This window comes from Schistocerca piceifrons, chromosome 3 (genome assembly GCF_021461385.2).
Source record: "Schistocerca piceifrons isolate TAMUIC-IGC-003096 chromosome 3, iqSchPice1.1, whole genome shotgun sequence".
Classification (NCBI taxonomy): Eukaryota; Metazoa; Arthropoda; class Insecta; order Orthoptera; family Acrididae; genus Schistocerca; species Schistocerca piceifrons.
The window spans coordinates 793,267,507-793,339,595 of NC_060140.1; the positions used below are offsets into that span (position 1 = coordinate 793,267,507).

Consider the following 72,089-nt stretch of genomic DNA (forward strand, 5'->3'; position numbering starts at 1 on the left):
GAGACAATAACAAACACACACACACACACACACACAAATTTCAAGCTTTCGCAACCCACGGTTATATATATATATATATATATATATATATCAGTACAGTGTTAAAGATTAATATTTCTATTATTTACACCATTCCCTTAAATGGCACAAAATGCATATACTATATTTATAGATGTATTTATTCCTATTCAAGAATTCATCTATGGTATAGAAGGAGTTGTCAAGGAGATATGATTTCAATTTATTTTTGAAGCTATTACTGCTGTCTGTGAGACATTTTATTTCATCTGGTAATTTGTCAAAAATTTTTGTAGCAGCATATTTTACCCCTTTCTGTGCCAAAGATAGGTTGGGTAAAGGGTGATGTAAGTCTTTCTTTTTTCTGGAATTATAATCATGAATGTCACTGTTGTTTTTAAACTGATCCATGTTGTTGAGAACAAATTTCATTTGTGAGTAAAGGTACTGTGAGGCTGTTGTAAGAATTCCCAATCCTTTAAAAAGATGCCTACAAGATGTGCGACTATGAACCCTAGACATTATTCTAACCACTTTCTTCTGAGCAGTGAATACTTTTCGTCTAAGTGTTGAGTTACCCCAAAATATTATTCTGTATGACATCAGAGAGTGAAAGTATGCAAAGTATGTTAGCTTACTAATTTCTATATCCTCAAAATTGGCAATTATTCTAATTGCAAAAGTTGCTGAACCGAGTCGCTTTAGAAGATACAAAATATGAATTTTCCAATTAATATTCTCATTTATATGTACACTCAAAAACTTAGTATGCTCTACCCAGTCTACTGACTTCTGTTGATGTGTTATATTTATTGAAGGAACTGTACTTTTTGCAGCAGAAAATTGGATGTACTGAGTTTTCTCAAAATTTAAAGCAAGCCCATTTGTGAAATCCAATTAATGACTTTTCCAAAGACCTTATTTGTATAATTTTCAATTGGAGTTTCTTTTACTGGATTAATAATGATGCTTGTATCATCAACAAACAGCAGATGTACCAGGGTTCTTCATTGAAAAAACAGTTTCACATTGGTGTAAAAGCGAGTGTGCCAAAAATCAAAAACCAACACAAAAAACATTGTTCAAATTTCACCAGATCAAAAGAGAAAGGTGATGGGTATAACTGATGAAGTTAGCGCTTTTTTGACTTCATTAATGAAACCGTAAACTATACAAACACCTATATAAATAAACAGCGAGACACACATCAATTCTCGTGCAAAAGAGGTAATAAAGTGCCGAAATAATGGCTGTGTTTGGGATTTTTTTAAGAAGAAGAAAATTCCATCTTTCTAACGTTCCAGCAGACGGAATGGGAATGTTGCTACTTAGGACTGCAGTGGGTTACAATAGGTTTATGTTTTTTCTAAGCTGTATGCGGTTTTTTGATATGGAAACGAGGAATGGCAGCAGGAAATCTGATAAGTTGGTTGCAATTCGTACTGTACTGGATCCTATTGCTACTAACTGTCAATGTTCTTACAGCCTGATGAATTCACCTTGATAGATGAAACGCTTAACCCATATGGAGACCACTGTATATGCATTCAGTACATACCCAGCAAATCAGACAAAAATGTTTGCTCTGTGTGATGCAAAAGTATTTTATTGTATTTATCTGGAGGTTTATTGTGGCATACAACCAAAGGACAATATCGGGTATCTAATGCTCCTGAGGACTTAGTGAAAAGATAAGTGGTGCCTACAAAAAATTCTAACAGGAACCTTACAACTGACAATGGTACTCATGCTAACTCCTTTCTGAATATTTACTGCAGAAGACTACCACTTGCATTAGTACAGCGATGAACAACTGATGTGAAGTCCTTCCAGAATTTCTCCCAAACAAAACAAAACAAATTGGAAGTGAAGTGTTTGGATTTCAGTAGGATAAGACCTTAGTTTCATATGTTCCTTGTAAAAACTGTGCTATAATACGTTTGTCTGCTGTACATGACATAGCGACACTGGATGAAGAAACACACAAACCTGAAATCATAATTGAGTACAACATGACAAAAGGTGGAGTTGACATTGTAGATAAAATGTGTGCCTGATATTCCATTTCGAGAATTACAAGGTGATGGCCATTGGCTACTTTTTCATTTTTATGGACATTGTCGGAATTAATATGCAAACTAATTGTCTGTGAAAAGTGTTATGAAAGTGAACGTATGTCAGAAAACCGGCTAGCTTGTTATTTAATGAACTAAAAGAGCATAAACGTTTGTTATACATGTTGAAGATAATGAATATGAACTACTTTCTTCAATAAATATAATAGCATGTTTAAGACAAGTTTGTTTCTACTGAAAATGACCATGTTGTAAATTTTACAAAGTGCGCCTAATCGTGTGACAACAGTAGGCGCTCCAGCCAGAGGGTTAAGCATGCTCTAAACAACACTATTGTTGCAATGGATAGCGACGACAACGTATTACCTGAAATCGCGCGATGTTTCTAGTAGACACAACCTGATACACGTGTCGACGTCTGCCTCGTTTGCGACCTCAACAGCGTCGAAATAGGGTTGAAACTTCCGTGCCATAATAACAAAGGTATGATGCAAGAGTCCTGGGCTGGCAAGCACTTACCTTTATTCATTGCTGTAATACTGAACAAAATTTAGTCCATGTATCTCACAGATACGTACGCGACTAACAAGGGGTTAAAAACGTCTTATTGCCGCCATCAGACCTGCAGACTACATTATACAGAAGAATAAGACATGAATGGCGAGACGAATATCAACTATCATACACATGGAAGGTAAATATCATGGTCAAATACAGCCAGACATTCCCTCGAAGCCCAGGTTCCACATACTTCACACGAATAAAAAGTTTATAAGCACCGTATTCGGATGTGATTTAATCATGGATCGTTCCCTAGCCATCTTCTCCTAAGCCCGGTCCACACGCAACGATCTGTCTGCGCAGACATCGGCGCAGATGTCTGTACATGCAAAAGATCGCTGCAAATGTGGTGTGTTCACACGACACAAACCCCAATCTACTACTCGCCTGCCATCTGTCGGTGTAGAAAAGAAATATCAGTGGCAAGCGACTACGCTCCCCGAAAACGTCAAAATTTAATTCAGTTATTTTGAAAAATAGAAATGGAGGAAGTTCTGTTGTGGTCTGTGTTCGCAACTTGTGTTGCAAAAAACATTCAGACCAACCGCAGGAAACAGAGAAAGCGGTCAAAATGGTGCAGACAGTGGCTGCTAAAGCGAAAGCAGTTTTGTCACGTAAATTTACTGCGAGAGTTGCAGGGCGAACCTGTTTTGTTTTACATAACCTCGTGTTCCATTTCCTCGCACATTGGCACTCCAATTTCATCTTCAATTGTACTCCTGCTTGGTCTTGGCGTTTCTTGATCACGAAGAAAGCCAAGTAGATCAAAATACCATAACGTTGGCTGGTATACTTGATCTACTCCTACACCAGATCTTCTAGATTTCTGAACTTTGGATAACTCTTTTCGGTAAACAGTTCGCTGACAGACTAATTTACTTGACTTGCCTTCATGTACTCATCCTTCAGGAAAGCGTAAATAGCTTCAGATGTGTTGGGTATTATTTCACTCAATGCTTGTTTCGATATTGCAGATGAAAATTCCAAATCATTGTAGCTCCTTCCTGTTGCTAGAAATCTTAATGTTACTGCCAGGCGTTCATGAGGAGAAATTTCCCTTCTCATACAAGTATTTTTCTCATAATATGAGGGGTTACATGCTTTAAGAGATAATTATAAGTTTCGACATCCATTCGCAAATAATTTCGCCAGTTCGCAACGAAATTATTTTTTTATTACCGTTTCTCTCTTTGCCGAGGCGCCAACTGCCCGCAATTTTTCAATTAGAGCATTGTATGCTGCTGTCTTTTTGTCTCGGTCACTATATCCTTTACTTTTAATCTTCCACAAACATGGGTGGTTTCTGTATATTTCAATGAATTCACTTACAAACTCTCGAGAACACTGACGAGTATCAGCCATTTTAATGCCCTGTGCACACAAATACAAACACTAGACTGAGCAAACAGCTGTTTCGCGCCAGATTTGCGACGATCTCCTGTCCACACGCTCCAACTTGTCTGCGCAGATGTGGTTTGAACCGACAGATTTGAGAGGTTTCGCTCAAACCTCCAACTCCAACTTCCAGGTTTGCACACACCTCAGGTTGGTGCAAATCTTCTGTTCACACGCAACGATCTGTCTGCGCAGATGTGATGTGCGCAGACATTTGCGCAGACAGATCGTTGCGTGTGGACGGGCCTCAACTTCCAGGTTTGCACACACCTCAGGTTGGTGCAAATCTTCTGTTCACACGCAACGATCTGTCTGCGCAGATGTGATGTGCGCAGACATTTGCGCAGACAGATCGTTGCGTGTGGACGGGCCTTAATACGATGTGATCAACCATTTCCAACTACTCCACTCCATCAAAATAATATCGCAGTTTTAAAACTAATTATGATATTCATTGATAAATGCGACATTACTCCGTAAATCTCCAAAACTCTGAGAGAAGGATATATAGCCTTCGCACCAAAAGTCACAAATAATAAGATCCGTTATGTTGTGATGTAATATCTTTGACTTTGGGTGTTATGTTTTCGTTCGAGTGAAAGAGGTGAATCTGAACGGGTTATTATGAAAACAAATGTTATTGTCGTTTCGTGTTACGGGGTGTAGCTGTTAAATTGTAAACGCGTGGGTGTCCTGAAGGTGGTGCTCATGCGGTCTAGCTAGTCATAAACTGAAAATGGCTGAGGGTGGCACGTCTGCTGAGCCAAATAAAATAAAGATGTCAGCGAAAGAAGAGGACAAAGAAGAGCGCGCAGCAGCAACTGGAAATAAAGAACAAGTATTTGAAGGTAACGAGTTTGTGTTCTACTTTCGACGAAATTGGTAAGTAAGTAGATACTAATTTTTATTTGCTGTCGATTTCAGGCCCGCAGATTCCAGAATGTGCAGTTTGTCTCCAAACGTGTATACACCCCGCCCAGCTTCCTTGTGGACATATCTTCTGCTTTCTTTGTGTAAAGGGTGTTGCCAATCAGAGCAGAAAATGTGCAATGTGCCGTCAGGAAATTCCACCGGATTATTTGGAAAAACCTCAGCTTGTCGAAGTCAGTGGACTAGAAAAGGAGGCTGTTAGCTTCGATGATGGGTACCAGTGGTTTTATGAAGGAAGGAATGGTGAGTAATTGTTTAGGTGTTTGACATCAATTTTCACTGTCACAGAATACTGATAGGTAGTAATTAACATTCCATACAAACACACGATAGAGAAGGATTGTACAGCGTTTTAAATTGCAGTCTCGTCGTTTTAAATGCTTTGGTAACACGGAGATTGTCTTAGATTCATACAACAACAAGGAAATTAAGAAAACGTATAAGAATGAAAGTAAAATATTCACATCAGATACAAGAAAAACATTCCAAGTCTACTGAAACGCTCCAACCCCATCTGTCCATTAGTTGAAGTACGTCGTAAAATTTGCGATGATGTCTGAAATGCTTTTGTATGTATTTATCCGTTTACTAAAAATTAATTGTTGTATGTTTCGTTGAATGTATTTCAGTTATTTCTCGTGTGTGGCGGCTTAGAACGCTTTGTTTAGTAGATCTATATAGACGATGTGGAGATGCTATCCTTCGAGGAGGAATATGTTTCATGTTGTGCTCTTTACTTTAAATCTTTTATAAATTTCCACTTACACACTGTTGTGTGTGAAATAAAGCATAGCCTGAGGTCCATTTTACATTATAAGGTGATGGGTTGGTTGGGAGTTTGTGAAACTGACAAATGTGTCAGAACAGTCTTCTCATATGTTATTCCATAGTTACATATTCTCCCAGTCGTCTGATATTTTCAAGTCGTGACGTGTTTGACCTTCAAAAATACTTAGTCTGACAATACCATCTGTCTGCCTTGTCCATGGTGCCATAAAAACAGTCTTGAATCAGTCATCAGAATCCATTATGCAGAAAATATGTGCCATAGCATGTATTAGAGTTGAGTGTGGCATCACGTGTTGTCTTCACCAATTCATAATTAAAACTGTCGTGTTCCAGCTTAAGCTAGACATCTTAACTATGCTGCAGATGAGCCTTTCACCACAACCTGCATTCCGAAACAAAATAGATATTTTCAGTGTTTTATGTTACTGTTAGCACACAATTGTCATCACACATCATAGCATCGTTACATCATTGTCCAAAACTGATGTCTGGAAACAGCCGACCCAACATTTAAACATAGGTTTGGACTTTAGTAAGGGTTGCAGGTTCTGAGGAATCACTGTCACATTCCATATGGAATTTGCAGCTGAGTTAGCTCTCATTTTCATCATAATGTACAGTGAAACCTCAAATAAAAAACCGTCAACGGGAAGGTAAGCAGCACTGATCCACAAAACTACTGTCCAATCTCGTTGACATCTATCTGTTATAGAATCCTAGAACATGATCTGAGCTCAGACATAATTAGGTATCTCAAATGCAATGAACTCCATGCCAACCAGTATGAATTCCGAAAGGGTTGGTAATAGAAACTCAATTGTAATTTTTCTTGTGTAAAATCCTGAAAGCCATGGATCAACACAGTCATGTGGGTGCAGTTGATCTTGACGTCCAAAAAGCATTTGACCCATTACCAAACCAATAATGTGCAGTTATGTTGTTGTGGTTCCAAAGATTGGTTTGACGTAACTCTCCATGCTGTATTCAAGCTTTGATCGCTCTTTACAATTTTTAACCCCGCACTTCCCTCCATTACCAAGTTTACAATTCCTTCATATTTCAGAGTGTGTCCATCAACCAATCCCTTCTTTCATTCAAGTTCTGCGATAAATTTATTTCTTTTATCTTCAGTCCAGTACTTTCTCATTAGTTATGTGAAAAACCACAATTCTTCTATAGAAACCTATTTCAGAAGCTTCTATTCTCTTCTTGTCTGAACTGCATATTGTTGCCCTTTCACTTCCTTTCAAGGCTACACTTCAGACAAATACATTCAGATAAGACTTAGTAACATTTTACATTCAGTGTTAACAAATTCCTCATTTTAAAAATGCTTTCTGTGCTGTAGCCAGTCAGGGTTTTATATAGTGTCTGCTTTGGGCATCATCAGTATTTTGCCATCCAAATAGCAAAACTATCTAGGATCATGCAGGTATTTGTTAACTAGGACTAATTGAGAACAGTGAGTATAAAATTTTTTTGGAGACATTAGGTGTAATTGTAGGCAGAATTGTTTTCAGCTGCCATTTTTTATTGTGACATCACTTCCCTCTCTTTTTGTTGTTGAATTTTGTTAATTGTTGAGCTTTTTATGTTGCTTTAACTACCAGTTAGTCAGCTCCAGATTTCTGAAGAAAGAAAATTGTACTTTTTCCCTGTTATCTATTGGTAAGGTAAACACATTTATGGTCCACCCAATTATTTTATGAGTCCCAAGTGAGATTATAAAAATGGAATTACTTAATTTCGAGATAAATGAGAACCATTGCACGTTTACGTTTATCACAAAATTTACAAAGTGGGTAATTGGGTACAGATAGTGAGTTGAGACTTAGAATGATATGATTATGATATTCCGTATCAGATTTTGTAAACTGCCAAGGACTTACAGGGTGCCCCACTCGAAAGAGACCCCCACAAACGAACATTTGCTTAAATTAGCCTTAAAGGCTTTGCATAAAAATAAGGAAATGAAATGAACATGTCATACCTTGTTCACGGGGAAATAAAGATGACTCACAAAAGGTGCTGGAAGTGACCACCCTCAACTTCTAAACACAGTTGAACACGACGCTGCAGATTCTCAAACATTGCTGCTGGAACCTCTGGTGTCAATACTTGGATTTCACAGATGATGTTCTCTCGTAAATCTTTCAAGTTGCAAGGTTTGTTCATGTAGATCTTGCCTTTTAGGCCACACCAGAGGAAAACAGTCAGGTGGTGTTAAATCAAGTGACTTGGGGGCCACATTTCTTTCGAAATCATTCTTCTGGGGGGAAAATGGTTCAACCTCAGCCATGGACACTCAAGACATGTGGCACTGTCATGTTGGTACCAGCCAAAGGTAAGTTCCTCATCGTCCAGCTTGTTCACAAATGCCTGGAACATTTTGATGTCAGCTGGACTTGCCACAGTAGACTCGAGAAAACCGATGATGCGACACTGTGATATTGCACAGAACACGCCAGTCTTTGAATCCAGCAGTTACTAGACCAGTGCATGTGGATTTTCATTAAACCATGAAAGTCTATTCTGTGAGTTAACATAGCCAGAGAGGTGGAACTATGCCTCATCACTAAACCATGTGTACCGCAATATTCCTGTCCTCTGAGCAATAAATTGCTGAAACGAACGGCAAAATTTAATGCGTTTGCGTTTGTCATTGACATTCAGTTCCTGAACAACTGTAAACCTGTGTGGCTACGTGCTGGCTTTCTTCGCAGTACTGACATGTACTCTGTGATATTCAATATTCCTGAGATAAAAGTCGGACATACTTTGCAAGAGAAGCAAACAACAGTTGTTTCATGTCAGTCAATATTTCTGCCAATAATGGCGGCTATACCCCACCATGAAGATCCTATTCCAATGCTCTCCATCTTGTTCACTGTCTTTTGTATGCTGCATTTAGACAATATATATTAGTCACTAAACCATTTGAAAAACATTTGCTGACATGTCTTAATGGAACCAGTAATCCAATATTGTTTCACAAGAAACATGCGCTCTTCAACATTGTCACTAAACATGAACACTGAGGTCCTGCCCCAGCAATGTGCAGAAACACTTTTGCGTCAAATGATGTTGCAAAGTCTAGTGGTGCCACGTTAAACGCACAAATTACACAGTGCAGGTGCTACACGTTTGTGGGACCCCTTTCGATTGGAACACCCTGTGCATTAAGAAGCGTCCACATTGCTGTCAAAGGCTGTGCATGATGATCTAAATACTGTAAGTCAAAACATTTAGGGAAGCAGAAGCAGCAAATGATGACCCAAAATCAGCCCTATACCACTAAGTTAAAGGGTGGAAATTATAATTTTCTGAGAATCCAGAAGTAAAGAATAAAAAGAAGAAATTAAATCTGACACTTTCTAGAGGATTTGCATGTTTTTATTCTAATTTTTTCTTAAGGCCAGAGGCTACCACTGAATCTGTTAGGCCTTGAGCATCCTCGAGGTACTCCTCAACATATTGAAGCTACACTGTTTAACAGCTCATTCAGAAATGTGACATCCATGTGAAACAAAGGTATTAAAGTCATTTGTACACAGTATGTTAAACAGTTACAATATTATGAAAAGGATGGGTTGCTACCTAACATATAGTGGAGATGTTGAGTTGCAGACAGCTGCTACTAAAAGACTGCTTAATAAGTAGCTTTTGGGCAATTCTTCTGAATTAGACAACATAAACACATACGTTTATGCAAATGCAAGTCACACACATGTGACCACCGTCTCTGATTGCCGAGGCCAGATTACAAGCTACTGTACATGATGTGAGAAGCATAGGAGTGGGGACAGTAAAGTGCTGCTTGTGGGAGCATAAAGGGACAAGGTGGAGAGAGAGGAGGACAGCTAGGTGCGGTCAGTAGGTTAGGTGTAGGTGGGGGTTGGGGGGAGTGGGAAAGGAGAGAAGTAGAAAGACTGTCTGCGTATTTGTGGAATAGAGGCCTCTTTAGTACTGGAGTGGGAACAAGGAAGGGGACAATGAGTGAAAGACAATGACTAATGAAGATTGAGGTTAGGAGGGTTACGGACATGTAGGGTATATTGCAGGAAGAGCCTTTACAATTCAGAAAGCTAGTGTTGGTGGGAAGGATCCAGATGGCACAGGCTGTGAAGCAGTCATCAAAATGAGGAACATTGTAGTGGATAGTGGGCTCAGTAACTGGGTAGTCCAGCTGCTTCTTGGCCACAGTTTGTCGGTGGCCATTCGTGCAGAGAGACAGCTTGTTGTTTGTCACACACATGTAAAACACAGCACAATGGTTGCAGCTTAGATTCTAGATCACATGACTAGTGTCACTGGAAGCATTGCCTTTGATGGGGTTGGTGATGCTTGTGACTGTACTGGACTAGGTGGTGGTTGTGGTGGTGGTGGTGGTGGTGGTGGGAATGGGAGGGTGTATGGTACAGGTATTGCATTTAGGTCTGTTACTTGAGACATGAGGCAAGAGGTTGGGGGCATAGGTTATATAGAGGTGGATGAGGATATCATGTAGGTTTGGTGGGTGGAGGAGTACTGCTGTGGGAGGGTTGGGAACAATAGTAGGTAGGACATTCCTCATTTCAGGGCTTGATAAGAGATAGTCGAAACCCTGATGGAGAATGATTCAATTGCTGCAGTCCTGGGTGGTACTGAGTCATGAGAGGAGTGCTTTTCATGCCCAATCAGTAGGATATTGGGAGGTAGCGGGTGGCTAGAGCAATAAGGCACAGAAGATCTGCTTCTGTACGAGGTTGGGAATGTAATTGCAAGAGTGACTGTTGTGATGGCCACGGGTGGCTTGCTGTATCGAAGGGAGTGGGTGGCTGCTATCAAAGTGGAGATATTGCTGGTCATCAGTAGGTTTGATATGGACAGAGGTACTGATGTAGCCATCTTCATGCTGGAGGTCAACATTGAGAAAGGTGGCTTGTTTTGTTCAGGAGGACCAGGTGAAGCGAATGAGCGAGAAGGTGTTGAGGTTCTGGAGGGATGTTGATAGATCATAAAGATGTCATCAGTTGGCCTGAACCAGGTGAGGGGTTTAGGATTCTGGATAGTTAGGAAGGATTCCGCTAGATTGCCCAAAATAGGTTGGCATAGGATAGTTCCATGTGTGCCCATCACCATACCCCGGATTTGTTGGTAGGTGGTGCCTTCAAAGGAGAAGTAATTGTGGGTGTGCAGAGGCCAGACTAACTCATGGTTTCTGGAGAGGGGCAGCAACTTTTTCAGCAGTTGGAGCTATAACAATCTGGCCTTGTTACATAGCCTTGCTGTGTTGGTACCGCAGACAGCTGAAAGCAAGGGGAAACTACAGCTGCTATTTTAGCAAGGCCAGTGCAGCTCTTCTGTTCAAATTGTTACAGCTGCAGCTGCGGGAAAGGTTGCTGCCCCTCTTCAGGAACCGTGAGTTAGTCTGGCCTCTGCACAGACACCCCTTCATTGTAGTCGTATGGCTTTCCACATCATTGAGGCACTCGAGCCATCCCACCCCTCCTTGGCAAGGTTGGTGGTTCATGGGGGAGAAACTTACTATGTACCTAAATTGAATACTAACAGCCTCTCTGGAAAGAGGTGTTTATATGTAGCTGCTTACATTTTAATTTTTTCTTATATGAAGGGGGTCGAAAAGTTTCTAGCCTAACAAATAAAGAATGACAGAAATTTCATAATACCAATTTATTTTTCAATATAATACACGTGTACACTAATACACTTGCGACCACACTCAGATGACTTCTGCAAAACATTCAAATAAAAGGTCTTCGATTTCGAGTCCAGGTGTTCACAGCATCAATCACTGCGTCATCATTGTAAAATCATCGTCTTTTGAGGTCTTTTTTTAGGTTTGGGAAAAGAAAAAAGTCTGATGGAGTCAAATTGGAAAATATTGATGAGTCAAATTGGAGAATATTGATGACATAACAATTTGAACCCACAGTCATGCAGAGTTTCTAGTGTTGCAAGGTCTTTGTGCACCGGTGTGTTGTGCTGATGCAAAAGAACTCTGTGTGCCAATTTTCTCTTCTCTCAAATGGCACAGGGGGGGTGCAGTAGTACGATGCATTGATAGTTATGCTCTTTTGCAAGTAATCCACTATAATTACCCCTTTCTGCATCCTAGAACACCAATGCCATCACCTTACCAGCTGCTTTTTGCTCCCAGAATTTTTTTTTATGGGGATGAAGGATGTTTCCATTGTTTTGTTTTGTCTCAGGATGAAAGTGGTGAACCCACGTTCCATCCATTGTCACATACCTTGCAAGAAACCTGTCTTCATCTGCATGAACAACACTGCACAAGCTCCTGTCTCTGATCTGCATTTAAGTCTTTCGGGACCCACTAAGATAAAACTTTCCGCATTCCCGAAATACCCGCAGCAATGTCATAAACACGCCCACGGGAGATTCCAAGTGTGGTTTCAATGTGCTGCAACATTGTTCGATGATCCTGCAAAATTGTGTTAGGAATTGCAGTCACTGTTTCATCAGGCTTTCTGCTCCTTGTCGCATCTTCCACACTCGTTCTTCCACGTTTGAAGTCGGATACCCAGTTTTTCACTATTGTGTAAGACAGAGCACTGTCCTTGAGTGTGTTCCGCATGTCTTCCGCAATTTCCTTGGGCATCACTCCCTTCAAATGAAGATATTCAATCACAGCACAGTTCTTGATTCTTTCTACATTCTCCAATTTGCTTACACTACAGTACACAATGCATCCTAGCGGCAAAACTAACAAAGCTAGAGCCGCGAAATTTGACATGCGTCCCCCACACAGGGTCACCATAAAAGTAGGTGGTGGTGTTTGTATGAGACATTACAATAACTATCTTAGGCTTGAAACTTTTTGACTGCCACTCGTATTGTGAGTAATACGTTTTAGATGCTATGCATACACCATTTACATGATATACGTGTTGTCGGAGAGACCCATCCTAAAAGAAATTTGCATATATTTTATAACATTTCCAAAATGAGCTTATGTCCATGGATCTGTAGAGGCTGTCTCACAAAGTATGTACACACAAATGCTTGTGATTCATTCTGTTGCAGCCCAGATGAAACTTTGAAACCGCATCAGCAAAGTGATTGTATGGCTCATTTGCCTCCAAATGAGAAATTTAAAAAAAAATACTGTTGTAAATTAACACACATAAGTAACAGGACCTCGAAATCTCAGGTGTTTATGAAGTAATAAACAATGAAAAAATGGATTTATGTTGAACAGCTGTATATTACCTTACATGCATTGAAACTTCATAGTAAACACTGCATAAACTATATTGCTGAACTAGACATAATTTTAAGTTAATGATCTTTTTTATTACATGTCTTGATAATTTTAGGCTACTAAAAAATTAAATTTATGGTGCAACTTGTCTTTGTTGTTCTGAGAAATAAAATTTAAAAAAGCAGAGGAATTTCTGTCATGCTGTAGAATTCAACCCAAGATGTGAATAAATGAGCCATAGCAAACAAGGGGTCAACTGAAAAGTGGGATCCAACTCGTCGACTTGGATCAATGACATCATTTTTAATCATAGATATTAGTTTGTTTATTTTCGAACTGTAGGTAATAAATTGGTTGTCTTCTGTGGCAAAGTGTCATAATCGAAATAAAATAAATGAATGTATTATTAAGAGATACAAGTTGTGTATGCTCTTTGTTGCTTGTGGTAACTTTAAATCATTTGTGTACACATTTTGAATTATACCTTTGTCTGATGGTCAGTCATTCCAACTGCTGTTTCCTCTGCAGCTGATTCATATCCTGCACTATGTAGGTCAATTCAAGAGTTGTATACTAGTAGTAACAAAAGCAAAAAATGTGACACATAATACTGGCATCTTGTAACTCAGTTGAACTATGAAGGTTGTATCCTATTCTTCAGTTGACCTATATAGGTCAGCTGAAGTACAGGATAAAAAGTTTATGTTTGTCACTTTTTTCACCTTCCCTAGCACTAGTATACTATCCTTCAGTAGAGCTATATTGGTCAACTGAAGTACAGGATACAAATTTTACATTTTTTGCCTTTTGTCATCTTCACTAGTGCTAGCACCCTATTCTTCGGGAGGACGACGGTTCAATCCCGTCTCCGGCCATCCTGATTTAGGTTTTCCGTGATTTCCCTAAATCGTTTCAGGCAAATGCCGGAATGGTTCCTTTGAAAGGGCACGGCCGATTTCCTTCGCAATCCTTCCCTAACCCGAGCTTGCGCTCCGTCTCTAATGACCTCGTTGTCGACGGGACGTTAAACACTAACCACCACCACCACCCTATTCTTCAGTTTAACCTATAGTGGTCAACTGGAGTATAAGGATGCAAATTTTACATTTAACAGTGTGTGGCAGAGGGTACTTTTGGCATCACTGTCTGATCCCTCCAACCTTGTTCCACTCGTGAATAGTGCGTGAGAAGAATCATTGTCGGTAAGCCTCTGCATTGGCTCTAATTTCTCGAATTTTCTCCTTGTAGTCAATAAGCAAGGTGTATGTGGGGGGAAGTATATTTTGTCCAACTCCTGAAAAGTGCTGTCCCGAAATTTCAGTAGTAAATGTCTCCGTGATGCACGCCGCCTCTCTTCTAACGCATGCCATTGGAGTGTGTTTACCATCTCCCTAAAGCTCTCTCGCCAGCTAAATGAGCTCTTGACGAAATAATGCTGCTCATCATTGGATCTTCTCTATGTCCTCTATCAGTCCTACCTGATAGGGATACGGGATAGATAAACAATACTCAAGAATTGGGCGAACAAGAGCCTTATAAGCCACTTCTTTCGTGGGTGAGTCACATTTCCTTAAGATTTTTCCAATGAATCTGAGTGTGGTATCTGCTTTTCCTCCTATCTGTTTTATGTAGTCATTCGACTTACGGTCGCCCTGGATAGTTGCACCTAGATATTTTATGGCAGACACTGTCTCCAGCTTTTTGTTATCAATAGTGTAGCTGTACAGTAGTGGAATTCTTTTCCTTGTATGTGCAGTGTGTTACATTTATTTATGTTCAGGGTCAACTGCCAGAGCCTGCACCATTCATCAATTCTCTGTGGTTCATTCTGCAAATTCTTACTATCTTCTGGCATTCCTAGTTTGCTATAGACAACTGCATCATCCGCAAATAGCCTTAAAGAGCAACCAACGCTTTTTACTAGATCATTTATATATATTGTAAATGGCAACAGTCTTATCACACTTCTCTGTGGTACTTCAGATATTAACTTTATGGCTGTCAATTTTGTTCCATTAAGAGCGACGTGTTGAGTTCTATTTGCAAGAAATCTTGAATCCAATCACAAGTCTGCTTCGATACTCCATAAGCTCGTATTTTTTTCATTAAATGGCATTGCGGCACGGTGTCAAATGCCTTACTGAAATCAAGGAACATGGCATCAACCTGAGTGCCATTGTCCACTGCGCTGTGTATCTCATGGAGGAATAGAGTGAGCTGAGTTTCGCAGGATCTCTGTTTGCGAAATCCTTGTTGATTTTTGTAGAGGAGGTGTTCATTTTCGAAAAATGTCATAATTGTTGAGCATAAAACATGTTCCGTAATTCTACAACAGAGTGACATCAATAATATAGGTCTATAATCATGTGGATCTGTCTTATGGCCTTTCTTAAAAAAGAGAATGACTTGCGTTTTCTTCCAGTCATTAGGTACCTTTCATTGCTCAAGCACTCTATAATAAATTACTGCTAGAAGGGCAGCAAGTTCTTTCGCATAATATTTATACAATTTTATAGGTATCTCATGTGTTTGTGACGCCTTTCCACTACTAACCGATAGTAGCTGCTTTCCAATTCCGCTATCGGCTATCTCAGTATCTGCCATTTTGATGTTCGTATGGTGATTGAAAGGCGGGACAGTGTTACGATCTTCCACAGTGAAACAACTCTGGAAGACCGAATTCTATATTTCAGCCTTCTCTTTCTTATCTTCTGTTTCGGTGTTGGTGTGGTCACGGAGAGAATGAATAGATGATTTTGACCCACTTACTGATTTTACGTATGACCAAAATCTCCTAGGTTTTGTGGGTTGGGAACATCTTACTTTCAAAATCATTGAAGACTTCTCTCATTTCTCTCCTTACGCTCATTTTTGCTTCATTCAGATTTTGTTCGTTATCTAGGTTTTTACTTGAAACCTTACTCGGAACATACTTGTCTAGGGCATATTGAATGATGCCTTTGAATTTTTTTCCATTTGTTCCCCACATCTTCATACTCATCACCGAATATTTGATGCTGGCTACTGAGATATTCTGAAATTTGTATGCTGTCACCCTTTCTTAACATTCCTTGAAGGACCCTTCGTCATAGGTGCTGTCACAGCCTTATGATCACTGACACATTCCTCTACATTAACTGATTCGATAAGTTCAGGTCTGTTTGTTGCCAGGAGGTCTAAGACATTACCCTCACGAGATGGTTCTCTATCTGCACAGGGTAATTTTTGGACAAGACATCCAGAACAGTGCCACATGAATCCCTTGAATCCCTATCTCTGGCCCCCCTGCGGGTCTGGGTGTTAGAATAGGCCCAAGGTACTCCTGCCTGTCGTAAGAGGCGACTAAAAGTAGTCTCTCACATTTCGACCTCTATGTGATGGTCTCCTGTAGGGTTTGACCTCCAGTTTCCAAAATTTTCCTGAAAAGCGAGCCAATCGGGGAATGCCGCCTTACAAGGTGCATCATGTCCATCATGCACTGAGACCTATTGCATCCTTCGTTGAGGTGCATCTGCACTTCTGCTCATTCTCCAACTGCTGGGCAAGGTCATCCTTCTGGGTGCACATTTTTCCATCAACTGTGCAGTATCATTTTCTGCGCTGATGATGATAATGGACTTGTTTGCTTGGTTGCACCTGATATCCAGCACGCTAGCCAGTCCGCTGTGGTGGGGCCGCCATGTACCCAGTTGGTTGTAGCCCCCTGACCACACAAGGATCACTCTGCTGATGCCTGTGCTGTTAACTCCCCACGTATGGCGAGGAGTAGATGCCCGTCACCCTTGGGCATTGGGACTCCCAGCAATGGCCATCCTGCCAGGTGGCCTTTGCTACAGCTGGGTGGTGCCCATGGGGACGGTCCCTGGTCGGAGTGGGTGGCATCAGGGCGAATGACACACGATGAAGTGTAGTACATCATCTCTTGCTGGTGGTCAAACACCAGCAGTCACCAGTGTTCACAGGCTCAATTCAACACACAGAAGAACGACCCCAAATTGTTCCCCTCCCTGGCCACACCATGGGAGGAACGTCAGGCTAAGGATGGCAACGGCTCTTATTCACTCCGGTATCTTGTATGTTCGAGAACTGATGGGGAATCTTTCTTGACAGTGAAGCCTCAATTTTTTGTTGAGCATTTAGAGGACAAGTTTGCGGAGGTGGAAGGCTTGTCCAAAATGAGATCTAGGACAGTCTTGATCAAAACAGCATCCTCCGCCCAGTCATGGGTGTTACTCACTTGTGACAAGCTGGGGGATGTTTCTGTAACCATCACACCCCATAAGAGCTTAAATATGGTCCAGGGTATCGTATTTCACAGGGGCCTTCTTTTGCAGTTTGACGATGAGCTGCATGCCAATTTACAGCAGCGAGGTTTACATTTCGTTCGGTGTGTCCACTGGGGTCCAAGGGATAATCAGGTTGCCAACAGTGCCTTCATCTTGGCCTTCGAGGGTGATACAGTACCCGGGAAGGTCAAGGTGATAGTGTACCGCTGTGATGTAAAGTCCTATATCCCTCCCCCAATGCAGTGCTTTAAATGCTGGAAGTTCTGCCATATGTCTTCCCGATGTACTTCCAGTGTCACATGTCGAGATTGCGGACGCCCGTCACATCCCAATACTCCATGTGCCCCATCTCCCATCTGTGTCAACTGCAGAGAACACCATTCGCCTTGCACGCCTGACTGCAGGATTCTCCAGAAAGAAAGGAAAATCATGGAGTACAAGGCACTGGACTGACTGACCTATATTGAGGCTAAGAGGAAATTTGAATGCCTACATCCTGTACGTATGACATTTCCTTACACTGCCGCTACAACAGTTTGAGCCCCATCAACTCCGCCAACCCCACTCACCTCTCAGAGCCGGAAGACTACATGTGCCCCCTTGATGGAGGGGGGCACTTCCCTTCCTGTTGGTCCTGCTCTCCCCCCCCCCCCCCCCCCCCTCTCCCCTGCTGCACCAGAGAAGTGTAAGTCTTCTTCGGCTCCTCTCATTAGGAAAGGGTCCCTTGGGTGACTCCCGTCCCAGGTTTTTGCTAGTGGGAGAGATGACATCTGCCAGTGGCTGAAGAGCCCAAAAGCATCTGGTTGTAGGGTTTAATGCTCATCCTCAGTCCCGGAGACTGAATCAGTGAAGTCCTCCCTGCCAGGAAAACCCAAGGAGCAGCAAGAGAAATCCAAAAAAAGATCCCAAGACCAAGGGAATTGCAATGGCACTACGCTACTGCTATCTATAAGCTCTGTGTCTGTGGATGAGGTGGAGATTCTGGTGTCCGCTGAGGACCTAGATACCGCCAGACCCTCAGACACAATGGATATAGACTGCTCAGGCAGTAAGTCTGTGGCAGCAGGTGACCCTGAGGTGTAAACTACCTCATTGAATGTTCCATGTCTTCCCAGTCAACAGGGAGGGATATTACAGGAACCATAGTGACTATAATTGAGTGTCAGGTGGAGTTAGCGTTTATGTCCTAAACTCAGTCTGTAGTGAAATTGTGCCCCTTCAAACCCCTCTTGAAGCTGTGGCTGTCAGAATAAGGACGACGCAGGAAATAACTGTCTGCAATGTATATCTTCCTCCAGATGGTGCAGTACCCCTGAATGTATTAGCCGCACTGATTGATCAACTTCCTAAGCCTTTCCTACTTTTGGGAGATTTTAACACCCATAACCCCTTTTGGGATGGCACCGTGCTTACTGGCCGAGGCAGAGATGTCGAAACTTTACTGTCTCGGTTTGATCTCTGCCTCTTAAATACTGGGGCCGCCACACAGTTCAGTCTTGCTCGATGTAGTTACTCAGCCATTGATTTATCAATTTGCAGCCCAGGACTTCTCCCATCTATCCACTGGAGAGCACGTGACAATCTGTGTGGTAGTGACCACTTCCCCATCTTCCTGTCAGTGCCCTGGCGTCAGGCCCAGGATGCCTGCCCAGATAGGCTTTAAACAAAGCGGACTAGGAAACTTTCACCTCTGCTGTCACCGTTGAATCTCCCCCACACGGGAACATCGATGTGATGGTTGAGCAGGTGACTACGATAATCCTTTCTGCTGCAGAAAACGTGATTCCTCGCTGTTTAGGGTGCCCCCGGCAAAGGCAGTCTCTTGGTGGTTTGCCGGAAGTTGCTGAAGCAATTAAGGAGCGTCGATAAGCTCTACAGCAGCATAAGCGGCACCCTTCCATGGAGAACCTCATAGCCTTCAAACGGTTCCATGCCCGCGTTCGTCAACTTATCAGATGATGGAAGCAGAAGTGTTGGGAGAGAGATGTCTCGACCATTGGGTACCACACGTCACCTTCCCTAGTCTGGACAAAGATCAAACGTGTTTTCGGGTACCAAACCCCAACAAGTGTTCCCGGTGTTAACATAAATGGCGTGTTATCTATCGATGCAATCACGATTGCCGAGCACTTTGCTGAGCACTACGCTCGAGCCTCTGCATCAGAGAATAACCCCCCATGCGTTTGCACTCTCAAACGGTGGCTGGAAGGGGAAGTCCTCTCGTTCACTACGTGCCGCAGTGAATCCTGTAACGTCCCACTTACAGAGTGGGAGCTCCTCATTGCCCTCGTACCTTGCACTGACACTGCTCATGGGCCAGATCGGATCCACAGTCAGATGATTAAACATCTCTCATCTGACTAGAAGCGACATCTCTTGATCATCTACAACTGGATCTGGTGTGATGGCGTCTTTCCATCAAGGTGGTGTGAGAGGACCATCATTCCGGTGCTCAAACCAGGTAAAAACCTGCTTGAGGCCCATCAGCCTCACCAATGTTCTTTGTAAGCTGCTGGAACGTATGGTTTGTCGGCAGTTGCGTTGGGTCCTGAAGTAACATGGCCTACTGGCTCTATGTCAGGGCGGCTTCCACCAGGGTCGCTCTACCACTGATACTCTTGTGTCCCTCAAGTCTGCCATCCAAACAGCCTTTTTCAGACGCCAACATGTGGTTACCATCTTTTTTTATTTGCGAAAAGCATATGACATGACCTGGAGACATCATATCCTTGCCACATTATATGAGTGGGGTCTCCGAGGCTCGCCCCAGATTTTTATCCAAAATTTCCTGTCACTTCGTACTTTCCATGTCCAAGTTCGTGCCTGCCATAGTTCCCAAAACTATCTGTACATTATAACCTTTAGTAAGCGATACTAATTCTGGAACCTTTCCTTGGATGCTCCTACAGTCTTCTTCTTCTTTCATTTCACCCTCTTTGGGGTATGCTGGATCAATCATTTCTTTGTGTGTTGTCCTTTTCTTAGGGCCCAGTATTTCTTCATTCTTTCTGATCTTCTTTTCCTCTCTCCGTTTGAGATGAAGGGTTTGAACTTTTGTGTAGATTTGTCTTGGAACTTGATGTTTTCATCTTTAGTAATTAATTTAGCTGTTCAATCAACAAGTGAATTTTCTGAAATCTTTAGTTCTGCTGGATCTTTCTCAGTTTCTTTAAACCAGTTGGGTTTCGTTTTTCAGTTACGGAAAAAGTCAAAGATTTGTTTGGTTAATCTGTTGGAATTCATTCTGAGAAGATGACCATAAAAATTTATCCTCCTTTTTCCCCTATTATCTGAAAGTTTTTCAATTTTCAATAGAGAGTTTCATTTTTTATGTATATAATCTTATTGTCTTGAAATTTTGGTCCTATGATTTTGCTTAAAATTTTTCTTTCCTTTAGCTCAAGTTTCTCCATTTGGCCCTCGAAATTCATGTTTAGTGTTTCTGCTGCATGCAGTGCTTCTGGCTTAATCACTGTAATTTTGGACCCCCCACAATAGGGATTTTTTGTTGTATTATTTTTTGTTAGTTGGAAGGCCAGTTCACATTTATTTTTTCTGGATTCCATTGCTTTGCTTTCTCCAGAATTCCAGCTAATCCATTCTCCAAGATATTTGAATTATTTTACTATTCCAATCTTTTGTTCTTGAACTTTGAGGTATTTACATGAGTGCTTGGTGTTTGTCAATATCTTAGTATTTTCAAAGGAGATGTAAAGACCTATTTTAGCTGCTTGCTTCTTTAGTTCAAGGATTTGTTCCTGTGTTCTTCCATTGTTTCTGCAAACAGGGCCATATCATTTGCAAAAGCAATACAATTTACTTTAAGGTTCTTCTTTTTGCAACCATGTCTTATACCACTATTAATATTTGTGTTCCATTCTCTGACTACTTTCTGAAGCGCACAATTGAACAGCAACGGCGAGAGCCCATCCCCCTGTCGCACTCCCGTTTTTATTTCAAAGGGTTCCGATAATTCAACCACAAATTTAACTTTCGAAAATGTATTTGTAAGGGTCGTTTTTATAATATTAGTTGTTCTCTTATCCAAACCCATTTCTTCCAGGTCTGATAATAGAGATTCTCTATCAATCAAATCATATGCTTTTTTGAAATCAATGAAGGAGATTACGTATGATTTTGCCCTTGATTTTTGGTAGGCCATGATGTTTTTGAGGTTTAGTATTTGTTCCGAACATGATCTACCCTTTCTAAAACCTCACTGGTATTCCCCGATTTGCAGGTCCAATTGCGGCTCTTCCCTGTTCAAAAGCACTTCAGAAAGAATCTTGGATGTTATATCCAGCAGTGAAATTCCTCTGTAATTGTTGGGGGTCTGTGTTCAAACCTTTCTTGTGGATAGGGTGGATGAGAGCTGTCCTCCATTCTGTGGAGATCTCTTCTTCTTTCCAGATTTTATGGAAACAAACTGAAGGGATGTAATTGCATTTTTTTCCCATAGTTCAGCCACTATTTAGTTTTCTCCAAATGCTTTGTTGTTTTTAAGTTCTGAAATGACCTTCTGTAGTTCTTCAGTTGTCGGTGCTTCTGAATCCAGCTTGTCACGGTTATTTGGGATGGATTCAAATTTTTAAAGGATGGGTTCACAATTCAAGAGTTTCTCAAAGTATCCTGCTAGTATTTTGCAATTTTCCTCATTATCGTGAGCGATGGTCCCATTTACATCTCGAAATTGTTGGGTGTGTGCTTTGTATCTTGGTAACCTTTGTTTGAAAGTTCTGTAAAAGCTTCTTGTGTTGTTTTTAGTAAATTCTTCATCAGTTTGGAGGAGGGTTTTGTTTTCATGTGTCTTCTTAATCCTTTTCATATTTTTATCTACCAGTTTTCTAGCCCTAATGAAATTCATCATTAATCTGCTTTCTTCTGCAGTTTTGCCATGCCTGTTTTCTTGTTTCAATGAGGGCATCACATTCCAGCGACCACCAGGCATGTTTTTTTTTTACTTTTTATGTTAGGTGCTATCCATTTGGCTGTAGAAATGAGGTTTTCCTTGATATCCTCCCAGCTTTGTGTCTGTGTGGTTGGTGTTGCTTTTGTGAATTCATCTGATTTTAATATTTTTTCCATGCTGTACTTCTGACCCTTAATTTGTTTCATGCTGTTTTTCCTGTCTGGGATGACTTTAAACTTAATTTTAGAAAGATAGTGGTCTGAATCCAAGTTTGCACCCTTGAGTAACCTAACATTCATGATTTCTTTGCGAGAAATCTTCTTGATTGCCACATGATGCAGTTGAAATTTCCCAAGGCTAGTATTTGGGGATATCCATGTCTCTTGTCTTCGTGGTAGTTTCTAGAAAGCTGTGGATTTAAGAATTTAATTGTGTGCTTCGCAAAGTTCTATTAGCCTCACACCATTTCTGTTTGTTCTCTTGTGTGCGGAATAGTCTCCAACTATTTTCTCATATCTTTTTTCTTCACCAATCTGTGCATTAAAGTCTCCAAGAAGAATGATGATGTTTTTATCTGGAATTTTCTGAATAATGTCATCTAGATTATTCCAAAAGGCCTCGACTTTTCTATGTTTTACCTGTTATCCTCATTTGTAGGGGCATGTGCATTGATAATTGTATAGATTTTGTTTGTGCCTGTGAATGTAAGACTTGAGATTCTTTCTGATTGAGAATCAAAGTCAGCTATTGAGTTCAAGATTTGTTTGTTGATTATAAAGGCTGTTCCAAGATGTGGTTCATTTTTCATTACTATTGTATATTCTAAAACATTCGGAATCGAAGGTATCTGTACCCATGTATCATGTTTCTTGAATGGCTGTTATGAGTATGTTGTGGTTCTTTAGCATATCTGTTAGATGTTTTAGTTTTCCGGTTTTCAACAATGAGTTTGTGTTGAAAGTTGCTAGGTACGTTGATTGCCTATGTTGAAATTTGGATGAGATTCCAAGACGCTCCGACTTGTCTTTGTGCAGTGTTGCAGACTCCCCAGAACCTGAATGTCTGCTAACATACTGACATACGGTGGATCGTCCACCTGGGGTAAAATAGTTTAAATCACACACTTCCATGATTGATGAAAGTTATTTTGGGTGTGACCCAAAGGCCACAAAAAATACAACCAAGATTGTGAGTCCTGGAGGTAGTTCCTCTGCTCTCTTCACCGTTGGGAATCTGAACTTCTTCTTCCGCCTTCGAGACTGTTGACCAGGTTTCACCTAGTAACCCTAGGCAGGTCCCCTTACAGGGTGCTACCATCCGGAGCCAGATGGACCCAGGTTTTTTAATGAGGTGTTACTCCTCCTGCAGTTTACTAAAATCATATTAATCTTTTCTATCTCTGATCTACAAGGACCAAGATTGTCTGAGAATACAATGACTGATTTAACAGCAAATCGTCTTTGATGCCAAGGGAGGGATTCTGTGACCAAGAACAGCCCCATGTGCATGCCACACAGACTCCACTACTCTAGTAGCCGGTTCCTGCATGTACTGCACGTCTGACCTATTAAGGGGAACCTTACAGTTCTGCACTGATAGCAGAGGTCAAGAAAATCGCATCCGATACCGCCGCAAAGTTGTCTGAGCTTCAGGTTTAGACCTTCCACCCTGCTCCAAAGCAGAGGACCATGATCAACCCAGGGTATGATGCTACAAATTAGACAGCTTAGCCTGCAGCCCACATGCATTGCTAGTTGCCATCACCAAATCAGCCATCCGCCCAAAGGAGCCAAGGATGGCCTCAGAACCCAAGCAGCAGGGTTCATTCGTTCTGACATGTGCCACTACATGCAGCCGGTTGCACCAAGTGTGCTCGATAGCTGCCAGCAGGGACTCCTGAAATCCCGGATAAGGCCTCCCGGTGAACATACCGAATGCACACAGGAATTCTTCCCCACCTTGTCTGCTATCTCCCTGAGGGGCTCCATCAGCCACCTAATACTGGAGCTCCCAATGACAAGCATACCCACCCTACGTAGGTCAACTGAAGTATGAGATACAAATTTAATGTTTGTCGCTTTTTTCGCCTTTGCTAGTAGCATGTGCTTCACTTGATACTAGTACTAACGTTTCAGCTGATTAATGTAGGTCAACTCAAGTACCCAAGTACCCAATACAACTGAGGTATTCCATGCCAATGTTACATATGTCACTTTTTCCTTGTTCCCCTAGCACTAGTATTCTATCCTTCAATTGACCTGTATAGGTCAACTGAAGAATGATACTAGGACTTTCTACTGCGAAAAGAGCAATTTATGTAAAGTCACATCTGAAATATGTTTTTATGTGGTATATCCCACAGTCTACAGTCCTTTGTTTCTATCATTTGTCTATGCCTGTGCAGTGATCAACTGTGGTAACTTGTGATGTCATTTTTCAAAGCCGACAGGTTGTATCCCATTCTTCATTCCCCAAACAAGTGCGAAACAAGACAAAAGTGTGATTATACACTTTGTAATGTCCCATCGGTTAGTTAGTAGTTAAAAATTGGTTAAATACTTGTGAATATCTTGCCTTCGGTGTCCCTTGGCGACTGCATACATGAGCTAAAATATGCTTGTTCAATAAATACAGGATACCATAATGGATTTCACTACAGTGATGTAGGCTACAACTGAAGTAAAGTAACTACGTAGATTTATTCACTTCAAAACCTGTATCTTATGAGCTCATGCTCAGTCTTCAGTGTAATAAGCCTTGTTGTTATTACTACAGCTAAGTGATGGTAGCACATACTACACTGGCGATATTAATTAGTCCAGATGCAGTAATTTGATAGAAATGCTTGTGTGAGGTCCATTGCATTGTTCAGTATTAAATACTCAACAAAGTACGAATATAAAGTCACATATCATTCTGCCTTTTGCAACTGTTTATCACTCCAAAATAATCCGTCATTGCACTGTTCTAATGTGCTGTTTTAGACAATGTCAAACACACAAGTTGCTCTATTGTAAATCCAAACCTGAATCATGCACCAAGAACTTATCCCAGCTGTATGCACAGATCTTTCCTCTAGTGGGTCCAGCACTCATCTGCCCTAACAATACTCGAGGCCGAGTATTATACTCTTCCTACAATGTACTACTGGTTATAATAATGGAAAACATAATTTATCATATGAAATAGTTTAACAACATTATCAAAACCTCTAAAATACTCCCTACTTTGCTAGAACAAGTTTAAGACATTTTCTAAACACATAAAAATCACATTAATATTGAAATTGCAGAAATAAGCATTCTAACAATGCTAAACAATCAATTATCAAATTTTGTTAATTATGCTTGAGATTTGATTCCTGCCATTTACAGATGATTAGGACGAAATATATTATTCTTTTGTCTAAACATTTTCCATACATTAATTTCCTTAATCTGATTTTAATTGTTTATGGTACAAAGGGTATTGTAACTACTATTGTTTGGTATTGCTATTATTCTTCTAAAAGCTGTTTTCTTATTATCGAAAATTAATTGAATTTCATTATAGCTGGAGATATAGGAGTATGAGGGGCATTTGAAAAGTCCGTACAAAGTCCGAGAGATGGCACCATCAGCGCGTATCGAGGTCATGTTTGGTTAGTAGCACCTTTGGAAAGAATGCACACCAAGTTTCAGCCGTATTGGTCTATTTCTTTGTGTTTGGCATTCATGTGATTCAAGGAAGTTGAGGGATTGTCAAAAGATGGACAAAAAAGAATATCGTGTGGTGATTAAACATTACTTTATGAAATTCAAAATGCCTCAGGAGACTAAAGAGAAGATTGATAAACATTACGGTGACTCTGTACCTTCGATTAGAACAGTGTATAAGTGGTTTCAAAATCTTCAGAGTGGCCATATGGGCACAAGTGATGCTGAATGTTCTGGATGCCCTGTGGATGTTACGACTCCAGAAATCATTGATAAAATCCATGATATGGTGATGGATGACAGAAGAGTTAAGATGCATGAGATTGCTAGTGCTGTGGGCATCTCGAATGAACGGGTACATAATATTTTGCATAAACATTTGGACATGAGAAAGCTATCTGTAAGATGGGTTCAACAATTGCTCATGCTTGACCAAAAACGGAATCGTGTCAAGAAGGATGGTTTGCAGCTGTTCAGGAAGAACCTACAGGACTTTAAGTGTAGTTTTGTCACTGTGGATGAAACATGGATACATTACTATACTCGTACTCCTGAGACCATACAACAATCTAAACAATGGGTTACCAAGGGAGAATCTGCACGAAAAAGGCGAAGGCCATTCCTTTGGCCAGAAAGGTTATGGTGACTGTCTTTTGGGATTTGCAAGGGATAATCCTCATCGATTATCTGGAAAAGGGTAAAACTATTACAGGTGCATATTATTCATTGTTATTGGACCATTTGAAAGTGCTGCCATAGGTCAAACGGATATCAACTGCATTTTTTGTACCACTTTTTTCGCTTTGTGATAGATGGTGCTGTAATAGTCACAAACATATGGCTCACAATTTTGGACGAACAGTTGGTAACAGGTGGGTTTTTTAAATTAAAATACAGAACGTAGGTATGTTTGAACATTTTATTTCTGTTGTTCCAATGTGATACATGTACCTTTGTGAACTTATCATTTCTGAGAATGCATGCTGTTACAGCGTGATTACCTGTAAATACCACATTAATGCAATAAATGCTCAAAATGATGTCCGTCAACCTCAATGCATTTGGCAATATGTGTAACGACATTCCTCTCAACAGCGAGTAGTTCGCCTTCCGTAATGTTCGCACATGCATTGACAATGCGCTGATGCATGTCGTCAGGCGTTGTCGGTGGATCATGATAGCAAATATCCTTCAACACAGAAAGAAATCCGGGGACGTCAGATACGGTGAACATGCGGGCCATGGTGTGGTGCTTCGACGACCAATCCACCTGTCATGAAATATGCTGTTCAATACCGCTTCAACCACACACGAGCTATGTGCCGGACATCCATCATGTTGGAAGTACAACGCCATTCTGTCATGCAGTGAAACATCTTGTAGTAACATCGGTAGAACATTACATGGGAAATCAGCATATATTGCACGATTTAGATTGCCATCAATAAAATGAGGACCAATTATCTTCCTCCCATAATGCCACACCATACATTAACCCGCCAAGCTCGCTGATGTTCCACTTGTCGCAGCCATCGTAGATTTTCCATTGCCAAATAGTGCATATTATGCCGGTTTACGTTACCGCTGTTGGTGAATGACATTTCCTCACTAAATAGAACGCGTGCAAAAAATCTGTCATCGTCCCATAATTTCTCTTGTGCCCAGTGGCAGAACTGTACACGAGATTCAAAGTCGTCGCCATGCAATTCCTGGTGCATAGAAATATGGTACAGGTGCAATCGATGTTGATGTAGCATTCTCAACACCGACGTTTTTGAGATTCCCGATTCTCACGCAGTTTGTCTGCTACTGATGTGTGGATTAGACACGACAGCAGCTAAAACACCTACTTGGGCATCATCATTTGTTGCAGGTCGTGGTTGACGTTTTACATGTGGCTGAACACTTCCTGTTTCCTTAAATGACGTAACTATGCAGCAAATTGTCCGGACACTTGGATGATGTCATCCAGGATACCAAGCAGCATACGTAGCACACGCCCGTTCGGCATTTTGATCACAATAGCCATACATCAACATGATATCGACCTTTTCCGCAATTGGTAAACGTTCCATTTTAACATGGGTAATGTATCATGAAGCAAATACCGTCCGCACTGGCAGAATGTTACGTGATACCACGTACTAATATGTTTGTGACTATTACAGCACTATCTATCACAAAGCGAAAAAAGTGGTCCAACTAAAACATTCATATTTCTTTTCGTACTAAACGAATATGCAATAAAAAATGGGGGTTCCTATTTTAAAAAACGCAGTTGATATCCGTTTGACCTATGGCAGCGCCATGTAGGGGGCCAACCATACCGCCATCTGGCTTTCCGCTTCAAGCCAGACAAGTTTCGTTCTTTGTAGTTTTATCGTTTGATGCTTATTTTGTGAGATATTTGGCCCGGTCACTATGAAGAATGGACCACCCTGTATACTTATAAATCTTTGTGCGTGCGTGCATGTGTGCACAGGTGTGTGTGTGGGGGGGGGGGGGGGGTTGTAGTAACAGAAGTAGAAACAATTCCCTAGCTGGATGATGTGTCGACTTTATCTGTTGTGCCAGGGAAGATAACAGCTGGAGATTGTGGTGTGTGTCAGACAAAGAACACACTAGTGATCCTGCAAAATATTCGTCTTCTGTCTTACATTCAGAACATATTGTGTATCTGCCTTCTTACGTACACACTGCCATGGTATTTCACAATAATATTACCCTGACCTGTGGCAGTATACACTTAGTGTGAACAACAAAACAAAAATTGCCTTGAATAAATTCTGAGTACCGATTCATTAAACAGATGCTAATTTAGAAGGTATTTGAGGCATTGTGGTTAATAGTCGTTTTTAACAATGATCATTCTTGACAAAGCAGGACTTATCGTTGTCATATTGTTTTAAAATTCCACTAATATAAAATATAACATTTCAACTTCTTATGTGTGTAAAGGTTCTTCGTTTAAATCAAGAATATATGCTGCAGCGACAGTGTCTGAAGTACATAGCTGGTAGAATGCAGGTATTCATGATAATGTAGAATGTAAGCATTCGTAATATTATGGAGGGATTCAGCTGCACCTATTCTGATTTCAGCATATTTTGTATGCTGATTTAGAAACAAGTTTACTAATATTTATTCATCTGAGGATCATTTCACTGTGATACAGAAATTGTCAAGATAATACACTACAAGTCAGGAGCTAAAAACATTCAACACAGATTATGTAGCATCCTATATGAGCATAGGACAAGTGATCAGTCGTGACCTTGCTTATGGAAAGTATTTCAGGAATCATTAGATTAAATCAGTCATTTTACTTGCATAAAATGATTAATAGTTGTTAATTACAAACATAAAATAAATAGTAAACTTATACATGAAGTAATAGTTTAAACTTGTTTGGTCAGAGGGTTACCTGTTCTCTGTAATAAAAAAACTGAGTTAATGGATCAGTGATGAACTTGAAAAAGCATCGTGAGACGTCCGCCCCAGACAAATACAGTGAAATTCTGACCTGGAGTCTCTATTGTGTGATAAAATAAAATCTGACCTTAACATGGAAAGGTTTAGTATGGAGATATAGCCACATAAAACACAAAAACAGGTAAATGTTTCTGGAGGCTGTAGACAACCCTAAGAATTCTGGTCATATATTAAGGTTGTCAATGACACCAAAGCTACTGTCCAGACACTTGTGGATGACATAAGAACTGAAATTGAGGTTTTCAAGCAAAAGCAAAAATGCTGGACTTTATGGGAATGCTGGTTCTCTCGGCGAATTTCGTTAATGAAATCTTCTCAGATTATCAATCCAGTCACGTTACAGCATTTTGATGAGTTTCGTACTTGTCATCTTTGTCTGATGATGACAATTAGGAAACTTGTCAAAATGTTGCAACTATATAATGCCACAACTCAGCTGATAACTCGAAAAGATAATGTCAACACTGGTCTTTAGTTTTGAATATCCCTTTTCAGAAGTACTACTCTTGTTTAATACTTGTAGTGCTGCATAGATGGGTGATGTAGATAATAGAGTGAGCGGTGTTGAGAAACAACTGAAATTGCTATATTTAATAAGGCTCCAGGGCCCGATTGAATCCCTATCAGACTATACACAATTTGCAATTTAGCTAGCCCATTCTTAACTGCAGTACATTATAGATCTCTTAAGCAAAAAACAGCACCAAATATTAGGCAAGCTTAAGTCCCACCCTTCTAGATTCATTCTTACATGAATGGAACAGGAATGTGGTAAACTGGGAAGTACTCTCTACTATGTTCTTCGTAGTAGTTTGCAGTGTGTGAATGTAGACATAGGTGATAATCATTACCAAGATTTCTTTGGTACACCTTAATAGAAATTAAATATAATCCCCTGTCTGTTTTCAATCAGCAGTTATCATTACACTTCCACATGTCCTAGTCAGTGCTCATGCCATTGTTTATTTACCATTAGGTCATATTGTCCAATAATTTTCAATTTCTGACAAGCTATCATCATGTTCTGCAAAGTTAAAAAGTAATTGTGTGCAGGTTTCATGTGTAACGCATTTTTAGGTAGTCTTTTGATTATGAAATTTTATGTGACTTATCTATTCAAACATATAGTCTTCGAGCATAAATTTTGTTTCCATATGGTTTTTATTTTTAATTTAATGTATTTGATTGAAAGACCTCTGCAAATGGATTGTCAAAACTGCAGTGTTAAATGAGCACATGAATGAGTGTATAGTGCTGATATTTTACAATAAAAACACTCAAATGCCAACTGGTGAAATAAGGGGCATATGACACAGTAAGGTAAGTGTGTAAGCAGAGCAGAGGCAAATTGCAAAACTTTCTGGGACAACAACATGCCACAAATTGGGAAATAGGCTGACATAAACAACTTTGAAAAAAGGCAGATTGTCTTGGCCTTGCATCTGGACATAAATGTCTCAGAATTGCTGAAGCTGCTTGGCTATTCATGTGCTATTGTTGTAACCATTCATAGAAAATGGTTGAATGATGGTGAAACTGAATAGATGCAAGGTTTTGAATATCAATGCTCATCACAGATCATGGAGCTTGGGGGTGTGCCTTCTCTTTAAAACAGGTTAGACAGTAGTGTGTGGCAGATCTGATGGCATGGTATATTGTTGGTGCAGGCACAAGTATTTTGGAGCACACTGTTGAGGCACAGTGTTGAATATAGTGTTCTGCGGCAGATGACCTCCCACCCTCACCTGTTCCCATGTGAACCCAGTGACATCATCAATTATGACCGGGCACAGGATCTTTGAGAGTAGACCATGGATCAGTGGAAATACTCAGCCCAGTTGTACAAAGCACATTTCTTGTAACACCAGTTCGATTGTCATGTATAGATAGACCGTCGACTAGGCAAATGATTGCTCGAAACCTGCACCACTCCACAGACACAGGTTGGTAGAGCAATGCTGTGGGGAGGACAGTAGGATGGCTCTCAAGTGGACTACCATGAGTAGTAATCGAAGGCACCATGACAGCAGGGTTCCCCATGAACATTATTGCAATCCATTCATGTTTGAGGGCTTCCCCAAGAGTGGTGGCAACTTACAGCAGGGTAACTGTCCATGTCACAAAGCAAAAATCAAGCTATATTGGGCTACATTGGTTTGAGAAACATGATAGTGAATTCTTGTTGATGTCTTTGCCAACAAATTCCTATTGATTTGAAACAAATTGAATGGATCTGGGAACTATCGGGCCCAGCTATATGCCCACAAACCAGTGGCCTGTAATTTACAAAAATAGTAAAACAATCACTGCTGTATTGCAATCCTGTCGTTAAACAGGCGGTCATAATGTTTTGGCACATCAATATATATTGATAATGTGGCCTCATAGCTCATAAGCTCTTTTTCAATCAAATACACACACAATTGTGATAAAAACCGGTTCGTAACAAATACATTTGGCTTTAGAAAAGCATACGAATATGTGGATCTCTGGTTAATGACAGTGATATTGCAGAACTGTGGGCCGAGGGACTACCTTTCAGAACCATACATACTAAACTGGTTGTTTATTACCTGGAGTAGACTCAGCTCTGAATTGCAGGTGCTCCTTTGCCATTATGTTATAGTGCTATGTAACATTTTGTCATGCCGTAATCATTTTCATATTATTTGCTTCCAATTGTGTCATCTTGCACTGTGGTTAGACTTCATGGCTTTCTAAAGGTCTTCAACCCTTTTGTGTTCAAGCAACGCGCACCTTCTCAGTTACATACATTTTAATTTTTTATGTCTTTGTCCCTGACTGTTGCAACATACTTGAACAAAAGTATCCTTGGCCAACTCCAAAATTGCTTAATTTCTTTTCTCTTTATTTTATTTTTTTCGTATTTATTGTAAATTGGTCCTTGTATATCTGATATAGCACTGTGAATGCATCCTAATTAAAATCCTTTTGCGGCTCTATTCAGAACTGAGATTTGTTTGTGATATTGTGAAAGTACAGGAAGGAAATTGGAAGCTGATACAGAACAATGACATTAAAATCTGTTAACCATTTTTGTTCAGATATCATCAAATTTCACTCTGTTAACTACTATTTGGATCTTATTGTGTATCTAGGGTTTGTTTGGACCACTGTTTGTTTCATCTATGTGTGTTTTCCCAGTTACACTTTATTGTTACTTTCTGGCAGATTAAAACTGTGTCGGGCTGGGACTCGAATCTGGGAACTTTGTCTTTCATGGGCAAGTACTCAGCCGATCGAGCATTCAAGCATGACACACAGCCCGCCTTCACAGCTTTACTTCAGCCAGTTCAGGTTTTATTGGTATTAATATCGTGTTCATCACAAAAACAGGAAATGCATGTTAAATGATATCTTGCATTTTTCTTACTTGTGCCCATTATTTCAATTGACTATCAAAGGGAGTGTTTATATAGGTACCTTCTGTTTTCCCAGTCCTGTTAATTTCAGATTTTTTTTTTATTTATTCTTCCTTTAAAATGTTTGGTTTATTTTTTGTGTCATCAGATTACAAATATTGCTCCTTTTTTCCCCACAGACCCTTTCCTTTTCTCCTTCCCCAAATGTAATCAAGTGACATGAAATAAAGGAGCAAGCATCCACCAATTATTTTTGCATCTATATCATGATCATATCACACAGTTCATTGCTTACTGTTCACTTCTGACGTAGGTTGGTGGATGTACGATGAGCGGACAAGTGCTGATCTTGAAGAAATATACAACTTAGGGGAAACAAGCTGTGAAATGATGATTTGCGGCACACTGTATGTAATAAATTTTAAAGACAACATCCAACATCAGAAGAAAGACCCCAGAAAGAAAAGGAGAATAAAGAGGGACAAAAAATCATCCAAAACTAAAGGAATAGCTGGTCTCCGATAGGACATTTGTGCTATTCGCAGAACTAAAAATGTTGACAAGGAATTTCCATGTGATAATTTGTTGGATATGTTTGCAACATAGTGCAAAAAATTCTATTGTTTTGAATAAATATCTTTTTAATATAAAAATGTACATAGCTCTCAAAAGGAAATATACCACTTAACAGAAATGGATGTATCATATGTCTTTATTTTTAACCATTACATTTCTTCCAATCCCATGATTAATAATTCAGTTTTGGTAACTTGGATGGCTAAGGCAGCAGGATTATCATTTACACAAACCAGGTTTCTGGAAACTTCCATATTTTACCAAATTATTATTCAGTCATGATATGGCTTTTGCTTACAACCTTGAATCCCCCTCGTAAAGGTATTTCTGTCTTGGTGATGCCGAACCATCTTTATTAATATGCTATAAGGGGTTACTAGACAGATGCACCAGTACCACCAGATAGCTGATTTCAGTATGTGAAATCGATTTGCAATGTTATCTGGCAGGCTATCTGCTGCAGTTTGCATTGGTAATTACCTCACTCCTGATCTTGTTATGGAGATTTATAACCACCTTTCGTTTGGGAGAAGTCTGTTGATATTTTCAATGTATAAATTTCACATTGCTATTCCTTTCTATAATTGAAATTAAAATAAATTACAGTTATTTTTGATGAAAATATGCTGTTAACGTGACACAATTAACATGTCTAGGCAAAATTATTATTTTTTTTTTTTTTTTTTTTTTTTTTTTTTTTTTTTTTTTTTTTTTTTTTTTTTTTTTTTTTTTGCCCCCCCCAGGAGGAGACAAGGAAAAAATTGAATGGACAAGGCACCCTGATTTCGAATTAGACACACAGCTTAAAGTTATCAGTCAAACAGAATATGTTGTACCATCTTTGTAGAGAAGTGCCCACGTGCATTGCAAAAAATGTATGATATGATTTACAGTTATCCCTAGATATAACAAAGAAGTTAGTTTCAAACCTAAATAACAAAGTAAATCACAAATCCTTTGAAAGATGCAGTTAGGCATCCATCGTTCCAAGAAGTGTCCTTTCACTAACTACTCCTTAGTGTTATTGTAAGACACTCTTGACCAAAATTCATCTTCAACCATGGAATGTACAATAAAAAATTTGCAATTTATATGATAAACTTACGGCAATAATGAATATCTTTACATTGGTCTAGGACAAGCAACTCTGATGTGAATCATTTCAGCTATGGAAAAACTATGTACTAAGACTTGAACTCACATTTTTGCCTTTACTGGGAGTGCCTAAGACGAAGTGATGTCCAGTAGTTACGTCAAGAGTTCTGTTTGGCAGGAGTGAGTTTTAAATCTCTTTCTTGCACTGCTAATAAGGTTTTGTACACTTTCCCTAAATTGCTTTATGTGAAATGGCATTGATTCTTCAGTGGGCTGATGCTGAATCCCTGTTCTGTCCTTGTCCAGACTGAAAGTGTGTTCTGTCACCAGTGATTTTGCTGTTACAGTATGTTAAATCCAAATCTTACCAACCTTATTTTAGTTGCTTCTGCTTGTCATTATTACTGTCCTCCTCTTATCAACTATTAGCAGAATTGGAGATATTCTTATTTGTGCCAAGATTATGTGTGTTTAAAGAATGAGAGGATAAATATTAAGCAATGACCGATGATTAGTTGTGTGTTAAGTGTTTAGAGGAAGTTGGTTTATCTCACATTTATTTCATGCACTACTGATATCGTTCATTCAAAGGACTAATTTTCAGAATTTGGGTCGTAAAGATGGAGATTTTCATAGTTTCCCCTATGACCTCAGTTATGCATGAAGCATTGTGGTTCTTTTACTCAGTTCATACAACTATGAGCAGAATAATACCCTTCAAAAGCAAAGACAATATTAGGATCTACTGATCTTAAATTATTTACAGATATCTTTGAATTAGTCATTACAGATATTTCTGTTCCCAAAAACGATTTACTATGGAATAGCACAATCTTAAAGAGTTTGTAGCATTCAAAAATGGGCAAGTGTTTGAATCAGTGTTTAAGTTGGTTTCCAGCTGTCATTCTGGTTTCTGTTACATGATGTGCAAGTAATAGATTTCATTTTAAAATTAGTTACATGTACGATATTGTTGGAAGCTGAGGATATGAACTAAAATTTGTGCCACAGCCAGAACTCGAACCCAGGTCTTCTTGTTTACTAGGCAGAAATGCTGACCATTACACCACTGCAGCACTGTGCATGGCCATGGCACAAATTTCAACTCATATCCTCAGCTTCCAACATTATCATAGGTAAAGATGCGACTTAAATATCTCGGAGAAATTTAATTATAAGATCTATACGATCATAATTAGTTACATGTCTTTGAGTCTATAACATAGGACAATAATCAGTGCATACAGAAATCAATTGTGTTAATAATTAAGTTCATCTTTTGGGCTATATAAATTAGCAGGGTATAACTATCCCCTGTTCTTGTTGTGGTCTTCAGTCCTAAGACTGGTTGGATGCAGTTCTCCATGCTACTCTATCCTGTGCAAGCCTCATCATCTCAGAGTAACTACTGCAATCTACGGCCTTCTGAATTTGCTTACTTTATTCATCTCTTGATCTCCCTTTACAATTTTTACACCCCCATGAATCCCTACAGTACTAAATTGGTGATCCCATGATGCCTCAGAATGTTTCCTACCAAACGATCCCTTCTTCTGGTCGGTCAAGTTGTGCCACAAATTTCTCTTCTCCCCAATTTTATTCAGTATCCCCCTCATTGGTTACATGATCTACCCATCTAATCTTCAGCATTCTTCTGTAGCACCACATTTCAAAAGCTTCTATTCTGTTATTGCCTAAACTGTTTATTGTTCATGTTTCACTTCCATACATGACTACACTCCATACAAATGCTTTCAGAAAAGACTTCCTCACACTTAAATCTATACTCGATGTTAATTTTTTCTTCTTCAGAAATTCTCTCTCTCTCTTTTTTTTCCCATTGGCAGTCTATGGTTTATATCCTCTCTACTTTGAACATCATCAGTTATTTTGGTACCCAAATATCAAAACTCATATCCTACTTTAAGAGTCTCATTTCCTAATCTAATTCCCTCAGCATCACATGGTTCAACTCTACTACATTCCATTATCCTCGTTTTGCTTTGGTGATGTTATCTTACATCCTCCTTTTCAGGCTGTCTTATATCCTCCTTTCCAGACACTGCCCATTCTGTTCAGCTGCTCTTCCAAGTCCTTTGCTGCCTCTGACAGAATTGCAATGTCATCGACAAACCTCAAAGTTTTTATTTCTTCTCCCTGGACTTTAATTCATACTCCAAATTTTTCTTTTGTTTCTTTTACTGCTTGCTAAATATACAGATTGAATAACATCGGGGATAGGCTACAACTCTGGCCCCGGTAGCTAAGCGGTTCTAGACGCTTCAGTCCAGAACCACGCGACTGCTTTGGTCGCAGGTTCAAATCCTGCCTCGGGCATCGATGTGTGTGGTGTACTTACGTTAGTTAGGTTTAAGTAGTTCTAAGTTCTAGGGGACTGATGACCTCAGATGTTAAGTCCCATAGTGCTCAGAGCCATTTGAACCATAGGCTACAACCCTGTTTCACTCCTTTCTCAACTACTGCTTCCCTTTTGTGCCCCTCGACTTATAACTGCCATTTGGTTTCTGTACAAATTGTAAATAGGCTTTCGTTCCCTGTATTTTACCCCTGCCACTTTTAGAAGACTTTTATGAGAAGTCGTAGGATCAGTACTGCCTTGTGTGTTCCTACATTTCTCCAGAATCCAACCTGATTTTCCCCAAGGTCAGCTTCTACCAGTTTTTCCCATTCTTCTGTAAAGCCCCCATATTAGTATTCTGCAACAGTGACTTACTAAACAGAAAGTTTGGTAATTTTCACACCTGTCAGCGCCTGCTTCTTTGGAATTGGAATTATTATATTCTTCTTGAAGTCTGAGGGTGTTTTGCTTATCTTGTTTGTACATCTTGTTCCTCAGATGGAAGATTTTTGTCATGGCTAGTTGTCCTTAGGCTGTCAGTAGTTCTAAAAGAATGTTGTCTACTCCTGGGGCCTTGTTTTGACTTAGGTCTTTCAGTGCTCTGTCAAGTTCTTCACATCTGCATCTGCATCCTCTTCCATTTCCAATAAGTGGACCTCAAGTATACCTCCCTTGTACGGACCCTGTATATACTCCTCCCGCCTTTCTGGTTTCCCTTCTTTGCTTAAGACTGGTTTTCCACCTGAGCTCTTGATATTTATACATGTGGTTCACTTTCCGCCAATGTTCTCTTATTTTTCCTGTAGGCGGCATCTATCGTACCCTTAGTGGATACATGCTTCTACATCCTTACATGTGTCCTCCACTCATTCGTGCTGAGCCCTTTTGCACTTTCTGTCGATCTCATTTTTTAGATATTTGTATTCCCTTTTGCCAGCTTCATTTATTGCATAGTTATATTTTCTGCTTTCCTGAATTAAAATCAATATCTCGTGTGTTACTGAAGGATTCCTATTGGCTCTCATCTTTTTACCTACTTGATCCTCTGGTACCTTCTCTATTTCATCTTTCAAAGATACCCATTCTTCTTCTTTTGTATTCTTTTCCCCTGTTCTTGTCAATCATTCCCTAGTGTTCCCTTTTAAACTCATTATAACATCTGGTTCTTTGTGTTTATCCAGAATCTAATATTCCACACTCCCGATTCGTAGAGTGCTTGTTTTGTTTCTCCTGATAACAGTGTCCTCGTGAGTAGTCCCTGCCTCAAGATCCAAATGGGGGACTATTTTACCTCTGTAATATTTTAGACATGAGGATGCCATCATCATTTAGCCATACAGTAGAGCTGCATGCCCTCGAGAAAAATTACAGGTGTAGTTTACCCTTGCTTTCATCTGTTCATCAGTTTATTTCAAATGGTAGTAAATAAAACTTCCATTTGTACATATCATTTGAAAATTGTTTGGATATTAAGATTAAAGCCCCCCCCTCCCACACACACACACACCTGTTATCTTGGGGTTTGTTAATTACATTTTACATTTGCTCCCTTTTTCCACTGGAGTTGGTGACTGCAAGCGAACTCAGGACAATCGTGTAAACTAATATTAAATTGTCTGAGAATCTATGTAAAAACTTAGTCATCGAAGAGGGCACTGGCTAAAAGGCTCAGGACAACAGCTGTGAGAAGAGGTAAGAAAGTCGAATAGCATGTAGAAGTATTTTTAGAAAGGAAAGATTGAATTCAACAAACAAATTATTCAAAATCAGGAAACGTTATTTTCATTCTTGTTGTTGCTAAATGAAAGCAGAGACACGAGGAGAGTAAAAATGAAATCATCATTCCTGCAGTCTGATGATTGCAGTCAGGAAATCTTGACATATACTTCAGAAAAAATGTGGCAATAGAAAAAATGAAATTCAATTTGAACACGTTATATATCCTACGTATTGCACAGTTGGCGTTTTTGCAAAATTTTAGTGGTGGTCTAAATGAGTCATTGTCAAATTACATATCCAAATGATCAATATATCACTTCTTTGACATTTGACAGTAGTTTACGTATCTGATGAATGCCAGCTGCACTACAGTTCAACACCATGTTAAAATGAAGCCCACCCCAGAGTTAGGGTATCCCACCTCCAGTAGGGCCATGCGTAGTAAAGAACTATAGTCTTAGAACCAACCCTGAAGTTAAGGACAGTTTTACCTTAGACCCCTGATTATCATCAATTGTGTGCCACTTCTTCAATTTTAACTTTTATTGATATATAATCTATTTAATATTGTTCTGGGATTGTTATTCTTACAGTGCTCATTGCATTCTGTGCTCCTGTTATTTCACAATTTCATATTGTATCTGTGTGAAGATAGTATAGAAGCAATATCAGACAGCTGATGGAGTTGAAAGTTGTGGAGGCTATCCTGAGTTCTCATATGCCCTGGATCCAGAAAAGATATGCCCTCTTTTGTGAAATCCAAATTCCTTCTTTGGTATACATTAGAACTGGTTTCCGTGGGTGATTTTCTTGAACATAGTCTGTCTCTGTGTCTGAGGAGAAGGATGGGGGATTTTCCACATTTCCTGCTTCTGTCACTTCAGTGGTGATTTGTCTTTTCACTTTTAATTGTTGTAATTATTGGCAATTCTTGTAAGAACATAATTTCACCATAATTCTCAACTATTTACATTAATTTAGTCTCACTGTAATTCATATTCAGGCGTACTTTAACACTAGACCTGTTTACTACTGAGATCTATTTTTGACGGTTATCTGTACTTGAGACACCATCATCAGCAAATTAAAGATGATTCAGATACAATGTTTTCCAATCCATGGCGGTGTGATATAGCAACCAATGGCAACAATATGAAAGAACAGTCTTGGCTGTAAAACTGGATTTTTATCTTATTTATCCTCCAATGACGTGTTTCCTGCTCCTCAGATTGGCCTATAAGAAAATACAAAACATATTTTCTCTTATAGGCCAATCTGAAGATGCCTTGCTTAAGGCAAAATGTGTCCTTGGACGCTAAACAAAATAAAAATCCAGTTTTGCAAGTAAGACTGTCTGTTCTTTCATATGGTTCAGATATGTTCCATTCACACACATTCCTCCTTAATTTTCTCAGTTTAAGGATTTGAAAATTCCTCTTGGAGTACTGAGGATACTTTCAGTGATATGAAATCTTCCTGCTTGACTACTCCTTATATTCTAAACTTTTCACAATTGTTTGAATAAACTAGTACTGGTTTTGTTGAAACTAAGTCAAAATCTATGAATCCTAGACAAAGTTGAAATTTATAGTTATGGCTTTATTTTATAATGTCATTCATGACATGCAACTGATTCCTTTTGCAATATCCACTTCTAAAGCCAGATTGTTTCTTTATTATAATTTTACTTTTTTCTTTAGTTTTCTCAAATACATGAACTCAAGAAGACATACTTCTCAGAGTTTTATGAAAATATACAGGACATTCAAGATGTGACATTGTCACACTATGCTTAGCTAATCATTTCAACTGATCAGAGATTGAATCAATGAGGAATGTATGTAGTTTTAGGACACAATACGATGTTGCCATAAATATTATCCTGTGGAAATATCTGTTTTTCTTAACATTTTTTCTTTCTCTTGTTTGTATAGCTACTCAGTGTCTGAAGTATTGACATTAGGTGAAATAGTTGGCCAGCATAGGTTCTGGCAAACATTTTTCACATCTTTCATGACATGTAACATTGGTGAAAAAATACTCTCATACTCGAGCACATCAAATAGTTCGTTTAATACAGATTTAGGTGTGCTGCCCAATATTGAGATACATATATTGTCATTGCGTGAACTGATAACAAATACACTGATGCAAAAAATAAAGATCACAACATCAAGGAGGAGTTGTGTGGCTTAAACAAAAGTTGATAGGTGTGTTTTTTAATCTGAAAGATTACACACTAGTCTCATAAGAGTGGCATTAGTAACACCACTCTTGAGGATGCAAATCAGGTTTGCTTCAAGTATGCTCTGTAATGGTTGTGAGCATTAGTTACCTTTGACATTGGATGTGTGAGTTAATGTTAGTCAAGAATGCCTTTAAGGTGACAAAGATGCAATTATCAACACCTCACTGAGTTTGAATGATGTCGTGTAATAGGGCTATGAGAAGTTGGATGTTTCTTCTATGATATTTCAGAAAGATTTGGTAGGAATTAAGGCAACGTACATGATTGCTGGCAGTGGTGGTCACAAGAATGTATGGTCACAAGAAGACCATGCTCCAGACGACCACATGGCACTACTGAGACAGAAGACCATCATGTTCGATGTATCACTCTGGCGCATTGTACTACATCTACAGCAGCAATCTGGTATCACAGTTACACAACGAACTGTAACAAATAGATTACATCAAGGACACTCCTAACCAACTGCCTGGTAGCATGCATTCCACTGACCCACAAACCACCGTCATTTGTGTCTCCAGTGGTGTCGAAAGAATTCATTGGAGGCCAGGGTGGAGCTGTTGTGTTTTATAATGAAAGCAGTTTCTGCCACTGTGCCAATGATGGCCGTGTTATGGTTAGGTGGAGCCCAGTTGGGGCCCTTCAGTCAACCCAGAGTTATGGTCTGGGGTGCGATATTGTATAACAGCAGGAGCACTCTCGTGATCATCCCGTGCACCATGACTGCAAATTTTTACATCAATCAGGTGGTTCGACCTGTTGTGATGGCATTCATGAACAACATTCCAGGGGGTGTTTTCCAATTGCAGTCCAACCTGCTCTACAGTGTGTCGACATGCCTTGGCCTTCTCGATCACCAGATGTGACCTCAATTGAGTTTATATGGGACAATCAGCATTAACTGTCCCTGTATAGACCAACCAAGTGAATAGACATGGAACCCCATCCCACAAAGTGACAAGCGGCACATGCAGAACAAGACAAATGCATGCATGCTTGCATTCACTACTCTGGCAGCTACACTGTATATTAGTGTACCAGCATTTCACATTTGCAATGGCTTATCTTGCGCTTACATTAACTTATGATCTTCCACTGTTAATCACTCAAATATTTTACCTACACAAATGTATTCCTGAAATTCCATTACTCTATATTAATTATTTATTGGTGTTGTGATGTTTTTTTGTCAGTGTATTATGGAGTTATCAAAACATGACAATTCCATCCATGACGTAATACGGTGGCTCATAAGCCTGACATAATGGGACAAGTTACACTCACTGATCATTTCAGGAGACACATTTACTCCTTGTTACTCAAATTACTTGACACCTACTGAAACTGGTTCCAGTATGTCAGCCATGTCAGTTGTTTCTCTTCCCACATAAAAACTGACACTCTGATTAGGCAGGGCACATTTTGCCAAGGTTGTTTTGAGTATGCTGCAGAAGTTTCACTGGGAGGAACTTACACATCCACTGTACAGTCTGGATCTCTCCCAGTGCAAATTCCATATTTTTGGAGCTCTGAAGAAATACGTTCCTGGCTGTCAGTACGATTTGGTCAAAGAGGTGCATGCCTCGGGACAATGATGGTTCCGAAAGAGCCACAAACATTATTCTGTGAAGGGATTGATCATTTTGTCTCATAGAGGTATAAATATATTAAGTTACAGTAATTACTTTTTAAATAGTAAACAGTTTACTTACTTTTTTCCATTGTCTTGTTTTCATTTGACTGCCCGTTACAATAAATTGTTGTATGGGCATGGTCCTTGACAAAAGTTGATTAACTCTCTGTTGGGTGCTAGCACTATGTTGATTTCATAGTGCATCAATATGTACGGTGCTTGAGATTATGTGGTGGTGCAAATAACTCCAATATGTTGGCTTTCCATCATAGCCACGCAGTATAGCTCTTGATTCGCAGTATGGAATATGGTAGGCTTTGGAGTGAGTGTTAACCCATTCATTTGGTCTTATTATGTATGAACCAATAGTTCAGAGGAGCAGCATAATCGTATACAAAGCTCTCAAAATAGCAGCCGTTGCAGAGCACTCAAGGTGTGACGTTCACCTGCATTATTTCTTCGTTGATTGTCCTCGGTGTCAACGTACTGTGTTGCTACACTGGCTGAAAATCGAGGAATGGAGGTTCAACACTGACTACTTTAAATGATGTAGCCGACAGGTGCACATTTCTGTTTCAAGGTCTTTACTTTCACTGTTCACGACCTCCACAATATACCCAATTAATATGGCCAGTGCACTATTGTTTGACTTTCAATAAGCCTCATTAATAGTTCACAGGCAAACATCAACATACTGCTACAACTGGTTTACTGTTGAACATCTAAAAGCAGTAAAAACCAAACCACACATTTAACAGTCTTTCAAATAAATTTAACAGGCACTGTCATTGATTTATCACAGCCTATTTGTGTTACACTTGTTTCACAGTTAAGTTGATGCATTGTTGTTGATCTAACCAATACGTGTTCCTCGTCGGAAATTCAGGCGTGGACTGACTGTCTCGGGACTAAAAATTAGATCCTTATATATCAACACAATAATAGACACTGAAACTACACATTGTTTGATGTTTAATTTACAGAAATTACAATTAAAACTTAACTCGTTAAATCAACTGAATACATCGAAAAATTCCATCTTTTTAACAGTTTCGTCTACTACAAGAGTTAAGCCATATTAGTTGTTTAAATGATGAAATTAACAGATATCGTTACGCAAACAATACTTTTGAGAAAACTGTTAACTACTTTGGAACTAATCAAGGGCCGGCTTTGCTAACTTGTTTTCGAATAGAGCCAGATAGATCCTTTAAGAATACTATTAGTTGTTCCCCAAATGTTTATAATCAGTACAGAATTTATATTTGTTTTTACATCACTTATAGAATTTAAGTTACAAAACAATTACTGATTTTACCCTATAACAAAAGATACTAACTAGGAATAGCCAAAATAAATTAGAAAATCAATTACAGACACAAAACTAAGCACAAAATTAGATCTGGTGGTATATTCTGTAAGACTAAGGGCCAACCTATTTTTTTTTTATGAAAATGCAGATTATACTCACGCATGTTAATGATGATTAGTTAAAAGAGAAAAAACGAATTTAAGGAGGCAGATGGCAGAACAAGAGGGCAAGTAAAAATATCCCAGCTTGTTTTGTCACAAAGGCAGGAAAGCACCCAGTGAAGTGATAAATGTTAATATAAGACACTGTGTACTCATGGAAATGTTCATAATGTAGACTGCAAGTAGCGACATGGAGTTTGAGCCACTGTCTACTAGTTTACCCATTAAACAATGGAAAATCCAGTATGGAATGGAACAATGTTATGAAAAGGATAGTTGCTACTCACCATATAATGGAGATGCTGAGTCACAGATAGGATTCAGCTTCAGCTGCCAGAGACTGTGGTCATGTTTATGTGAGCTGTGTCTGCTTGAGCATCTGTGTGTGCCTGTTGTTTATTTTCAACAAAGGCCTTGTTGGCCGAAAGCTCATTTTGCGACTGTCTTTTTGCTGTGCCTATCTGCATCTCCGTCATAGGGTGAATAGCAACTATCCAAAATTTTCATAATATAGTTTCCCCATTAATTAATCCATCCCTAAGTTAACAGTCCTCATTGGAGGATCTACAAATTTACAGTTCCACGTTTGTAGGCCAATATTTCCATATCATATGCTATCATTTGAACTATAATTTTGTCCATGTACTTCGTTGTGTTATTGTAGCAGAAAATGTGATGGCTGATGCTATGAATTGTGTTGTTTTCCCTTTGTGTATAGGCTGACACAGACGTTTTTCTGATCAAGAAAATTGTCACTGCACTGTCACGGGAGTAACTCCCATCTGATGCACCAAATTTACTCTACTCTTAATAGGTTCACTATTGCATAACTTAATGATTGATGTGAGTGACATAATTTGTGTTGCTGTGGATATAGAAAAACTAGTGAGGTCCCTGTTCGCATGGTGATCTGCCCTTCCCATAAGAAATTTCTGTTTCTCCCCAGAAGAAGGAACCTGCAGTTAAAAAGCCGGAACTGTACCTTCTAAAAGGTTAGTACTGACCAGGGGAACTGCCTGTTTGCAAATTTAACAAGGGCAGTGGTAGGTTATCTCTCATGTGATCGATAAAAAGTGAGAAATGAAACAATGACATTTCATTGCTGTATTAATACACAAGACAGAATCAGTGCTAAACTTTCATGCTTTGAAGGTGTACTATGTGTCAAGAACATTTAGACAGCCAAACTTCTGTTTGAAGCAGTGCCTTTATTTGCTATAGAGAAGTTTTGCTCCTTTTTTTCACGTGTTGCTATTCCAAATGTGTTATGCACAGCCTAGGACTAAGGAATTTGTGATAGTTGTTCTATTTCTTTGGTTTGGACGTGTGTGTTTTGCGTCCATTATTTCAGAATAGGAAGTAGAGTTGTCAAAAAGTGCAGATTTGTAATCGACTAGCTGAGAACCAGCATTGACCAGGTTTGTATTTATTCCATTCTATTAGTCCACCTCCTCCATCAACCCCTCTCTGTCCATCTTATCCATCCCTTGTCTCTGTCCACCTCCTCCACTCCCAACTCTGTCCATCTGCTCCTTCCCCCTCTGCCCATCTCCTCCTCCCCCTCTCTTTGGCTATCTCCTCCTCCCCCTCTCTTTGTCCATCTCCCCCTCTCCATCTCCCCTCTCCCTGCCCATCTCCTCCCCCTCTCCATCTCCCCTCTCCCTGCCCATCTCCTCCCCCTCTCCATCTCCCCTCTCCCTTCCCATCTCCTCCCCCTCTCCATCTCCCCTCTCCCTGCCCATCTCCTCCCCCTCTCCATCTCCCCTCTCCCTATCCATCTCTGGCCCCCTCTCCCTGTCCATCTCATCCCCCCTCTCCCTGTCCATCTCCTCCCCCCCTCTCTCTGTCCATCTACTCTCCCCCCTCTCTGTCCATCTCCTCTTCCCTTCATCTATCCATTTCCTCCTACCTCTTTGTCTGTTCATCTCCTCCTTCCCCTACTTCTGCATATCTTGTCCTACTCCTCTCTCTGTCCATCTCCTCTTTCCTTTCCCTGTCCATCTCCCTCCCCCCCCCTCTCTCTCTCTCTCTCTCTCTCTCTCTCTCTCTCTCTCTCTCTCTCTCTCTCTCTCTCTCTCTCTGTTCATCTCCTCCCCCTGTCCCCCTACCCCTACCTGTCTTATCTCTGCCCAGCTCCTAACTCCTCATCATGCACACCCTAATACGAGGCTGGCAGTAGTTACCCCCTCCGTATTTGTACCAGATTGTAACTAATATTTGTTCCAAATTTGATTGGAATCATTTCAGGGCTTTAGGATGAGCTCTTTGCCCATTTCACATATATTTAACATATAAGGGGTGTTCAAAAATAAACAAGCCAGAGGCATAATTACGGAAACCAACTATCTCACATGTATTTGTACTCACATTTCATGTGTATCTCTAGCAAATTTTGCCCTGCGTTTTCATTTTCATGCAGCTCAATGTTTATGATGTCATATCTCCTGAACTATGTGCTATGCGGTGACATAATTTTGCAGGTACAGCCAGTAGTATAAGTGGCTACTGTTTATGAAATGTGTTGGGAAAACAGGTAGTAGTAAAGAAGTAACAGATTGAAACATCAGGCTTCATGCAGCAGTTTTACTGCATGAACAGCAAATACGTAGTGAGCAATCAATCTTTTTCCTTTCATCATTTTGTCGTGGTTGTCAGCAAGAAAATGTTTCATAAAGGTTTGAAATTACATGTAAAGTTTGTTGCAAGTTTTTAAGTGCTGTCATTCTCAAATAATGGATGACTAAAGGGTGGTTCTTTGCACATTGTGGGCTACACTGCTTTTTCAACCCCACCCCTGTGATTGTTTGTACATCAGTGATGATTTACAGGCAGTAAGTGATATTTGTACAAAGTTTGTTTCAAATTTGTCAAATAATTTAGGAGGAGATGTGGAACATACATACATTCTAAATATGCATCCCCATTTTTATAATATGTATGGATTTAAATTTATATCCGTGTTGCTAGCTGTCTAACTGTTTGCATTAATACTGATATATTTCTTGTGCTTCAACTCCCAAGTTTCATTGCTTGTCTCACAATGTTGTTGCTACTGTTTTAGGTTGGTGGCAGTATGATGAACGGACCAGTCACGAATTGGAGACAGCTTATAAGAAAGGGGAAAGGATTTGTGAATTGCTCATAGCAGGCTTCCTTTATGTAGCTGATTTTGATGACATGCTGCAAGTTCGACAAAATGACCCGTCCAGGCGGAGACGTATAAAACGTGATCTCGCTACCATTCCAAAGAAAGGTGTGGCTGGGCTTAGGCTTGGATCTGGCACAGGAGAAGATCGCCCAAAGAGTCCCACGCCCCAATCCCTAACTGCCACAGGACAGAGTGATGGTGCAACTACACCTGTGCCACCCACAAATACACCACAGACTCCTGCTGGTGGTGCAACCAGTGGAAGCACCACACCGGACAGACACCTTTCATTACGACGTGCTATAGAGCAAATACGGATCCTCAGTGTGCGCCACCATTCTTCGTCAGAGAGCAGTGGTAGTGGGGATGAAGACTCTGCACTCCCAGATTTGTCTGCTGCTACTGCTGCCATAATTAACTTTTCTTCAAACTCAGATAGCAGGCTATAGGTGAATTTTTGAACTTCATAGAATAATTGTTAAGTTCTTTTTTCTTTCCTATCTTTATCTCATCTGGAACTTGACTGTGATTGTAAATGAGCAACGATTTGCTGTTTGTTAAGAATACCATCCCCCTCGTCCCTCCCCCGTCCTGTAGATAGATAAAATACTGTCAAAGGCAATGCCAGAAAAGAATGTCTTGTGATTAGAAACAGTATTAAACAAGGTAGTGAATTTGTGTGTTAGCTATTTATTTTTGTCTTATGTCATAAAGTTTTGAAATGTCCTTTAGGAGCTACTGGCAGCATCCAAATAACAGAGACATTTTTATAGAAAGCATGAGGACATTTTAGATTGATGGTGCCACATTGTTATATACGTAATTGCCGGTGTATGTCAAGTGGATACAAGCTGTAATTAATTATATAACTTTGATAGAAAAAGCTGTGAAATTGTATTAATACATTATTTTTGTCACAAATTTTTTGCAAGTGTTGAAATATTAATTGTGCCAGTGCCATGAGCATAGAGTTGATAAGACGTAATTTCTAGAAAATAAGGATAGATATGTATATGATGGTTAACATTTTTTGTTTAACTTATGTATAAAGAATACAACAAAATTAGACACTACATGAGAAAAGTATGAATAGTACTCTCATTATTTAGTTAATCACTCTTCTCTTTATTTGGTTATCCCTTGTTGTCCAGTATTCAATATGAATGTCAGTTCCAGGTAGTTTTACAGTTCCAGTGATTATGATTACAATTACTTTTGTCTTTGAAAATGACAGATTTCTAACATTTTAAATGTATTTGGAGTGTTACTGTTTAATTTAGATAATGTTGTAACCTTTTCACATTGTTCTTGATTTATTTTGTTATAAACTCTGTAGGATGGAAAGTAATGTCACATGTGAAAGTTCTGGAAGTTTGTTTAGTGGTATTAGCATGAATTTGTCATAAGAATCTCATTGTAGTACGTGATCATTTCTTCCTACTCCTAAAATAATTTGGTTAAATGGTTGTCACATCAATTTTTGAGGCATTATTTCTGTTCTTTCTTTCCATGGGCATCGGAGACCAAATCAAAATATTGTCCTTTATCTAATTAAGTAATGCTTCTCCAGACTCTGTCTAGATGCAGAGCCTGCAGGGAGACTGCATTTACTAATTTAAACACTTAGATGAAAAATAATTTTACGATATGTTTATAAATTTCATTTTTTGCTACACTGTTAGATGCACCCGGTATGTGAAATAGAATACATATTTGTAAGTTCAGGAAATAGATCTAAATTGAGCATGAGATGAGATCTTCACTATTTAAAATTATTTGGTGTTGTCTATAACAAATTTAAAGTCCTAACTTTCAGATGCAAGTAATCTGTAGTAAAGAGATTTAGCCTTTCAGAGCAAAATATAAATGTGAAGTGTTAATAGTCCACACCAGAAAACGTTAGGAATTGAGTGCACCACTCTAAGGCTTTATTAGCACATAACTTTTGGAGCATGAACAATGAAAGGCCACAATTACCAGGCAAGGGAATTGTAACAAGAGCTTAATAAAAGGAATCCGTTATTACAGAAAATTTGAAAATTACCTCTTCTGGACATGGAGATGGCATATTAGGCAATTACATGTAGATCATTTTCATCACTTTGTGCTGTTTCCACTACCAATTTACCCTCAGATTTTGCCTTTGAAATTCATTCCCTAGGCATTAATTTATTTGTTTCTTAAAAACATGCTTATTAACACACAGTATATCTATTAAGTTTTAGGTCTAATCTTGTAAAAAATATTTGTTGTATGGATATGAAAATTTTTTGTGCAGTGATTTGGAGATCATAAAGCTGTTGGTCATATGTGCAAGAATCATGCTTTGTGGCAATATCATTGCAGTTAAATGACTTCCTTCTCAGACAGGAGCGACAACTTACGAAGATGGTTCAAAAAGTAAGATAACAAGTTCTCAGTAAAAAAGAGTTATTAAAAAAAATCAGAGGAGAGACACAAAGTTATTGACATAGTCCAAACAGTTGTCTAAACATTTATTCTGTTGGTAAACCACTCTGTTAAAACTGTCAGGGTCCTGGTGTAGGGAGCATCCTGATTGTCAGCTGCAGCCCTGAACTGTCAATTGACCAGGTACTTCAACAACCTGAAGAGATGGAAATCACTGTGAAATACAGGGACTAGGGATCATGTTCCAATACAGTCCATTGGAAATGCCAGGCCAAATCACTTGTAACCAAGGTTGTATACATTCAGACAATCTCGTACAACAACAAGACACCTTCCAAAAGCAGTCCCATTCATTACCTCCAAATCATCTCCTGCAACCATTCCATTGTGGCACAATAATTAACTGTAGTCGAGTCCTCTTTGAGGGTGGGGAAATTGGCCAACAACACTTGCTGATGGATACTGTTGTTTTGAACATTTTATGTGAGAGGGTGGAATAGAGGGTAATCTCCATGACACAGATGCTTTCTTCATCTCGGGCATCACCTATGCTTTGCCCTGTGTGACAGTATGGTGCAATAGTGCAACACTGCCTGCCTGATACCACATTAAGTGCTAGCAAGAGAACCACATTGCTTGGCTTTATTCTCAACTGAGAGCAGTACCCAAAAAGACCATATCTTCCAATAGTCTATTCTGTTGTGCATACTATCCATTACATTCCCAATAGAGATGTAGAGTTTTTGTGCAATCTGCCTCACATGAATGCAGTGGATCAGCTCGAATCACTCCTTCAATACTGTACATATTGTCATCTGAGGTGGATGTGCTTGGTCACCTGGGCCTTTGCTCGTCTCGCACATCCGTTCTGTCTTTACCAAATTCCTGGCACCAAAACTATACGTGTTTTGGTACATTGCACTTGCTCCATAAACTTCCACTAGTTGATGAAGAATAGCAACAAGAACATTTTCTTTAACCAAAAACCTTATTACTCTTTGCATTCCATTCACCAACCATATAACAATATGCCTCCATTTCGAAACTCTAATTCAGAGTGCAACAACGCAGTTACTTCCAATAACTGGTGACTTTTGAAAGCTTTGATGCCCTCTTGTATGTAGACTGGAATTTAATTTGCGTGAGATACTTATACATCCATGAGAGCTCTTTTTGCCTATGTATTGGACCATTCTCATACTTTTTGAAATTTTTCACTTAAAATGAGTTGTATTCTGATTATGAGTCTCCCATGAAATATGATGTCTCCTGTATGAGTTGGAGAAAACTTCCCAGGACAGAAGAAGGGTATGTTAAGATATGTTTGTGAAGGTACTGTTAGCTCAGAATCCAAAAATAGTTTATTGTGGTTCAGTAGACTACAGATGCCTCATGCATGGAAGTTCTTCATTGAGTTTCTTCAAAGAATTCTACAACTCTCAATAGACTTGGACGAAGTTGATGATGAGGCTTATTTGTATGGTAGTACTCTCACCAACAATGGACAGTCATGAGTGTTTTTACTGTATTATGAATCTCCAGCAGTATGCATCAGACATAACAACTGCTGATAATTTTTTGTTGCAGAAGGGTAAAACTACACTTGAAAAAGTATTTATTTACTTAATTTCGAACATCAAGAATGCTGGTTGATTAATTATATATATGTAGATCATATAATAAATAGTATTATGTGGCCTGAGAAATTGAGGAGATTCTCCATCGAGATGGTAAAGAAAGGAACATGGAAAACACTGGCAAAGAGACATAGGACACATGTTATGGCATCAGGGAATAACTTCGTGGTACCACAGAGGGAACTGTAGAGGAAGACAAAGAGTGGAATAAATCCAATAAATAATTGAGGATGTAGGGAGCAAGTGCTACTTTATGATGAAGAGGTTGGCACAAGAGAGGAATTCGTGGTAGACCACATCAAACAAACCAGCAGGTTGGTGTCTCGGAAAAAAATTAAACTGTTATTTTCCAAACAGATACAAACATTTTAAAATTATATATGTAAGAATATGATGGCCATGTACAAGATTCATTTGAACGACTGACTGAAATATCAATGCAAGGGTGTAAAGCTAATGAGTGCATACAAATGCAAAGGAGTTACTAGTGTGGCAAGAGGAGGGGAAAGGGGGTGTGGGAGTCCACAATCTCAGAGAATTTTGTATGATTTAGTAATGTTATAGGTGTGGAATCAAAGTGAGAAAGAATCATAATGCTGACACACAGCCCACTCATCTCAGTGTATGTTGCTGTGCCTAACACCCCACAGACGCCAATCACCAGTGTTTTATGTCTTCTCTCAAAAATACACTGCCAGATGGTTTGAATGAATTCAGATTTGAGGAAGAGTCAGATGAGCAAGAACTGTAAGCTGCCATCAACTCCCCTCCCTTACCAGCTACATTGTAATTACAAAAATTTGTTCCATAATGAGACTTGGAAACATAGAGAATGTATCCTTTCAACAGATGTATCCCTCTCATTCAAGGATTTGAATAAACTGCCATTCCTTTGTAACCTCCTCCAATCTGCCACTTTTGAACCCGAGGAAGGAACTAATATTTCCAGTAGTGGAAATAGTCATTTATACTTTCATGCTTGTCTTTCAGCAGTACCAAGATTTTTGCACACTGAGGTAATTACCAGCCAGCAACTCTGTCATGTACTTTTATACTTTTCTCAAGTGAACTCCCTTTTTATACAATTTATTGCGAATGTCATTGTACCTTGCTTGTATTTCCTTGTGTAATGGGGTAAATTTTAATGGACATGACGATGACTTATCAACGAACCTGTTAAACTCATAATAAGTACTTCCTTAATCAGGAGATCAGTTGCTATGTGACAGTGGTTATTAATCTTTGCCAAGTAACATTTTATTGTAGTGCTCTGTTCTGAACTTGGCATTTAAATTCTTGCATCAGCAGAGTATGTGCTTTTGAGACAAAGCATGGTGGTAATTGTTGAGGCAGTGGATTATTTTTTTCTCCTAAATCAGTTAAGTGAATGTTATGATGATTCATTTGAAAAGAATACAGTCAGTTCCCTTCCCCCACCCTTGCCCTGCCTGAGTTTGTGCCCTTCTATAACAAACCCATCAATGACTGGGCATTAAATCATTTCTTCCATTTATCACCAGTTTAGAAAATGATTCTATTATAATTGGTTAGTTTCTGAGTATATTTGCTTTAACCTTTTGAATCACGTTTCTTTAAACTTCAGCACGGTTACCTAATTATCAATGCTGAATTGTCACTGTCCAATCAGGCATTTGATTTCTTACATTATGTATGTGTATCATTTTTAATTTTTTGTATACTCCATTTACTGATTCATTCTTTCATCTATATGATGACCGAGATATGCAATGTCAGAAAGTCTTACATAATTTAAAGTTGCAACACTCTTGTGAAATATTGCATTGGAGTCAGAGTATGTGCCCTGTGGATAGTGTTTATTAAGCACTATGAATAAATGACTGAATGTGAGGCTACAATTCAGGAAGTTGTTGGTATTTATTTTTCAATGAGGAGATCTAAACTGCAAAACAACCTAATTTGTTAATACACTGTTCTTGTGTCTGTGTTGTAGTAAAGAAACTGTTATTCTTGCTAGTTCAAATACATGCACAAAAATCAGTGTATAACCTGTTTATGTCTTCCATCACTGTTATTTATCTATTGATACTACCTTTCATATAAGTAAAAAATATGAAATTTGTCTTTCAGTGTGTCTTCTTTTTTAAGGAAATAAGTAGTTACTTGTGAAATGGTAGACTAGTTCAATTTTCTCCCTGTTGTTAATTTTAAATGCATCATAATCATGACTTGTACATTATGCATGTACATAAATCTTTGATAATGACTGAACCATGTGGTATGAAATGAGCTTCCTAAAACTGCAACTAGTGTTTTATAAACATAAGTGTCCTTTAAAAATGTGTGCAGCTTCTTCAGTAATCACAAATAAATATGTATTTATATTGAAGAATTTTTACTATTAAATGTAATTAATACTCAATGTTAATTTTATCATTTTCCAATTGTTTTGTTTACAAAGTATTATCACTTTATTTGTGAAAGTGTGTTGGAAAACTTGGAAGATCTCAGGAAATTAGTGATACAGTAAACAGGCTCTACAGTAATTACTGTTGACACAGCAGTATTAAATTCCTCTCTGTTGGTTTACGTGTCACGAAGTGCGTATATTTATAATAATCAAGAGAAGAAATGCCTAGTGTCAAAATGGACACAAGAATCAATAAGATGCAGGCTTTGATGGCCAGTATTTATATCTTTCATGATTATTGTTGTATGGACTTTAGGCTGTGATCCAAGGCTCCAATGCTGCAGACATCACCAGGAGCTATTCAGACTCGGAAGGCTGTTACAAACTCAAATAAGCTCATCAATCTAAGTGGATAAATAGGCAGTAGCAGGAAACCACCAGATTTGTTTCTCCAATACTGTGGTTTTACAAAGCTCCAGTTATTGCTATGCTAGGATGTATAGAGGGGCCATCTTCAAATTCTGAATTGCAGCACCTGTAGTTACGATTTCTTCATAGACCATGCAGATTCCACACGGTGGATTTCATTTCCTCTGCAGTTGTGTCTTGGGCTGGAAATCTGTAAACCCTTTAACTGTTTCCAACTACCTACAAATGAATAGAAAGTACTACTTCGTATCAGAACAGTCTTGTTGTGTCTTCTAATACAGATAGTTAATGTAGAGTAACACTGCGTGTATAGTACGCATGCATACGTTCACTTTGACTTTACATGCATGTGATCTGGCATTTTATATTGGAAGGAATGATTTGACAGATAACTCATGGTCTTCTGTTTGCTGAGACATCATTCACTTTGTTGTGGTGCACTCTTACTTCATAGCACACCTTACTTCTCCAAGCCAGGATCTCGAAGCACTGAGCAAATGTAATGCCCTGCAGGTATGCAACTCATGGCAAACTGTAATATCTGTCCTGCCTTGAAGACACACAATATCCATCCGTATCATCTTTCATGCAGAAACAATGACAAAAACTTCCACAGAGTTTTCAGTACCAAACTGTTTAACTAATAAATGGCTTCAGCTGCTGCTGTCATTATTCATTGGCTAGGCAGATGTTGGGTAAAACACTGCTGTACCAAGGTGATAAATTGTACCTCTCCTTTAGAAGAATGATGTCACCACATCATTTGTAATTCAACTTCAAGCTTGAAATTAAAACATTGTCGAAAGTCTTGGAATCCCTGGAGCTGATATCTCGCCAGTATCAATGTTGATAACGGGAAAATTCGTCGAGTTCCTTGATTCCCAGAATGGGTAAACTATCTACGTACATAATTAAGTTTGTATGGCACCCTCAGTGTGCAAGTCATACTCACACTTGGCCAATTTTTATTGTGACTTGTTGCATCATTTATTTATTCTGAATGAAAATCAAGTAAATATTAGTTCCTTTTATGACTTTAACATTAGCTGACATTGTCCGGAAGCTACTTGGGTGTTTCTCCAAGTGGCCACTCATGTAATTCGTCCTTAAATTGTTCAGGTATGGTAAAATTATAAATGTCTTAACCATAAACGTCTGTATATTACTTATACTCAGCTGTACATGTAGCCCATTCTTAAATTCTTTAGGTATGTAAAAATAAGTATATGATTGACTTATCATATTACATCTATGTTAGCTCTCATTGTGTAACTTTTAAACTATTAATCATCTTTAGAATATTATTCAAATCCAGTCATATCATTCAGTACATGTCTTGGTTGGTCAGGGCCCAGTTTGAAATGGAACCCATCACTGAAGGCAGTTCTGTGCCGGTCAGTGAGGTTCTAGGCCAAAGAAGTGTCTGAAGACATCCCACACAAAAAACCAACCAGACTCGCCCAGCTAGCATAGCCTGATAACCAGGAGTGATCTACATAGATACTCTGCAAGGTTAGTACAGTGCGTGGCTGAGGTTAACCTTTACCACTACTAGTCATTTCCTTTTCTGTTCCACTTGCAAATAGAGTGAGGGAAAAATGGCTGTATGCCTCCATTATGAGCCCTAATTTCTCGTATCTTGTCTACGTGGTCATCACATGCAATATATGGTGGCAGCAATAGAATCATTTACAGTAAGCTTCATAACTAACACTTGGTTTAAGAATCATGAAAGAAGGTTGTATACATGGAAGAACCCTGGAGATACTAAAAGGTATCAGATAGATTATATAATGGTAAGACAGAGATTTAGGAACCAGGTTTTAAATTGTAAGACATTTCCAGGGGCAGATGTGGACTCTGACCACAATCTATTGGTTATGACCTGTAGATTAAAACTGAAGAAACTGCAAAAAGGTGGGAATTTAAGGAGTTGGGACCTGGATAAACTAAAAGAACCAGAGGTTGTACAGAGATTCAGGGAGAGCATAAGGGAGCAATTGACAGGAATGGGGGAAATAAATACAGTAGAAGAAGAATGGGTAGCTTTGAGGGATGAAATAGTGAAGGCAGCAGAGGATCAAGTAGGTAAAAAGACGAGGGCTAGTAGAAATCCTTGGGTAACAGAAGAAATACTGAATTTAATTGATGAAAGGAGAAAATATAAAAATGCAGTAAGTGAAACAGGCAAAAAGGAATACAAACGTCTCAAAAATGAGATCGACAGGAAGTGCAAAATGGCTAAGCAGGGATGGCTAGAGGACAAATGTAAGGATGTAGAGGCCTATCTCACTAGGGGTAAGATAGATAACGCTTACAGGAAAATTAAAGAGACCTTTGGAGATAAGAGAACGACTTGTATGAATATCAAGAGCTCAGATGGAAACCCAGTTCTAAGCAAAGAAGGGAAAGCAGAAAGGTGGAAGGAGTATATAGAGGGTCTATACAAGGGCGATGTACTTGAGGACAATATTATGGAAATGGAAGAGGATGTAGATGAAGATGAAATGGGAGATATGATACTGCGTGAAGAGTTTGACAGAGCACTGAAAGACCTGAGTCGAAACAAGGCCCCCAGAGTAGACAATATTCCATTGGAACTACTGACGGCCGTGGGAGAGCCAGTCCTGACAAAACTCTACCATCTGGTGAGCAAGATGTATGAAACAGGCGAAATACCCTCAGACTTCAAGAAGAATATAATAATTCCAATCCCAAAAAAAGCAGGTGTTGACAGATGTGAAAATTACCGAACTATCAGCTTAATAAGTCACAGCTGCAAAATACTAACACGAATTCTTTACAGACGAATGGAAAAACTAGTAGAAGCCAACCTCGGGGAAGATCAGTTTGGATTCCGTAGAAACACTGGAACACGTGAGGCAATACTGACCTTACGACTTATCTTAGAAGAAAGATTAAGGAAAGGCAAACCTACGTTTCTAGCATTTGTAGACTTGGAGAAAGCTTTTGACAATGTTGACTGGAATACTCTCTTTCAAATTCTAAAGGTGGCAGGGGTAAAATACAGGGAGCGAAAGGCTATTTACAATTTGTACAGAAACCAGATGGCAGTTATAAGAGTCGAGGGACATGAAAGGGAAGCAGTGTTTGGCAAGGGACTAAGACAGGGTTGTAGCCTCTCCCCGATGTTGTTCAATCTGTATATTGAGCAAGCAGTAAAGGAAACAAAAGAAAAATTAGGAGTAGGTATTAAAATTCATGGAGAAGAAATAAAAACTTTGAGGTTCGCCGATGACGTTGTAATTCTGTCAGAGACAGCAAAGGACTTGGAAGAGCAGTTGAATGGAATGGACAGTGTCTTGAAAGGAGGGTATAAGATGAACATCAACAAAAGCAAAACAAGGATAATGGAATGTAGTCTAATTAAGTCGGGTGATGCTGAGGGAATTAGATTAGGAAATGAGGCACTTAAAGTAGTAAAGGAGTTTTGCTATTTGGGGAGCAAAATAACTGATGATGGTCGAAGTAGAGAGGATATAAAATGTAGGCTGGCAATGGCAAGGAAAGAGTTTCTGAAGAAGAGAAATTTGTTAACATCCAGTATTGATTTAAGTGTCAGGAAGTCATTTCTGAAAGTATTCGTATGGAGTGTAGCCATGTATGGAAGTGAAACATGGACGATAAATAGTTTGGACAAGAAGAGAATAGAAGCTTTCGAAATGTGGTGCTACAGAAGAATGCTGAAGATTAGATGGGTAGATCACATAACTAATGAGGAAGTATTGAATAGGATTGGGGAGAAGAGAAGTTTGTGGCACAACTTGACCAGAAGAAGGGATCGGTTGGTAGGACATGTTCTGAGGCATCAAAGGATCACCAATTTAGTATTGGAGGGCAACGTGGAGGGTAAAAATCGTAGAGGGAGACCAAGAGATGAATACACTAAGCAGATTCAGAAGGATGTAGGTTGCAGTAGGTACTGGGAGATGAAAAAGCTTGCACAGAATAGAGTAGCATGGAGAGCTGCATCAAACCAGTCTCAGGACTGAAGACCACAACAACAACAACAAGCTTCAAATGCCAGTTCTCTAAATTTTCTCAATAGTGTTCCTCAAATAGAACGTCGCCTCCTTTGCAGGGATTCCCATTTGAATTCCTGAAGCATCTCTGTAACACATGTTGTTCGAACCTACCAGTAACATATCTAGCAGCCGATATCTGATTTGCTTCATGTCCTCCTTCAATCCAACCTGGTGCAGATCCAAAACGCTCAAACAGTAGTCAAGAATAGGTCGCATCAGTGTCTTATATGCTGTCTCCTTTACAGATGAACCACACTTTCCTAAAATTCTCCCAATGAAATGGAGCTGACAATTTGCATTCCCTAGCACAGTCCTCACATGCTCATTCCATTTGATATCGCTTTGCAATGTTATACCCAAATATTTAAACAATGTGATTGTCAGGCAGTACACTACTAATGCTGTATCCTAATGTTACAGGTTTGTTTTTCCTACTCATCTGCATTAATTTACGTTTGCCCTCATTTAGAGCTGACTGCCATCACACACCAACTAGGAATTTTGTCTATGTCATCTTGCATCCTCCAACAGTCATTCAACTTCAGCAGTTTACAGTCAACCACAGTATCATCAGCAAACAGCCACAGACTGCTGCCCACCCCGTCCTCCAATCATTTATGTATATGGAAAACAGCAGCAATCATATCATCTTCCCTGGGGCCCTCCTGACGATACCCTTGTCTCTGAAGAACATTCGCTGTTGAGGACAGCATACTGGGTTCTGTTACTTAAGAAGTGATGAAATTGAAGAACTGGACAGGAAGGGAAGATAAGACTGACTATAAAACAGAGTAAAGACTATGACATGGGAACAAAACAGAGCAGGAAGTGCTGCTATGGAAATTTTGAGTAAAGAGTAAGAGGTAGTGACGATGTCCTCCAGAGATGGGAAGAATATCTAAAAGAGCTATATGACACAAATAGCAAACCAGAATCTCTGGAACTTGAATCACACAACAGTGTAAGTGATGATGAGAAAGCACCAACCATCATAATGGAAGAAGTAAAGTCTGCCACAGCTGCAATGAATAATGGCAAAGCGGTAGGTACAGATACGATACTGGGAGAAATATTAAAATGCTTGAACCAAGATGGAATAAGAGAAATATTGAGGTTATGTAATAAAATATATGACAGTGGTGAATGGCCTGAGGACTTTCTGACAACAGTAATGATTCCATTACCAAAAAAACAAGCAACCAAGAAATGCAGTGAGCACAGGACAATCAGCCTCATTTCACATGCGGCCAAAATGATGTTAAGAATAATTAATAAAAGACTTGAAAAAGTAATGGAGGAGAATCGTGGCGAGGAGCAGTTTGGCTTTATACGGAATACGGCCACCAGAGATGCAATAGGGCTCCTACGAATCTTGGGAGAAAGGTTTATTGGAAAAGGAAGAGACCTATATATGTGCTTCATCGATCTAGAAAAGGCATTTGACAATGTGGTTAGGGACAAGTTGGCGGCTATAATGAGGGAAAAGAGAGTGGACTGGAAAACCAGAAGACTTGTAAACTCATTATATCTTAATCAAAAAGTTTCAGTTAAAGTGAGGGGAGAAAGTACAAACTGGATCAGACTAGGAAAAGGAGTAAGACAAGGATGCTGTCTATCACCTACTCTTTTCAACCTGTACTTGGAAAATATGATTGACAATGCTCATTAGATGACAAAGGAGTAGAAATTGGAGGAAGAAGAGTAGGGTGTTTGGGGTTTGCTGATGACATGGTTCTTCTAGCCACAGGGGAAAAAGAATTACAGGATTTGGTGGACATCATTGAAACTAACGGGAAAAAATATGGAATGAAAATTAACACAAATAAAACAAAAGTATTGGCACCTGGAGGAAATAAAAATTATGCTGAATGGAGAAATACTAGAACAGGTCCAAAATTTTAAGTATCTTGGAAGCAGGATAGACACCAACTGGAAGTGCACCACAGAAATTAAAACAAGGATAGCAATGGCAAAAGAGGCATTTTATAAGAAAAGGAGAATTTTCTGCAACGGTCTGGACGGAGAACTCAGGAAGAGACTCATAAAATGTCTTGTATGGAGTGTTCTTCTATATGGCGCTGAAACATGGACTATGAGGAAGAAAGACTGGAGGCTTTTGAGAGCTGGACATGGCGGAGGACGGAAAGAATAAGTTGGATGGACAGAGTAAAAAATGAAGAGGTACTGAGAAGAGTGGGAGAGAAAAGACAAAGTTTTGTATTGAACTTTCCAATTGCATCAATATCTCTTTTATTTTGGGGTAATTTGTTATATAATTTAACGGTATTGTGCAACAAGCTCTGCTGAGTTTTAACTTTATTTTTCCTCTCTAGGTGCAGATTGTATTGCTTTCTGGTTTCATAGCTGTGTACTAAAGAATTTTTAACATAGCAGTCAATTTTTTTTTTTTTAACATACATAATACTTTGAAAAATGTATTCACAGGGGACAGTTAGAATTTCCAGCTTTTGGAAATGTTCAAGGCAGTGAGCCCTACTGCCACTCTTGGTTGTTATACGAATTGCTTTCTAAAACCATGCTGATTCATGGACATAAGCTTCTTAATCTCAAGAAAATTTGTTATATTGGAACTGTGAATATGTTAAATGATGGCCTGGGCTGCTGTTTCTTTTCATAGCAGCACTCCTTTGGTTGGCATTTGTGGCACACTTGCAGCACATTGGTATATCAATATTTTATGCACAGTGTTGCCGTGCATGGCAAGCCATCCTAGGGCTTACCTGGCGCGATATCTCTGGGACGGGCATCCAACAACTCTATCAATCAATGCCAAGCCAAATAACTGCTTGCATAAGGAGGCCAGAGGTGGACCAATGTGTTATTGACATGCTCAGTTTATGAAGCACTTTCTCTCAAATAAATCATCTAATTTCCCTGAAATTGTAATCATTTGTTTTTCTTTACATGTACATCACATTTACCAATTTCCATCCCATTCAGACAATTCCTTCATAGTGTGTTGTTTTCTCTCTTCTATTGTTTCTACACCCCCCCCCCCCCCTCTCACACACACACACACACACACACACACACACACACACACACACACACACACACACACACACACACACACACATATATTTTTACATTTTATGGAAGCTTTCTTTATTTTGGTTACTACCGCCAAACAATAGAAGGTATGTTTTGAAATAATTAGTAACCTTTTAGCTGTACATGCTGTGTTTCTTCATTAATTATAACCTTCCTTAGTGACAGCATACAAAGCTCAGACATTTGTCTCATTGCTAATTATTTTCTGAATCAGTACCCCTATTTGACCACTACAACTCAGATAGGTTGATCTAGTTTGCAACGTTGGAATAAGCCTCAAAAATCTACAGTGTTCTTCCTCCGTAGAAACTACTCCTGTATTTTGAGATAAACTTAGTCGTGATTGATAATGAATCCACACGCGATTGCCTGATTTCTCTCCTTTCTGTCTCCTGAGTACTCCCCTACATTCCTTTTAGAGTGACCAAAACATGTTATTTATTTAACCCCAAGTGTGCTGCTGTGTATCTTAATGATCTCATTTGGATGTTAGCATTTCATATAACTTAGTCTAGATTTGATACTTTTTCACGCTTACTTTCTACACCCCCTCACACGACATTGCTGACATTCTCCATTTACATGTTGGATTTGTGTCAAAGAAAAGGATCTTTTTTGTTAGTAATTTCATTCTTCAATATGTTTACCACATAATTACCTTGTTCAAATACAAATGTAATTTTTCCACAAAAACAATTGTAGGCTAAAGCTGTTCTGTACCATGAGAATACTTGCAAGGGAATAGTAATTTCTGTTGTAACTGATTTCTGTACTTTCATCTTATAGTTATTTCTACACCTTATACAAGTAGATTTAATGATTCACTGATGAGCCAAAACATTATGACCAAGGCCTACTGTGAGGTTGAATGCTTCCTGGTGGTGTTGCAGGCACATGCCCCTAAGGCAATGACATCTTTCAACAGGATAACTGTCCGTGTTACAAGGTCAGAAGCATGCTACAGTGGTTTCAGAGCCATTATGTTGAACTCATATTAATGTCTTGGCCAGCAAATTTGCACCGTCTGTACCTATTGGAACACATATTGGGCGCCAGCTGCATCCCCATAAACCACCATCCCATAATTTGTTGGAATTACTTGACCTATGCATAGACATATTGTGTCATATACTTACAGCACCCTTTCAAGGACTTGTAGAAGCCATGCCAAACAGAATGTCTGTTGTACTGTGTTTGAAAAGTGGAACGATACGCTATTAAACAGGTCACAATGTTTTGGCTCATCAGTGTATATTGTGCGGCAAATGATGATCCATAACTATGATGTAAACAAGTTTGTAGTAAAGTTAAATAATGAATGATAATTGACTATGTGGTGTTCGTAATTATGACCTCCCGATATGACATAAGCATCTGCTAATATAATCCAAGCTCCAATACATACAACTCTGCCAACAGAATGTAAGCATATTCAAAAATTATTATTATTATTATTTACCTTTCATTCCACCTCAGAGGCAGATGGTGGGCTGCAGAAGAGCATAGCCCTTTTCAGATGATACTATGAGCTTAACTTAGAGATATTCTCATTTGACATTATTGTATTTGGGAGAAGATGATGTTCAGTGAAGGAACTGGAGCACCACTCTGGCATTCGCCTAACGGCCAAGGGAAAAACCTCCAAAAACCGTGTCTAGAGCTGCTGGTTTTGCCACTTTATTTTGGTGCATTGAGTGTGGCTGTCAGTTTGAGGAAGGCTGCATGTAGTACAGTCACCATTGCATATCTTATGGTGGTGACTAGCTTGCTAGTAACTATTTTCATTGCATCTCAGAGCTATGAGGCTTCGTATGAGACTGCCATCAGTCTTCTTCACTGGAGCACTAACTGTGACTGCCTCTCGCACCGGTGGTCGCACGCTGCATGTTGCCCAGGCAGTGGCATGCAGCTGACTGGGTAGCAGCAGCCGTCTCCCCATCCCATTGCTGCCACTGGCAGGAGTGGGGAGGTGGCCACCACCGGGAATCGGTAGCGCCTGACATCTGTTGGTTGTCAGCGATGCTTGTGCATCGCTTGAATCTTCTGTTCCTGATTCCCAGGTTGGTAAACTGAGATTTCTTCACTGCAGCAAAACCAAGCAAATTACTGATTGTGTTCTTCACCACAATTTGTGCACTTTGGCAGTTCTTCCGTACTTTTAGTGCAATTGTGGCTGACATGGTCGTCTGTGCATTTTATGCAGATGGGCTTATTGTTGCAATACGTCACCACATATCGGTACGCATGGCATTTGAAATATTGTGATTTGCTTTTGAGTTCTTCTGGCATCATCTTTACTTACACTGAGGTACCGAGTACTTTGGTGACTGAAAGTAGGTTGTTGAAGTCAGGGGCTGAGTTCTTTTTCTTGTTGGGCTCCGATGGCAGTTGGACCCTCCTCTTGAAGATGAAGGGGGGTTGTCACTTCTGGTTGGTCTTATGATGATCTTTCCCCACCAGAATCTCAGGTCGCAAAAGTAGTTGTTTACCTCTTCACATGTGACGATCCATGGAAGTCCTTGGATGATGACTTTAACATATCGTTGTTTGCCATTCTTAAAAATCAAAGGTTGTGGAATTTTGCGATGCTGGTACACATGACACACTGCTTTGTGATTCCCAGTAGTTGTCACTTGCATTTGCAAAATATGGCCATCACAGATAGTCTTGGCTTTAAAGCCCAACTTCGCTAGTAAATTCAAATCTTCTCTGTTCTCAGTCCATGATATATCACATTCATAGTGACTGTACATTTTGGCTGGTGGTGTCTTCTTGTCCCACTTCGGTGAGCAGGATTATTGCTTTTCTCGTTGTTGGTGGGAACTATTTCACTGTGCTGCAACTGCTCTGCAATTTCTGTGTTCGATCTTCACTTCATTTTTCCCATGCTGAAGATTGTTTCTTGTTCAGAACAACTGCTCTGTTGGGCTCTGCAGTACTGGCAGTGCATGCTCATGACAAATGAAATCATTGCTGTTTTGTATGGGTTATTTAAACTTATAATCTGTTTGGAATGCCTGCTAGAGAAAGGCAATTGCTCCACTGTAAGAGAAGCATATGCTAACGCCCTGTTATTCTAGCAAGATAGATTGGGACAGTGGAGGAAAATTGTAATTTAAAGTAGGTAGGATAGTAAAAGATGAAGGATCATTACATAGAAACCAAAATAAGAAGCAATATAAGGCGTTACTCTACAAAGTTAACATAGATTGTGAACCGTCTGCGGTCAATGGCATGTAATTATAACCCATTCCTGACAGTGGCATTGAAAAGTATGTTTCAAGATGCTATCTTGTATATTCCAGTTGACCCATGTACGTCAGTTTGCATAATACAGGCATGAGGCTGTTGATATCCACTTCAGATCTCCCTCTTCATCTCTTCTTAATCTTCCATAAATATCTAAAGCCAGTATTCAACATAGTATAAAGTTCAAATGTAAATGGCTAGCTAAAACTTATTCTGTTCTTTTCGTAAGTAATCATTTTACCAACTGTTAATATTAAGTCATTTGTACCTGATCATATGAAAATACCATACATGTCATATAATTAACACCAAATAATAATAGACACTTAAAGTGTGCATGGTTATTTAGAAAATGATGACTACGTCAAACAAGTGGTCCACCAGATTAATTGTAACCATCCAGTAAAATCAAATAATCTCTCTCAAATAGGTTGCTTAGCTACAACATCTGCCGAGAGAGGTCTGTTAATAGTTGACTCAACATTTTGGTGAACTTTTACTTTAAAGAAATCATTGCTACTCTCCTCCAGAGTTGACAGAGTGGGACACAAAAGTCTGCCCTACATAAAACTGTATTTAGCTCTAAAATATTCAAGCTGACACTCGTCCTTGAAGTTAATTCGACAGCATATACATGCTATGAATTAATGTCGAACTCAGACAGTGCAAACATGCCAAAATGTAACTCTTAATTTCTAAATTATCCTTTAGAGACTTACTTATGTGCCCTAGCTCCTGGACCTTCTTATCTGTTTTCTTCTTTATATCAGCATTAGTGATCTCTTATGTACCATTAAGATCAGTGATTGTTCCTTTGTCTCTGCCAGAGCCTTTTTGAATCTAACACCTTGGAAAACTATGTTTGCTTTCAACTCGTCACCTTGAGCCTTTATGCTTGTGTTAGTAGTATTCAGCCTAGCACCTACCTCATCACCTTAAGATTTTAAACTTGCATTAGTAGTATCTAACCTAGCAGCTTGCGTATTTAACTGTTCTTTTACTCCCACAAGGATCCTCAATAGTAATAATGTGCTTATCAGTGTTACTCAAGTTGTTGTTTCCACTTTCTGCACATCCTCGATACATCGTCTGTCTTTTGAGTCAACACAGGCATGCAACTGAACCAATAGTCAGTTTGAGACTAATCTCCTACTAATGACTTGTCACCCCACTAGCAGTAACTCAGTTAAAAACAATCTTTTGAATGGATGTACACTTTAACTATCCACAGAACACACCACGATCATGAAGCAACAAAAAATCAGATGGGATTCAACACAGTTCGCTGAAGTTGTCTTAAAGTAAGTTGTGATGCCAATGAAGCCCCAGATCCCTAATCATAGTGAACTGGACTACTGTTGATAAGTGCACCGCTGATGTAACTACTGTGTGCTGCTGTAGTGCAGTTTTTGCACTGGATGGAACAGTCATAGTGTTGGCCATCAGTTCTTCTAATTTAATTATTAATTATCATCAAATTATATCTTCTTAACTCTCTATTTTTTCCTTGGATGTACTGCGTATTTATTTCATCATAAAATTTCTTCTGTTGACTTTGCCACTAAGGCCAACAGCAGTGATCAATTCTTTACTTTAAAATATGAATTTCTTCTTAATTAGTGCTTAATATGAATTTTCTTTCTCAGTTTCATCGAATCTCACCACAAATTTATTCTGATCCTGCACTAGGGCACCAGAATATGGTGTTCTGTATTTAGAAGTGTGTGTATTTATCTTCAAATTCAGAACTGTGGCACCCTTAATTATAATTTCTTCATAGACCGTGCAAGTGACACAGGGTAGATTTCGATTCCTCTGCAGTTGTGGCATGAGGCAGAAACCTGTAAACCTTGAACTGTTTCCAATTTTCTACAAATGAATAGGAAGTACTTCTCAGAACAGTTATGTTACTTCTTCCGATACAGTTAGTTACTGTGGAGTAAAGGTGCGTTTACATCTGTGCACCTTGCGGCTAATCGCCGTGTGGCTGTAGCTTCCCTTCCTGCAAGTAGGAGCACACATGTAGGTGCATACCTCTTCCTCAACATATGCATGCAAGTGATTCCATTCATACCTGTGTTCACACTGTGCGTTGCTACTTGCGTGTAGGGCAAGCTACAGCCACACAGCGACTAGCCGCAAGGCCCATAGGTGTAAACACACCTGAACAATGCATGTACAATTTGTTCGCATACGTTGACTTTGATGTTACATGCACAACATCTGACATTTTATAATGGAATGAATGAGCTAATTGACAAATAACTCATCGCCTTCTGTTCTCTGTGACATCATTCGCTTTGTCACAACACACTCTTAGTAGATGGGTGCATGCTGTTCCTCCTAGCTGGAACATTGAAGTGTGTAACAAATGCAGAGCCCAACTGCAACTCGTGGTAAGTTGTAGTAGCTGTCCTACCTTGAAGATGCGCAATGTCCATCCATAACAGTTTACAAGTAAAAATGAAGACAAAGACCTCCAAACAGTTTCAGTTCCAAACTGTTTAACTATTAAGTGGTTTCAACTATTGCAGTCATCATTCATCGGCTTGATAGATCACTTTACCAAAGTGATATGTTACAGTTTATAACTGCTTTTTGAGTTTGAATAGCATATGATGATGTCTCCAGCATCGGAAGACGAAATGTTACAGTGAGTGCCCATTAAACGAGATCAAGTGGAAAATATTTAGACTAGTTGTTGTTGATTGATATTTCACTAGCAGCAGCACACTCTTAACAACACCATTCCCACTCTTAGGTATCACAATGATGATAAAATGAACGTAATTAAGTTTCACCATTATGGTAAATATGTAATTATCTTCCACTTACCAAGGAAAGTAACAGATGCAATTTCATAGGATAATTAACACTTTCAAAAGTGACACGAAAGTGAAAGAAACAGTTTTTTGGAGTGTAAAAGCATAAATGAAATTTCAAATAATAGTTCCAAATAATATGATGATCCCAAAATGCCCACAACCAAAATAAGATGTGCAGTTTGCAAAGAAACTTTGTCAAAATATGAATGGTATCAAATGGCTCATTAAGCAGAGATGTATCATCAGCTACTTTGGTTTGGGTGTCAGAATGGTACAGATCCATTTCAACACCATACACATGCACTGAAAACTTTTAATGAATGCGCTATACTGGTGTGACAGAAGTATAGTTATTGTAACTAGTGATGCTAAATAATGTTATTTAGTTTAAGGTTTGCCACAAGTTCCATAGCAAAGTTTCGTAGGATGTCCAATAGAAGTATCTGTAGTAAGCAGGTGTCAACATAACTGAAGCCAGCCATGGTATTGTAATACACTTTTTTATGTAAAAAGGGGAAGATTTAACACCATTTATTAGTCTTGTGAAGAGGAAAGTGTTACATGTTCTTCCTCACTGTGAATTCATCCACAAAGGTTAAGACTTTGATAGGAGTTTCCATTGCATGAAATATACTTTGCAATTTTGTAAATAATTTAAGTGCTACATTTAGAGAGGACAAAATATGACAAAGAGGGTATATGAGGCATATTGACTGTAGTCTGTGACAAGAAAATGTTTTATAGTCGTACAGATGTGGGCATATATGTTTTCATGGGACAGTTACATTCCCACAGTTTTCAGTGAAAAACTTCCATCAAATATGAAAACAACTTTTCATATTTTTTATGCTGATGCCTTTTCCATCTACAGTTAAATGTATTCTCCATCATTACTAACTGCAGAAACAAAGTGAAAGATGTTACGGTTATGTTTTATATGAACCACGCACCATCTGTTTTCCTTGTTTTGGTAGTGACACCAGTTCATTCAAAAGCTGCCACAAAAGTAAATTATTATTTTTAATTATTTTATAGCCCCCTTGACCACTGCAGTCAATTATACATAGGCTTGCACTTGGAGTTGTTATTCAATAATACAATTCACTTCAATAATAATTCAACCAGGGTGAAAAATGCTTCTATTACAGCACTTTAAGATGAATATGTCCTGGGCAGAGTTAGGGATGTAAAAGAAGGGGACTAGCTTTTTGACTGATCTGGCTGCTTCAAAGACATTTAAATCAAAAGATCTTGACATATTCACACTTTTTTACTTTTTGGTATTAGTACCCATGCCATGTAATATAATGCATTGTGTCAAGTCAGGTAACATGATACATGTCATCCACATCCAGAAATTTTATCCCCCCAGAATTAATTAATTAATTTTCTTTTTTTTTACATGTATGCTCTTCAGCTATATGATACTATATATTGTTTACTATGGCTGGTGAATCTTCTGGATTTTGGGCATAGGATCAAGGAGGACTTAGTCTATAAATTTCAAGAGAGCTCACTGCACTGGGGAAGTAGGATTAACACTTGAAAAAGTGCGAAGATGTTTTGATTTAAATGTCTTTGAAGCTGCCAGATAAGTCAAAAAACTAGTTCCCTTCTTTTGCATCCCTAACTCTATCCAGGATGTGTTCACCTTTTTTCATGCCATGATAGGAGGATTTTCATTCTGAATCTCAACTTTTACTCTGCCATTTTCAGATTAGATATTTCTTGAGTGGTCTAGTGTAGGTTTTTCATCGTCTTTTGAACTGTGTTGTTTATATCATGGCAATGGAGAAATCTTTTACAAAACAACAAGATAAACATTAATTGCATGTAGTTGTCTACTTTCTCGCAAAATTTGAACCAGTTCGCACAAGTTTAAAATGTATACATGGAATATGTAAAGAAACTAAAAAAATCTGTTATTTTGTACATAGTATCCAAATGAACCTAGATTTTTGAAAGTGAGTTTTCAGCTTTATTGTATGAGCACATTTTTTATTTATATGAGTAACTTTAAACTGTTTCTGCACATTCAGTTCACGTAAGAATGAATTTTATATGCTACATTTAGCTCAACTTTAAACCAATGTATCTTTACAATGGATTAAGATTATTGGATAAAAAAAAATTCTCTTTGAGTTTACCCTTTTATCTCATACAAGTTTACAGTATAGAAGTGGCATGCTTCAAAAACCTCCCAGAAAAACTTCTTTTTTTCACATAGTTGCACATAAAATTTTAATGGTGCATATACAAATGATGCCATTAGCTGAGCATAAATTTCAGACCAATTAACATCTTCTGCAAAAGGAACTAATCAGTTTGCCTGGTCAGCAGCTCTGGTTTGTCATTCAAACCTTGTTTAACATATTGTAACATAGTTACAGTAAGCCAGATATTCGAATGACTATAAAAATAACAGCTGGCCTGGGCTAAACCAAAAACTTTTTACCCCATGTTCCTATCTTGAATATGAACTGGGCACCAAGACTTCCCAATTGCGATTCTCCACGCAGCCATTTGAGACATATTTGTTACAGTGCTTCCTTGCTTAACAATAACACAAAAAAATGAAATGATCATATGGCATTGTTAGCCAGGAGGCCCCATCTGGGGAAGTTTGGCTGCCGAGTGCAAGTCTTATTTCAGTCGACGCCACATTGGGGTGACTTGGGTGCCGGCGACTAGGATGAAATAACGATGAGGACAACACAACATCCAGTCCACGAGCGGAGAAAATCTCCAGCCTGGCCAGGAATCGAACCTGGGCCCACTTGCATGGGAGGCGAGCACATTACCACTCAGCTAAGCAGGCGGACACAATAAGACAATTCACTAATGCAGTATTATACAAGGATTATTATAACTTACTATGATATAAAGGTTGTTTTGTTCTTCTGTCTGGTGAATATTTACCCTTCTGTCAGATATTTTCTTTCTTACTACTACACATTTTTTCTGTTATTCTTTTATAAATTCTGTTTCTTGGTGTTCTCATCACATGTCCAAAGAATGAGATGCATTTCTTCCTGATCATGCTCATTACTGGGTCTATTGTCTTGAATACTGTTTCATTTGAATCTATTCTCCAATTCCCATTTACTTGATATTATTTACTTATGCATATCCTAATTTCTATCTTGAGTATCTTCTGTTGTATTAGTTGTTTTGAAAATGGTTTCAGCTCCATTTGTAACTGATTTATGATTTTATCATCTCATTTAAATAATGAACTGACTTATGTAAGACTGTTCATGATGGATCCACTTTCATATCTTTCCTTTTTAGCTTCAAATGAAGTCTTTCACAATGGAATTAGAATCTGATAGATGCGGGAAAAAATTACTCTTGCCAGTGTATTTCGCATATATATCTCTGCTAATTCAGCTAACACATAGCAACCATGTAAGGTCAAATAGTACATACAACCTAAGGAAACAATTTTACGGTATGAAAAAAATAATTATCCCTCTTGTATTGTTAATTAATGTGATGTTCCAATTAACCCTGAGATTCCCCTATCTTAAAGCTAGAAAATTTACTGAGAAAGTAATACTCTGTCATCTGGTTCTTGCCTTTTCACTCATTCCTAATGGCAGCCTCGACAACCCATCAGGTAATTTATTTTGTAAAGCTTTTATGTAGTTGATCTCTAGTTGAAATTCCTGGGGAATCAATACCCATCAAATTTATGTTACGCAGAAACCTTCTTTCCATATGGGACACTAATGCTTAATGATCCAGATATGTGATTATTTTAGAGCCCCAAATTAATGTTTGAAATTTCTGTATGCTCCATACAACAGCTGACAGCTCCTTCTCAGTCAGTGTGTAGTTGAGTTCATGCTTATTGATACTTCTGCTAGAAAAGTTGATGGTGTTACATTCTCCAAAATTTGGATTCTACTCACGCTGGAATAGTTCACATACCACACCATATTCTGAAGCATCCATTGCCAGTTTAAATGGTTCATTCATTATGGGGCCTATGATATTGGCATAAGCACTAAAGCTTGCTTAATATTTTGAAAAGCTTCCGATGCTCCTTCATTCCATATCCTCTGAGACCTTTGGTTTGGCAGCAAAAGCAGCCTAGGATCAGTCATAGTTTGACCTTCTACATAGCGACAGCAAAATGCAGCGAATCCCAGGAAAGAACCTAACAGTTTCACATTTTTCGGTTCTGGATAGTCCTTGATCACACTTATTGACTATATATCTGGTCTTATCCTGTGTATTCCTACAATATGTCCTAAAAATTTGATTTGTTCTCTTTCAAAATGTGTTTTTGATAACTTAATAGTAATGTCCTTTACATAAAATCTTTGATTAACAATGTTCAGTACCATGTCTTTAACACTAGTGAAATATCATCTACATAAATTATTAATTCCTGCAATAAGACCTTGCCTGAATCTTCATCCAGTGTTTGTTTGAACACTGAGACTGAGATGTTTAACCCAAAAGGCAGCTCTCTAAATTGATATGCTTTTCCATCAAATAAAAATGCAGAACACTTCTGCAAATACTCATGCAGGCTTACCTGCTGACACCAAGCACTTAAATCCATAGAGCTAAGATATTCCCTCCCCCTCATGTTCAAATTTAATTAACACCTTGTCAATACAGATGAGTCTGTCTGTCTCTGTTTTTGTGTGCTTATTAAGTGTTCATGTGTGTAACACCTAGCATACCTCTCTGGTGTTTTTCTTACTACTAATAAGAGATTGTTGTGTATGCTTAAACTTCTTTTTGTTACTCTATTTTCCACTATCGTATTCATTTCCTATGTTCTTTCATTTCCTATGTTCTGCAGGTCTAAAACTTAAGGGAACAGGATACAGTTTACACCAGAATGGTTCGTTATCTTTTATTTTAAATTGGCAGACTTATACAACAGTTACTTCAGGTTAATTGGAGAATACACTGCTATACTTTAACAGGTTATTACATAAATTGTACCTTTGTCCTTCAGTTAAAAGGCTGGATTCATAAGCTTTAATCTGTATCTGTTCACCCAA

At 39.0% G+C, this 72,089-nt stretch overlaps 1 protein-coding gene across 1 annotated transcript; it reads left to right on the forward strand.

Annotated features, from left to right (window-relative positions):
- Positions 1-4,611: 4,611 nt before the first annotated feature.
- On the forward strand, positions 4,612-53,390 carry LOC124787938 (E3 ubiquitin-protein ligase rnf146). Its single transcript, XM_047254932.1, has 3 exons — positions 4,612-4,897; positions 4,974-5,222; positions 46,923-53,390. The coding sequence occupies exons 1-3, from the start codon at positions 4,786-4,788 to the stop codon at positions 47,456-47,458; spliced, it is 897 nt and encodes a 298-aa protein (XP_047110888.1). The 5' UTR covers positions 4,612-4,785; the 3' UTR covers positions 47,459-53,390.
- The last annotated feature ends 18,699 nt before the right edge of the window (positions 53,391-72,089 follow it).

Excerpts from the sequence above, each read along its gene's own strand:
- LOC124787938 (XM_047254932.1), top strand. The coding sequence starts at position 4,786 with ATGGCTGAGGGTGGCACGTCTGCTGAGCCAAATAAAATAAAGATGTCA. Across the intron at positions 4,898-4,973 it reads TAAAGAACAAGTATTTGAAG|GCCCGCAGATTCCAGAATGT; the intron begins GTAACGAGTTTG and ends TGTCGATTTCAG. Across the intron at positions 5,223-46,922 it reads GTTTTATGAAGGAAGGAATG|GTTGGTGGCAGTATGATGAA; the intron begins GTGAGTAATTGT and ends CTACTGTTTTAG.